General features: G+C 49.6%; 1 protein-coding gene and 1 long non-coding RNA gene across 9 annotated transcripts; one reads left to right on the top strand and one right to left on the bottom strand.

Moving 5' to 3' along the window:
* Positions 1–3,510: 3,510 nt before the first annotated feature.
* CUNH10orf71 (chromosome unknown C10orf71 homolog) lies at positions 3,511–34,727 on the bottom strand. 8 transcript variants are annotated; one of them, XM_032266800.1, is made up of 4 exons: positions 32,568–33,002; positions 32,344–32,445; positions 17,062–17,164; positions 3,511–11,262 (listed from the first exon to the last, which is right to left on the bottom strand). In XM_032266800.1, exon 4 carries the CDS (start codon positions 11,117–11,119, stop codon positions 6,818–6,820), a length of 4,302 nt encoding a protein of 1,433 aa, XP_032122691.1. In that variant the 5' UTR covers positions 11,120–11,262; positions 17,062–17,164; positions 32,344–32,445; positions 32,568–33,002; the 3' UTR covers positions 3,511–6,817. The 8 variants fall into 8 exon arrangements, 7 of the variants coding, with proteins under 7 accessions (XP_032122691.1, XP_032122689.1, XP_032122692.1 ...); XM_032266798.1 differs by lacking the exon at positions 32,568–33,002 and adding an exon at positions 18,259–18,476 and having other exon boundaries at positions 32,344–32,561; XM_032266801.1 differs by lacking the exon at positions 32,568–33,002 and adding an exon at positions 16,880–16,884 and having other exon boundaries at positions 3,511–11,260; positions 32,344–32,561.
* LOC116542087 lies at positions 33,020–35,332 on the top strand. The gene is made up of 2 exons (XR_004265060.1): positions 33,020–33,111; positions 34,657–35,332. It is a non-coding gene; the product is annotated as an uncharacterized LOC116542087 (long non-coding RNA).
* Positions 35,333–62,517: the final 27,185 nt, after the last annotated feature.

The raw sequence follows: 62,517 nt of genomic DNA, 5'->3' as shown, positions 1-62,517 counted from the left end.
TAATAACTATGTGTGGGTCAGAACAGAAGCGGGGGACCCACTGAGATCAACTTGCCCTGTGCATGGAGATGTAATAACTATGTGTGGGTCAGAACAGAAGCGGGGAACCCACTGAGATCACCTCGCCCTGTGTGTGGAGATGTAATAACTATGTGTGGGTCAGAACAGAAGCGGGGGACCCACTGAGAACACTTTGCCCTGTGCGTGGAGATATAGTAACTGTGTGTGAGTCAGGACAGATGGAGAGTGGGGACACTGAGATCACCTTGCCCTTTGCAGGGACCACTCCTCACAAGTACATGAGGACTTGGTGCAAGAAAGCAGCAATGAGGCCTCCAATTCTGTCAGTGCCGACTGGCAGTCTCTGCTAGAAGCCAACCATTCGATTAACTCTTGACTTGGCCTGCTGACTCTTTCAGCCTTCCTCAGTGAGGAGGAATGGGCTGGGGAAAGCACGAGAATGCTGAAGGAGACCAACCACACATACGGCGTTTGTAAATGGGAAAGAAGACCACACGAGCCCAAGGCTTCTGAATTCACAGGAACATAGAGAGATGATCACGAAGGACAAGACGGGAGGTGCTGACAACGCTCTCATGAAGGGGCCTAAGGGAGGGCTCTAAAGCTCAGAAAGGATGGACATGAGGGCTGGGACCCCAGAGCAGGACTGACACTAGGCAAGGACCTGGGGAAACAGCATCCATGTGACAGTGCCCAGAGCAAGCTGAGGCTGGAGAAAAATTCTGAGACAGTGCAAAGACTTAAAAACGAACCACAGTTTGGCCAATGATGAACACAAGAACATTAACTCCCTGCTTAGGGATAGTGGCCAGTGGAGCGCCTTCATCCTCAGACATCTACTTGCATTGCTCAGACCCCAGCCTTCACCCAGTCGAAGGTGTTACCCTAAAATGTGGCACCTTGACATGCTGAATACTTTGAACTAAAGAAGCAGTCCCAGAACCAAGGTCCCTCTGACCTTCTCTCGACCCTGTCCCTCTCCTCTTTGCTTCTCCCGAAGGACAAGGAGGGGCTTTCTTGACTAAGGGAAGTTCCTCCAGAAGGAATGCAGCTGTCTTGGGCCCCCTCCCTATCTCATCAAACAGAGATGAGCTTACAGAAAAGAAGGCTCGGAAAGGAGTCGGGAGTGGATGCGACACCCAGGACCCAGGGAACTTTGCTGTAGGCCACTGTCTGTTCTTTAGGCCCATTTATCTTCCCTAAAAAAGTCATTTACTCTTCCTCGGAATTGCAACCCCCAACTCCCTCTCCCCTCTGAAGAGGGTATTTAAGCTTCAACCATCTGGTCCTTCTTAGAATTTCATACTGCATGCGACTCCCCTGGGCTTGCATGTTAATAAATTTGTAGGCCTTTTCTCTGTTTAATCTATCTATTGTCAGTTTGTCTCAGCAGATGCAATTATGAAACCTTCAGAGGAAAAGTTTGAACTTCCCTTCAAAGGGAAGTCTTTATTTCTAACAGTGCCCCTCCTCCTCCTCCCTTCTGTGGAAGAGTAGCCTCTTGATAGAGCTTTGGAGCACACCTGGAGGAGGAGGGGAAGGTGTGGTAGCAGGAAGCAGACAGGCCGGGTGACTCTGGGCAGGGCTGGCACTGCCCTGGGTGGCCCTCCAGAGATGCCATGCCTTTCCCCATTCATAGCTTCCAGGTGGAGAAAACAGTGCCTCTGAGTTCTTCTTGCCCCCGGCCCTTCCTCCACATAACCTTCCACAGGAGGGTGTCCGTGGACAGAACTCTGGGTCCGGCAGCGCCTGGCCAGATGTGGGGCTCAGGTGTGAAACTCTGCTCTGGAGTGGCGTTTGAGAGTCTGGGTGAACCGGAACTTCCTGGGAACTTGAGCCTCTGCAGTGAGCCTTTCCCACACTTGGAGAATCTGATGAGGTGAATTGGAAATAGGGCCTGCATGACTAATAAGTGTTAACAAGTGCGCAAACGATTCTGAGGCCCAGGCAGCCTGCAGCATTCTGCTGGGAGCCGGTAGCTAAGGGAGGGGCCCACACAGCCACCAGGTGGAAGGGAAGAGCCCTCCGTTCAGGTGGCTCTGCGTGGTGACACTGAGGAAGCCTAAACAAGGGTCTGGTGGTGACAAGCTCAGGGACGTGGCTCTGAGTTTGCTCCAGTCACCTTGGACTGCATATCTGAATGATTTGGAAGACCTGTATAAACAGATGTGTCCAACTTCATGGTGTATCCGGGACAAAATGTTTTCCACGTGCACAGAATTCAGGTTTTGCCACAGAGCTCCCCTTTCGTATGCAAATGTTTTCCATCATGTGCCTATGACCACCCCCTGTTGAGACCTCGCATCTTTGCCACTGGCATACTGGGGCCCCCAAAGTAGCCTGGGGTTCCAAAAGATGGTTAGGTCCCTTCTGATATCTGAGTCCATCTTTGTTTTAGAAAAGGGGTCATCAGCTTCCATTGTACGTCTCCAGTGGCGGGGAGCTCAGCTATCCCCAGCAGGTGACACAATGTCAAGATGATGCTAGTGGCTGGGTGTGGTGGCTCACTCCTGTAATCCCAGCACTTTGGAAGGCCAAGCTGGGAGGATCACTTGAGGTCAGGAGTTCAAGATCAGCCGGGCCAACATGGTGAAACCCCGTCACTACCAAAAATACAAAAATTAGCCAGGTGCAATAGTGCACACCTGTAATCTCAGCTACTCAGGAGGCTGAGGCAGGAGAATTGCTTGCCTGGAGGCGGAGGTTGCAGTGAGCTGAGATCGTACCACTGCACTCCAGCCTGGGCAACAGAGCAAGACTCTGTCTCAAACTCCTGAGTAAAAAAAAAAAAAAAAAAAGGTGATGCTCGTCCTCAGAGATGTCTTTCTCACGCTGAGTGTCAATCAGCTTTCCCGCAACTCCCCCACCTAGATATACTGCTCTCTTTTCCTTTGTACAAAACAATGCTGTAGAGACATGAAGACATCCAATGCATGGCCCCAAAATTTATCCAGGCTGAGCAGAGGCTGACAGCACTTAGAATTCAATGCACAAATGGATCCACCACCTGTGGAAGCTTGTGAAGATGGAGATTGGGATTCTGGACTTTTCACAAGCCCCTGGTCATGTGGAGGCTGCTGCTCCAGGGACTGCGCTTACAAAGCACTGGCTGAGGGTTAAAGAGTCCACCTAGAAGTAAGAGGGGCCCAAGTCCCTGGAGTGGCCCCTCACTTAGTGGCTCTATGACTGTGGGCAGTTACATCCCATCCTGACACCTTTGTTTCCATTACAGTAAAATGAGGCTAATGAGGGCATCTCTGATGGGTTTACTGGGAGAACCCAGTCCAGGCTCAAGCTCCCCACTCATGGGCCAGCACATGGTACAATCTTGATCATGTGAACCCTTGGTCATGTTTAGCTAAACAGCCTGGGACCTTCAACTGTTCCCCGGAGGTGCTTCACCTCCATGCCCTCTCCCCAGGAGACATTGAGAGGGGTCATACTCACAGAAAAGGGCCAGGGCATTACACAGAAGATGCAGACAACACCTGTAATTTCCACAAACAACGTGTTCTCATAAATCTTACCACTGTCCTACTAAACACAATAGTAGAAATAGTGGTTTTTCTGGGCAACCCCTGTGAGTGAAATATCAATTCAGAAGCTGAAGGACCTATCAATAAAGGTCTATCCTGTGAGGCTACACTGGTTCAGCTTTTGTGCTGGTTAGAAATGCTGATGAACAATTAGCTGAATTAATACCCTTTGATATGGCAAGACAACTCTATTAGTATTTAATCAATGTCATCTTTGATAGATTATAGCTGGGGAAATTCTGATTTTTTTTCATAAATTAATGGATAGCTTTGCGTTTTCTGACTTGGTTCAGGTGCCAACTCCTTAGGCCAGACCAAGTTAGGTGCTCCTTAGAGCAACCTATTAAATTACTTAATATGTGGGATTGTGATTGTCTTCTCTCTCTGTTAAATTTTAACTCCTTGAGTAGAGAGACAAGATCTTATTGTCATGGTATCATCAGCGCCAATCAAAGTGCCTGGCACAGAGCAAACATTTGTATGAAAGAGGGAGGAAAGAAGGAAGGAAGAGAGAGAAGGAGGGAGGGAGATAAGGAAGGAAGAAAGAGAAGGAGAGAGTGAGGAAGGAGAACGGAGGCATACATGACCTCCCTCAGGAGCAAAGGGAAAGAGGAAAGCATCACTGGCCAGTGAGTTGGGCTTCACTGGGTGGAGACTCTCTGCTTGTGTCCCCTGGCATTATCTGCTTCATGAAAACAGGCCTATTGCTGTAAGGGAGTGAGGTTTCCTTCTAGCTGACTTGCTGGGAGCAAGTCTTTATGTGTCCAGCTCTGCCCACAGCCCTGTCAATACGGTTCTAAGGAAGAAGATTGCTTCCCCAAAATAAGTTCCCCAAAGTAATATTTTCCCCTGAGGGGACATATTTACTATAACTGTGGTTCTTGTTGAACGGAGGGACTCTTCCTTTGTTAGGCAATTCTTTTCCTCGGACCCTGAGAACTGTAAAATGAGATATTCCTTCTCATGTTTTAGTGAGATGAAAACAAAGTGGAGAGGATGCTTGAGGTGACTTGGAGCCAGGGCCAAAATGCAACTTCGTTCTTGTTGCTTGCACCCAGTGAGTGACTCATGGGAACCAGATTTTGGGACAGTGGTTTGCCTGTACTCCTGGCTGGTCACCTGGCTGGTGACAGGTGTGGCCAAACTGAATGGCATTGAGGGGGGTGGGGGTGGGGGTTTGTGCGGTATTGTCATATCCTGAGGTGTGGCTGCACTTGTTGGGAAAACAAATGGGTATGAAATCTTGAATCCAAATGATGACCTGAAGTGTGGGCAAAACCCCTGTGTTTGTGTGAGTCTGGGACTTGGTTTACTGAATGCCTCCCTATCCTCCCAGTGTGGAAACGGCACCTTTGCAACAAGAGGACAAGGACGATGCATCTTGCATGGTCCCCTGGACCCTGGGCAGCACAGTCCTGGCAGCTGCTGAGGTTTCTAAACAAGGAGGGAGGCACGTTTTGGCCCTGTGTTTCCAGTTGAACAAGAATTAAGAGGCTTCTGTAGAAGCCCTGGCATGGAATCTACCAGGACCCTGGGTGCTCGTTTCCTTCCTAATTGGCTACCTGCAAGTGGGCACCTGCTCTTGAGATGGGGCAGGGACCCCTCCCCAACTGTGGAAATACAGGAAAATCTTGGCCTCCTTCAAGGGAAATTACAAGCACCCAGCTAGCCCTGAGAAGCAAATGAGCAACTTGATAAGCAGGAAGGTAATAGTAACCTAAAACAACAGCCAAGTAAGCTGGAACCGTGGGGTGTTTGGTTCCCTCTGGAAACTAAAGAGAACATCTGAACAGGTGTCTCTGAGTGGTTTTTCAGAAACCCAGACCCCACCATACGGATCCACTGGCACAGAAACCTCAGATAAGAGGGAGCTGAGGACTGAACTTGGAGCATGGCTCTTTGTTCTAAATTTCCTCCTGAGGGGCTTGAGGAAAGTCCCCCCAACAAGCCAGAGCTAACATTCCTTTCTGCTAACCCACATTTTTAAACAAAGCTTCTCTTCCTTAACCAATTGCAATTCCAAAAATTTTGGACTCCACCTATGACCCATAAGCCCCTGCTTCAAGATATCCTGCCTTTTTAGGCCAAACCAATATGTACCCTCCATGTATTGATTTACGATTTCACCTGTGACTTCTGCTTTCCTGAAAATTTCCCTTGCCGTTAAAAATCCATGCTTGCAAGCCACTGGGGAGCAGGTTTGAAGTGTGAGCTGCCTGATTCTTCTTGCTCGGTGCCTGCAAATAAACACCCTCCTTTCTCCCACTACAGGCTTCAGTGTGGATTTTGGCTTTACTGTGCTGGGCCAGTGGCCCCCAGTTTCATTAGGTAAAACGCTCAGACTCTTGAGTTAATCCGATACTTCTCTCCAAATCCCCAAGGTCAGGAACTGGCAGGGGGTGAGGGGGTGAGAACACAATTTCCTTTTGAGTGCAGGGCACAGGTACTGGTCACTGAATTGGGGCAGGACCTAGTGGAGGGCCTGGCCCTGCAAAGGCATGAACAGGTGTTGAAGGGACAAGGTGAGATGCCAGGCTGTGGAAGACAGGGAGGTGGCTCTGTCAGCCCTGGACCCCACTGCCCACAGAAGGAAGACAGGAGTCCGGGGACAGAACCTTAACTGCAAACTTGTTTCACTTTTTAAAAAGTGGCCTTTTCTTGAACAGAAAATAGCTTTCATAGGGAAGTTTCTTCCTGTGAAGGAAACTCATTCTACGTAAATAATCATTTCTGCAAGATTGCCCTGGGCTGGTCCTCAGCCAGTCTGAGGTGACCTGAAACTGCTGTTGTGTCTGAGCTGGGGGCCCCAAGGGTTTGCTCACCAAGAAGCCTACAAGTGAGCGGGTGGGTGCGGGTGCACAGGGACCCTCAGGACCAGGTGGTGCCCTTGCCACACCCACCTGGTTGGCAGGGCCAGGGAAGAGCAGGGCAGGCCAGGACAGGGGGGAAGGAAGCTAAGGAGAAGGGCTGGAGTAGAGTGCACCTGGGAACTGACATGGAAGGGACCAGGCCAAGCAAGCAGCGCCCCTCCATCAGAGGGGAGCCTGGGAGCCCTTCGGGTGAGGTCGTCTCAGGATCCCTACTGCCTTCTGGACTTAGGGATCCAAAAAGGCTAAGTATATTGATGAGCGTGCGTGCGTGTGAGCATGCGCGCGTGTGTGCCTGTGTTGTGTGTGTGTGTGTGTCTGTTGCTTGTTCTCGGGGAGGGGGAAGTCAGCTCCTCTGGGTTCATCTGGGGGTGGAGATCAGTCTGCAGTAACTCAAGAAATGCCTTCTGTGGCAAAGTCCTCTAGGTCTCCAGTGGAGATGATGCCCAGGCCTGGAGCTTCTGCGCCCTCCTCTCCTGGGCTCTGGGGAGGCCTATGGGGGTGCTGGCCGGCAGAGTGTGGGGTGCAGTCACCATGAGGCCCTGGGGTCAGCTGTAGTCCAGCCTTGTGGACACTCTGGGGCCTGGTGTGGGCCACAGAAGTGCGAGGGCCCTGCCTGAGGAAGGTGGGAGCGGAGAGCTGAGACGAGCAGCGCAGCGGCATCAAGGCCGTCACAGGCACCGGTTGGAAGCCGGGGTACAGCACATAGGGAGCAGCAAGGGCATCCGGTGGGGGCGGCTCTGGTGAGGTCCCCTCGGAGGACGGGATGGAGACCTTGACATACTTGCCCGTCTCTGGGTCATAGAAGGTCTTGATTTTCACCTGGAGTGGCAAGTCGAAGACAAAGTACTCCCCGGACTGTGGATCCTGAAGGACCTTCTGGGTGGCGGGGTAAGTGGGCAGGGGTGTGAGGGACTGGGGGCCCCCAGGCCGTCTCCCGGCAGACTCGGAGAAGCTGGACACAGAGTGGCGGTGCATGGGAGGGGGCAGGGAACGGACCATGGGGAAACTGTGTTGAGGCCTCTCTCTGGGGCACAGTGGCCTTTGCTCTGCCTGCTCCAAGTCCTCCGGGCAGAACTTTCCTTCCTGTGGCTCGCCATGCTTCTCCTGTGTCTGGTCAGTCTTCCTCCTTTTGCTTGCCAGCTTCTTCGCCCTCCGCAGGGCTTTCTCTGTTTTGGGTGGGACTGCAGGTGGTTTGCTTGCTGCCCTCTCCAGCTGTGCAGGAAGCTCAAGTCTCCCAGGGGGGCCTGCTGGGCTGGTGGCCACATCCAGCAATGGACCTCTTGGAGACAGCGTCCGGAGGTCTTCGGCCAGCAGCTCAAGCTGGGGATCAGAGCCGCCCTCCCATACCAGGGCATGGGTCAGGTCTTCCCTCCGGGTGACCCTGGCTGGACTGGGGCTGGCCCAGGGGTTGGCTTGAGGAGGCTCCTTGGGCAGCAGCTCCTGTTCTTCGGGGGCCTGGGAAGCCTCATCCCAAATGCTGCTGGCGGCAGGGGAGCAGGCGCTGCTCTCCCCCAGGGAGCTGGAATTGGGAGAATTCACCGTCTCACCAGGGACCGGTCTTCTGCCAGCAGGGCCTGCTCTGGGTGTGGACAAAAAGTGACTCTTGAAACCTGGTGTCTGCTGTTCCCAACAGGGTTCAGGCTGCCCCGGGGGTGGCTGGTCTTCTTCGTCACCCTCAGGTAAAGCGATGGTGGGGATGTGCTGTGGGACTGCCAGCTTCCCTGGGTCTTTGGAACTGCTCTTGCCATTGCTTGCCACGATGCTGTATGCTGCATCTGGGGGTGGCTTCACCCTGTCCCAGTCTCCTACCGGAGGCATAGATGTGTCCTTTGGTGCTGGCTGAGAGGCCTCCATCCTGGCTGTGCTGGACTCCTGCTGGGGTTCCCCCGTGACCTCACTGGCCATGCACTTCACGCGTGTGCCCTGCGTGTTAGTGGTTGTCGATGTACGAAGAATGTCCTGGTTTTCGGGGGCATAGAAACCAGGATCCTCACCCCATTCTGGCCTTGACAGTTCCTCCTCTTTGTGGCCACTGCCGAGGGAGTCCTCCAAGGACATGGTCCTCAGGAGAGGCAGCATGATAGGTTTAATTACGGGGGTGACTCTGAGGGTGTTGTCTTTAATCGTAAAGAGCATGTGCTTGTTTGAAGCAGAAGATGGGGAGGGGGTAAGGTCTTTAGCCTGTGAAAAGGTTGTACCCTTATTTCCTCCAATCTGAGAGCCTCTGAAATTAGCTTCCTCTGCTGATGCCTTCCTGATTCTTCCTCCAGACACACTTTCCCCTTCTCTTTGCAATGCTTCCCCCTGGCTGCGCTCTTCCAAGCACGCATGCCCATTACTTAAGGCACAGTACTGCAGCTCATCCTTCCCCATCACATTCTCCTTCTCATCCTTCTGACTGTCACCTGCATTCACGTCCTTCCTCCTGTCTTCCCGCTGGTTCTCAGTAAACCACGTCTTCTGTTGATCATCAAACGAGGCAAAGGATTGATCTGAAGAGCTAGTGCTGAATTTGGCCTTACCTTTGAGGCTTGGCATGAAATCAGATTGGCTGTCACTATAAAACACATCTTCCTCCTCAGGAGAGAGGGGACCTGGGGAGAATTTCTGGTTCAAGTGTGTGTTCTGAAGTCCTGCTTCCTTCTCAGGTTCTGTCTCTTGGGACACAGATCTGGAGAGCCCATTCTCTAGCTGGCAGGTCTTCATTTTCTCCGTAGCCCCACCAGGCTCAAGATCCCTATTGCAAAGCCTTAGGGAGAGGTGCTTCCTGGAGCGGTGTTCCCTGGAGTCTGGACACCAGCCGGACCCAGCAGGACCCATCTCCAACTCTCGTTCCGCTTCCTCGTTCTCATAACTGCTTCTCTCAGAAGCCTCCCCATTGACATAGAAGGGGGCTTTGATGATAGTCGGAGCTGTGCTGAGGGTTAGATAGCTGTCTGCGGAGGGCTCACTGGGGTCGGCTGTAGGGTCCTGCTGGGCATTGATGTGCGATGCAGTGGGGTCATTGGCAGGTCTCTCCTTAGAAATCTGGTTTGGAGGACTTTCCTCAAGCCCGTTGGGGAGGATGACACCGTTGCTCACGGGTTCTTGCTTTCTGTCAGCCTTACCTCTGGTTTTCTCATCAAGCCCTTTCAAGAGAGGTGAGGAACTGTATGTGCTCTTAACACGCTTCCGCACATCCTTGAGGTTGAACAGCAGGCTAGGGGCTTTGGACTTGTAGCTGTCTCGAGATTGACATTCACTGGGCTCCTTCTCTTGGTATCCATTTAGCTGTCCTGGGGGTGATGGGGTTCTCTCTGCTGGCTGGCTCTCTGCTGAATCCAGGGCATGCTTGCTGGGTATGATGGGGGTCAGGAGCTTACTGATGTTAAACGGGGGATCATAATGTTCATCGGGTTCCACAGGCAGGTCAAGAGCATCATTTTCTGGAAACTGTCCCTGGGGTTTGTGTTTTGTATACAAAGGTGGGCCTCTCCTGTTGGTCTGTGTCTTTTCTTCTGAAGCATCTTGTAGACTTTCTTTCCCTTTCTTGCCAGTCTTTGGTTTCCTCCATGGGGGCTGGGCTGGCTTCTCTTGAGAATCAGGCTGTGAACTGGGAGCTTTTCCTTCCACATCAAATACCTGGGATCCTGGATCCCTGTACCCCCAAGGTACAGATGTGGACAGAGCTCCTGCTGCCACTCTGTTCTCTTCCTGACTGCAGCGGGCCTGGACCTGGCAGGGAGAGACTGTGCACTCAGGAGGACAGGGTTCTCTTAGCAAGGTCGAATCCCCATAGTGCTTGGGAGCTTTGCTTTCTGGGACTGTTCCGGCCGCATCCTTTCTCTCCAGCAGCTTTGGTTGGTGGGCATTCCACGACTCAAAAGCACTATTTTCACTGTGCAGAAAGGTGCCTTTGCCTCTCCCAGGCTCACCAGTGGCTGGCTTGTGGTGTGGAGAGGGGAACGTTGACTCAGATGAGCTGGTCACGTCATCGGCTGCCGGGAGGAAGCTGCTGGAGCCGTGACAGGCCATTTCTGGATTCTTGGGGGACTCCTGTTCTCTGTGTTTTCTGCTGGGCTGGTGGCTGTTCTGATGGGTGTTGGAAGCTTCAGCGGGCACCCTCCTGACTGTCAGAAAGGCAGAATCAAAGCAGAAGTTGACACTGCTTTCTGGAAGAGGGGCAAATTTGGGGGGATTTTTCAGAGCTGGAGGCTTGCTGGTAGTGGTTCTGTTCTCACAATGTTGGGTCTCAGTCCTGTCGAAAGATTTAATTAGTGTTGATACTTTGGAGACAGGCTTGTTGCTGCTCCGGAGACCGGAAACTGGCACCTCCAGTCTCCTCTGGACTGGTGTTGGTGGGGGGCTGGTTTTGGGGTACTTTTCCTCTCCCTGAACGTACTTAGGCAGCTGTTGGAAGGTGGCCGCCCAGCCTGAATGTTCTGTGCCCTGCGATGGTAACTGGCTCCAAATGCCACTTTTCCTCTGGGTGTGGCTCACTGTTCTCTGCTGGAGAGTCCCAAACACCTGTCGGCTGATATCTGGGGACACGGCCAGGTAAGAGTCATGGAAGGATGTGTCCTCTGAGATGCACAGGCTCCGGAACGCCCGGTCTGTGAGGCTGCTCACCTCCCTGTCTGCATCATCCAACACACTGCCGATGCTGGAGGAGTCGCTGAACCCGTCTGTGCACTTCTTATTTCCCTGCATCATCTGTTGTCTCCAGGAAAGCTGTCCTAGTCAGCCGGTAGGCGCCTCTGGTGATGATTCTGGCAAGGTTAGGTGTTTCCCTCTTCCCACAAAACTAGAGCTTCTCATTGACCAGATGTAATTGTAAAGTGGGGATTTTTTTTTCTCTGCAAAAGAAAAAAGTGCAGGGTGTGAACAGGGTATCCAGCTCTATGCAAGAATATGTGCTTGTCCAGTTGGAAAATAGTGCCTGTGATGGTTAATTTTATGTATCAACATGGCTAGCCTGCTATATGTCTAGATTCTAGATCAGTCTAGCTACGGCTGTGAAGGAATTTTTTAGATGTGATTTCCCTAAAATCAGCAGACTTTAGGGAAAGCAGTTTATCTTCTGTAAGGCAGGTGGCTCTCATTTAATTAGTTGAAGGCCCTAAGAGTAAAAAGACTGAGGTCACAGGCAACAAAAGCAAAAATAGGCAACTGGGATTACATCAGTTCAAAAGCTTCTGCACAGCAAGGGAAACAATCACAAAAATGAAAAGGTGTTCCACGGAATGGAAGAAAATGTTTTCAAACTGCATATCTGATAAAGGGTTAATATCCAAAATGCATGAGAAACGCCTACGACTGAATAACAAACAAAACAAAACAATACCCAAAACCTTCTGATTTAAAAATGGGTAGAGGAACTGAACAGATATTTCTTCAAGAAGACATAGTAATGGCAAACAGGTATATAAAAAGGTGCTCACCTTCACTAACCATCAGGGAATTGCAAATAAAAGCTACAAGGAGATATCACATCGTGCCTGCTAGGACCGCTATTCTCAAAGAAAGAAAAGATGACAAGTGTTGGTAAGGGTGTGGAGAAAAGGGAACCTCTGTACACTATTGGTGGAAATGTAAATTGATGTAGTCACTGTGGGAAACAGTATAAAGATTCCTCAAAAAATTAAAACTAGAACTACTATCTGATCCAGCGTTCCCATATCTGGGTACAGGCCCAAAGGAAGTGAAATTAGGGTCTTAAGGAGGTATCTACACCCACATGTTCATTACTCACAATGGCCAAGATACAGAAGCAAACTAAATTTCCATCGATGGATGAATGGATAAAGAAAATGTGGTGTATGCATACAATAGAATTATTCCACCTTAAAAAGGCAGGAAATCTTGAAATTTGTGACAACGTGGGTGACCCTGGAGCACATTATGTTAAGAGAAACAACCCAGTCACAGAAAGACAAATACGCATGATGTCAGCTACGTGATGAATCTGACATAGTGAAACTCACAGAAGCAGAGAGTAGAATGGGGGTTGTCTGAGGCTGGAGAGCAGGGAAGTGGGGAGTTATTTGTTAAAGGATGAGATGTTTCAGTTATGCAAGATGAATTAGTTCTGGAGATTGATGTACAGCAGGTGCCTGTAGTTAACAATACTGTGTTGTGTGCTTGAAATTTGCTGAGGATAGATCTTATGTTAAATGCTCTTATCACACATACAGAAAAAAATAATGAATAAAAGGGGTGGGAGGAAATGTTTGGAGGTGATGGATGGGTTTATGCATGGATTGTGGTGATGGTTTCAACGGGTGCATACTTATCTCCAAACATCAATTCTTCCTGGGTCTCTAGCTATGCCCATTTTGGACTTGCCAGCCTCCACAGTCATTCAAGCCAATTCCTTAAAATAGATTGCTATCTCTCTGTACCAACATATCCTATTGGTTCTGGTCTTCCGCAGAATTGGACCCATACAGTGCCTGAAGTTCAGTGGTGTTTTTGCAGAGCCCTTCCCTGATATTCCATGGAGTATTTCCTCCTTGCTCATCTTTCTCTCTGTGCCTGGTTTATTTTCTTCATGTTACTGAGCATAAGGTTCAGTTTACATCTTTGTGGTTTACCCATGATTAGAATGTCAGTGGAAGGCATGTGGGGACTGCTAGGTTGTCTTTTCACTGATTGCCCCTCATCCCAGAGCCACCCCAAGAGGATACGGTCCCCAGAGTCTGCATTGCCTGGGCCCCTTACCTCTGGGACCAGCCCGTGGGGGTGGGCAGTGGACGTGCTTGCAGGAGCCTGGAGGGAGGGGAAGTCAGCATCCCTGGCATGTCTCCAGCCCTCCTGTCTTGCTGTGACATGGGGACCCCAGTCACATGATGTCCTCAAGGTTTATCTGTGTTATAGCATGTGCCAGAATTTCATTTTCAAGGCTGAATAGTATTCCACTATATATATGTGTGTATGTGTGTGATATATACATATATACACACATATATGTATATATATTGTGTGCATATGTATGTATATATGTATTGTGTGTATATGTATGTGTGTATATAGTGTGTATATGTATGTATATATATATAGTGTGTGTATGTGTATATATATATTGTGTGTATATGTATGTGTGTATATATATATAGTGTGTATATGCATGTATATATATAGTGTGTATATGTATGTATATATATATATTGTGTGTATATGTATGTGTATATATATAGTGTGTATATGTATGTATATATACATAGTGTGTATATGTATGTGTGTGTATATATATATATATATATATAGTGTGTGTATATGCATGTGTATATATCACATTTTGCTTCCCCATTCCTCCATTGATGAACACTTGGGTTGCTTCCAACTTTTGGCTATTGCGACTGATGTTGCTACAAATGTGGGTGTGCAATCTCTCTCAAAGGTCCTGCTTTCAATTCTTTTGGGTATATCCCTAGAAGTGGAATTGCTGGATTATATGGCTGTTCTATTTTTAATTGTTTTTAGGAGCTTCTTTTCTGTTTTCCGTAGTAGCTGCATCAATTTTCATTTCAACCAAGAGTGTGCAAGGGTTCCAGTTTCTTCACGTCCTCGCCAACACTTGTTATTTTCTGCTTTGTTTTTTTCTTTTTTGATAGTACCCATCCTGATGGGTGCATGGTGCTGCATGGCGTTCTCTTGTGAATCCTGTCTGCAGATGCTGCTGCCTTCTGGAATACTTACTGCTCCACCTGGGACACATACCTCCCATTGCCTAGAACATTGCCCGGCCTGGGGCAGGGGATAAGAGAATGGGTACGCTAAAAGTTACATAAAATAGCATGTATGGATCCCGGAGTGCATGCAAGTGAGGGGTGTCTAAGACAGCGGACATCTAGCAGGGTGCTGCTAAGCGTTCATATGGCAGATCAAACACTGCCAGACAACTCCCATTCACAGCAGCAGAGCTGAGCAGGCGACGCTCTTCCCTTTTTGCTTGGCTGGCCTTAGTCACTGCTATTGCTCCAGGAGATGGACAGTGAAGGTGCTCCCATCAGGGAGGCCGAGCTGCATGTCAGAAGCCCCAGGCTCCATGTCCCCTTGCTGAGGGACCACAGGCTGGCTGCCAGCCACTTCAGTGCATCTCTCTCATCTGCATGTGTGCTGTGAGATTGCAACCATTCTGTTTCTTTAGAGTGGGGATCATGTTGCTTCGCTGCAAGGCTCCAGGAGTTTAGGGGTAGCATCCTGGCATAGCTCAGAGCTGCCAGGCTGTCAGTGATGTTTGTCTTTCACCCTGGAGGCCAGGCATCACTGGGGTTTGTTGTTTCCATCTCTTGACCACAGCACTCTGGTGACTTTCCAATGTTGATTCATCAGCAGACAGACTTGTTTCTGTGAACGACAGAACTGAGCTGGAGAAAGGATGGGACCTGAGTTCTAGTGGACTGAATGAGCTGATGAGGAGATACTGACCTGCTCTGGGAAGGCTTCTCTGCACCGGCTCCTCAGCCCTACCTTGAAAGGCAGGCTGCTGGCTCCATGGAAAGCACACACTCACAACAGCATATGCTTTTTAGAAGGCTGCATACAAGGAAAGAGCATCAGCTTGCATGGGGAGCAGGGGAGACCCTAAGGCTGGCTGGGCTCACATCTTCCCCAGTAGAAGACACACGCTCCAATCTTCAGATTCCCAAGCAGCTAGCATGGTCAGGGGATATGCCTGTGGTCACAGCAATGGAAGCAGCCAACAGTCCGTGAAAGTTCCTGCCTTTCTGGTCAAAGGAATAATTCCTGCTGTCTCTGCTCTGTCAGTACCATTCTTCCTACCTTGAATGCAGACAAGAAGCCAGAAACTACTTGATTTCTTTGCTGGGGCTGCCATGACAAACAATGGCTTAAACATTGAAAATGTATTGCCGCACAGTTCTGGAGGCTGGAAGTCCAAAATCGAGGTGTTGCAGGGTCAGTTCCTTTTGAGGGCTGTAAGGGAGAATCTGTCCTAGCCTCTCTCCTTAGCTTGAGGATGGCCATCTTCTCCCTGTGTCTTCCCATCATCTTTCCTCTATGCTTGTTTGTGTCTTCATTTTTCCTTTTTAAAAATTTTTTAAAGTTTTTAATTATTAATTTTTTTTTCATTTTGTTACTCAGGCTGGAGTGCAGCAGCGTAATCATGGCTTACTGCAGCCTCGACCTCCTGGGCTCAAGTGATCTTCCTGCCTTGGCTTACCAAGTAGCCGGGACTACAGGTGCACTATACCATACCTGGTTAATTTTTGTATTTTTTGTATAAATGGGGTTTCACCATGTTTCTCAGGCTAGTCTTGAACTCCCAGGCTCAAGTAATCTGCCGGCCTTGACCTCCCAAAGTGCTGGGATGACAGTCATAAGTCACTGTGCCCTACACAAATATCCCCTTTTCATAAGGATACCAGTCATACTGGATTAGAGCCTACCTTAAAAACCTCATCTTAACTACGTATAATACCTCTGTAGCGCTCTTATTTCCACAAAGTCACATTCTGAAGTTATGAGAGTCTTTTGGCAGGGGTGCATGACTCAACCATAACACTGAATTCACTTTGCAGCTCTGAGACAAGCAATGGCCATTGAAGGCCAACCTGCAGAGGGTGGCAGTGTGGACGGGTGAGGAGCCCAGGTCCCGGCCAGCACTGCTAAGCTGTGAGCCCGTGGCTGCACCATCCCACTCGAGTCTGTGTTATCGAGGCTGGCGTGGGATTTGATGGAATCTGAGTGGCTTTGACCACTGTGAGTCAGGTTTTCTGTACCCTGAGATCCTATAAAAATGGTCAGGAGTCTCCTGGTGTCCTCAGTGCTGGGATTCTGATCTTGACAATGGCTGAATTCAGTAATATTGGGGGTTTCTACACTTTGAATGAGAATAAGATCGTTTTCATTTAGATAAAAACAGGTTAGTTGTAGACCTAAATTTACAAGCTTAGATAAAGTCAAGCAAGCAGCCTTTACCCAATTAAACATATCCTCAGATTAGTAGGTATTTGCTATTTGTTTTCTGAATATTCAGCTTGCATCCTCTGAGAAAAAGCACTTGATTCCTTTTGGGAAATTTCCTCTCCCTTTGGTTTTCAGTCTTAGTGGGGCTGAAAGTCAAGGTGCCTGCAGAGGCTCCCCAGAGCCAAGAGCAGGTGTGAGACCTAGGGCAGGCCTATGGACTGTGGCAATTCTCCTGGACCCACACAAGGACAGACGTGTGTTCAGGCTTCCTTGCCGGTGGTAGGGCTTTCACTATGCCTGGCCCCTGACACTTCCTAGCTGGAACTTTAGCCATCACCTTGAGTCTACAAGGCCTCCATTTTTCTTTTAATACATATGCATTTTTGTCTCATTTGTTCAGTTTCTGCTTCTATTGCTTATGGCTGAAGAACCCTACCTAATCCAGGGTTTACATCCTCATTCCAAACAGTGGTGAAGGATATTCACTGATCTTCAGAGCATTCAGAAAATAACCACAATGCTTCTGCCTCAGGAAAAAGAGACCCTCTCTCCCCACTCTCCTACCTTTATTCAGATAATTTCTTCAATTCTGATTTGATATACCTGAGGTCAGATGAGACAGTCATAAACTTGACCTCATTCTCCCCCCAGCCGCCATTGTACCATTCAGCATAGTGGCCAAAACAGAGGTGTTTCTATATGCTGCTGTTGAGTTAGTTCCATACCTGTTACAGCACTGGAAGCTGCAGGAGCCTGCTGTGTTGGGTTTTAGGATCTGTAGTTTCAAAACGTCTTTTTATGCTTATATTTGGTGTCATCACTGCCCATCTAGAAAGAAGAAAAATAATTTCAGTGGAACCCAAATGACCAAAGGTCCAAGCGCAAGTTCAGTGAAGAAGTTCAGTATCTTTTATTTTATTTTATTTTTTGAGACTGGGTCTCGCTCTGTCACCCATGCTGGAGTGTAATGGTGTGATCTTGGCTCAGTGCAACCTCTGCCTCCCAGGTTCAAGCAATTCTTGTGCCTCAGCCACCCAAGTAGCTGGGATTATTACAGGTGTGCATCACCATGCCCAGCTAAGTTTCGTATTTTTAGTAGTGACAGGGTTTCACCATATTGGCAAGGCTGGTCTTGAACTCCTGACCTCAAGTGATCTGTCTGCCTCAGCCTCCCAAAGTGCTGGGATTACGGGGTTGAACCGCCATGCCCGACCCAAAGTACCTTTAAATGTCAGTTATACAGCAGTGTAGTTGGCCTTCAAAAATGAAAAGGAATCCATACTTGAGCTCAACAAAATTCTAAAAAACAGACATTTTTGACTGTTTATACCTCTTCTAATATTCATTAATTTGTCGATGGTCCAAGACATTTTTAGAAACCTGTTTTAAGCCTTTGAGTTTTCTAATTTGACTGAACCAGCTGTGAATTACTTTTTGCTAGTAAAATCTGACCCAAGGCCCTTTTCCCAGTGAACTGATAAGTTGGGTTTTGCAGCAAAGAGAACTGGAGAAGTGAAAGTTGAGTCCACTCAGCAATGGCAGCACAGTATTGGATTCATTGTTGGCAGGAGGCTTGAGTCTTCTGACAGCTAAAAGAACCAAAAAGCTGCCCAGGAGGATTTTCACAATGCTCAGAATGAAGAGTGAACTAATTAAAATAAATCCACTCTGCACATTTTAAATGCAGACCTTTGGGGTTTCCATAAGACCTTTCCCAGCTTGTAGCTCCTGGATATTAATCTAGTTGAAGGTAGTTTATTAATAATATTAATAATCATAGTAGCTTGAATTTGTGGAGTCTATGTCTTTGGAGAATCACAGAGGTGCTTTGTGTCTACCACCATACGGTGAGGACCCATCCCTGACTCCCCAGGCTGGCTTAAATGGGCCTCCTTCGTGTTCCCAAAGCATGCTGGGTTTACCTTTTCCATAGCTCAGCCGTGTTGTCACTTCATACATTGTGACCCATATGTTTCAAGAACTGATAATCGCTGCTTTCTCTCCTTAACTAGAAAGGAAGCCCCTTGAACCCAGGAAGGGAGTCTTGTATACCTTTGTATACTGAACTCAATAAATAGAAGCTCAATAACCATTTGTGGTAATGCTCTGAATTGGGTTATCTTTATTCTGATTTTTTTTCCTGGAGGGCAAAAAAAAATTTTTTTTTGAGACACAGAAAAAAAGGGAAAAGATAATAGGAATTTTGTTGAGAAAGACTCCTGGCCTTGGGTCTTACGGCCTTCCGAAAAATTCAGATCGATCCATTTGGAGCTCTAAATAATAAGGCCACACCCCTGTCTGCAGCTCCACTGAGATCTGACTTAGGGATGAAAACGAAACCCACCTGGTGCCACACATGGATGAGACTGAGATGCAGAACGACATGGCGGCATTTATTTTGTGAATGGTTAGGGGACCCCTCACCCTGTGCTTGGGCTTTTGCCCTAGGCAGTTGCCTGATGGACTCACTGACATTGCTGCTGGAATGAATTTTCCAGAGGCCAGCAAATATCTGTCTTGCTCACCACTTTGAAGCATTTAAAGGAAGCCACTCTGAACTGGTGAAAAGTCTTGCTCATAGAGCACTTTGCCAGTGAAAGGGCATGCTCCCTTCAGGCAGCATGATGGAGGATACAGTGCACCTGGCAGGGCCATGCTCTAAACAAGGTCTTGGAACCTGGTCTAATGAATGCATAGAAATAAACATCAATATTTAATCATGACCTGGTCAATTCCTATTTATGTCTATGGCCTTCAAAGACTATTCTCTTAAATGCTTCCTATCTCCTCCCTACCTCCATTATTTCCTTACCCGTTTCACTCAGCCTTTAGTGTCTGGCCCTCACTCCTCCCTGATGGATCTTCTGTTGGGCCATTTTTGCTCCTCATCTGACTTAACTTTTAGGCTGCAACCTAGACGCATGGCCACTGTCTACTTGAGATGCTGTTTCACTTGGACTCTTTTCTTCTCTCCTCCCTGTCTGGATGTTTAGCTCTTCCTCTCCTTGACTGCTGGATTTCCTCTGCTCTCAGCCATGGAACCTCTTCTCCTATCACTCCACAATCTCCATTCAGGTGATTGTCCCCACACCGTGGTCCCTGCAAGCATCCACACACTGAGGCCGTGACCAGGCCAGGCCATTTGCCTGGCGGCAGTCCATGCCTCCTCCCATCCACCAGGCAGCTTGGTACCCATCTCACAGCCCTTCCAACCCACATGTTTAAAGCAGAATCCATGAGCCTTCTGCAAGCTGGCTTTCTCCCTGGGGACCCCAGAAACCTGACATCACCTTTGACTTCCTCCTTTTCCTCCCTATGCCTTCCCGTTTGACATCCATTTCCTACTGCCGTGAGTTTCATCTCCAAAGTTCTCCTCCTTCTACCCTGGTCTCCATCTCCATGGTCCCTGTGTGTCCCAAACTGCTGTCTCAGATCCTTGAACCACTGCAGGAGCCCATTCCTGCCCTATGCCAAGAGACAGCTTTCAACACTCGAACTTGTTCATATTGACCTCTTGCTTAGAATTCCTCAAAGGCTTTCCAGTTTTAAGGAATGAAGATCAATCTTCTTAAACAGATCCTCTCTTTCCGTCCACACCTTGTGCGATCTTTTCCCTCATGCTTGGCTTTCCAGCTGCCCTGGTCTTTTTCCAGCTTCTTCAACACACCACCCTACTTCCTGCCTCAGGGCCTCTGCACATGATATTCCCTCTGCCTGGACTTTTTTACTTCCATCCTTACCGGGTTAATTCCAACACGTGCTTTGGAGCCCAGTTCACGTGTCCCTTCAATAACGCAGCTTCCTCAGGCTATTCCAAGTCCGCCCGTTAAATCCCTTTATCATAGGCTATACCTATCATCTTGCGGCACTTACCGTAATTATAATTGAGCATTTAACTGAATGATTTGTTGTTTAATGTTTGTCCCTCCTGCTAACCTGAGGGCTTATTGGTGGCGGGGATCCATGCCTGTCTGTTTCTTTTTCTTGTAGCATAGTGCACAGTGCAAGCAATCTCTGTTAAATAAATGAGCAAACCCCTCCACCTGTCATGATATTACTCACACTGTTGACAGGCTTAGCAGGACTTATTTTATTGACGGTCAATTATAATTCAATGAACACAGAATTATCACAAATTTCAAATTAGTGAATTTGAATCCAAGTGGATTTTATTTGCTTTCTGATTCCAAACCCCCAAATATGAAAAATTCCCCCTGGTAAGAGATGGAAGCAGGTGGATGGGATTGTTCTTAGAGACTGTTGACTGGCTGGCTCTGGAGAAGGCGTCCGTCGGCAGCATGGCATGTACTGTGTATGTTCAGAGTGCGTTTTTACCAGGGAGAGATGAGAGGTGACTTCATCTTGACTTTGCCATTTCCCAGTTGGTCCCTCTTGTGGCTCTCACTCTCAGTGCTCTAAGTTGGGGAGTGGCTTTGATGCCTTCTGGAGGGCCAGCATCCAGCAAACATTTGTTGAGTGCATTACTTGGGGCTCTGCTTACAGCCACAGTGTGAATGGTGATGCGTTTTCTAAATTACTGGGTCAGTGGACGAAATGCTGGCGTTGCTCTGTACCTCTAGCAACTCTGCAGGACTCAACGGCATCCTGTTCTGCAAACCTCCAGCACTTCCTCTGCTGACCCGGGCCAAACTCGCATCAGGTGGAGAAGGTTCTGCAAAACACCAGAGCACACCAGGTGAAACAGGATCTTCGGGCAAGAATTTAAAAATGGACTTTCCAGTTGAGCCCCTGCAGAACAGCGAAGGGTCTGCCACGCCCACTGTGAATATGTGCATAGGCGAATTGGGAGTGCCCTGTATCCTTGGAACCTGGAGAATTACACTCAAGAATGTGTAATTGTCTTCTCCTAATTGTAGGGTCATCTTTTGAATCAGAATACGTCAAACAAACTCAATCTGAGCATGGATCCCCATGAATCAGCTTTTCCTTGAGATGAGCACCGAAATAACCTTTGCACAGTCATTGCTAAATTCTAACTCTTCCGAAATGTTTTCTCACATGATGCTTTTTTTCCATGCCACGCCTCATATTGCTGTTATTATTGACTGGATGTGCTGCTTTTTGCGGATGCAATTCTCTCTCCCTCCTAATTCCTTACAAATGCCTATGCATGACCCTAAAGGCCCTCTTGGCAGAGGAGATCTGCCTGCTCCCACAGGACCCAAGTGTCCTGGACTGGATCCCTCAAGTAGCAGTCCCTCTGTCTGGAATGTCTCTCTCTGTCCTCAGCCACAGCCGCTGACAACTTCCTCCTCTGTTCCGTTCCTTGTAGAATCTTTTCTTCCCTTTTTATCCCTTACATTGCTTTATTCTTCTTTCACAGCGGTGAATCTCTGTGTCCTACTAGACTTTGAGATCCTTGGTGTGAGGTCCCTGTCTTGGTTCATCTTTTGCCTGCAGGGTGCTTGGTGCACTCTGGTCACTGGGAAATGTTTTCAGTGCTGGTTGCTGAGTGCAATTCTTGGACCCTCAGATGTGATGACCGAGGTTTATTGTGGTGTGCAGAGGGACAGAGGTCCATGTTCTCCTTGTCTTTCTCTGGGCCCCCAGCTGGCAGCCAGCCCAGGCCTGAGAAGTTCATGCAGTCTAGCTTTTGCTGATCTGCCCCAGACCCTCATGTGTCCAGGCTGTAAGGACAGGAAGTGCAGAGGAGACTCATCATCCCTACATGCCAGGCCCTATTGCAGGTGCCTGTCCCACATAGCTGAGGAGTGCGTCAGGTCCACAGGACCAGAGCCCTACTTGGTGACCCTAGAGGGCCCAGCTCAGGGACCACAATCACCCATGAGGTGAGACAAAGCATCCTCAGAGGGAGGACCCGGATATTCCACGTCTCACAGCTGGTGAGTGACAAAGCAGGCTTGGGGCTGGGTCTCGGTGGTCCTGGGGACACTGTACAGAGGCAACAGTTGGTGGTCTGGCATGGCCAGGCTGCTATACTGAGCAAATTAAAAATGCAGAACACGCAGTGAAATGTGAATTTCAAATAAATAATAAATGCTTTTTTAGTGTAAGTGTATTCCATGCAATACGTGGGATACACTCATACCAAAAAAATTATTCATTATCTGAAATTCAAATTCCACTGGACGACTTCTTCTTTTTCTTCTTTTAAATCTGGCAACCCAAGGGTGGCACCAACTTTTAGCACTCAAAGTGGATCACAATCAGAGGAAGCCAATGCGGTGAGTCAATACTGGGATGACACAGTGACAGTCACGGCTCATGTGTCTGCATCACCCTGTAGTTCATAACAAACGTCAGCATCTACGCTCTTGTTTGGTTCTCATGACTCCTCTGAGGCAAGCTGAGTGGGCCTTGTCACTGTCTTCTGGGTTGAGAAACGAAGGCACAGAGAGGTGCAGGATGTTGCTCAGTGCCACATAGCATGTAGACAGGGAAGAACTGGGGGTGAAGTCAGCCTGGGCTCACCACCTTACCACCTTGTGCTTTCTCCAGGATGAAACCCCTAACCTGTGGCCTGTGGACTGAGGCTCCCATGGGCATGTCCTGGGAGGTGTTGCCAGCCCTGCTTATGGCTCATGGGGTGGAGTTCATGGGAGAATTGGTGGCTCTGGGGAAGAAAAGGAGGGTTTCATTTAACTTTCATGTCATGTCCTAAGGATCTTCTCAGCTCAGTTCTCCCAGACATCCACAGAAGTGAAACCTTTGATTCAGCCCGTAAACATGGAAGGATCCTGTTTGGGGAGGGCTCTGGTGCTGCTGGAGGCTCAGACAGCTAGGCTCTGCAGAGCTGGGGGCTCCCCTGCAGGCCCAGGGTGTGCTCCTGACCTGCTGAAGATACGTTCCATTTTCCTCCTCTTCCCTGCCCATCTTTCCACAGGAAGCCATTGGGGTTTGCTTTGTTGCTGGGTTTGACCACTTGCCGGTAGTGTGGTTTTGAGCCCAAGATCTTCGGGTGAATTTAATTACCTTAATTGAATGGTGCTTTCAATTCTTAGAGAAGGGGAAACAGGAAGACAGTGGAGATGGCAGGGGTTGACTTTATCACACCCAGAAGGCTCTAACAAATTGGAATTGATTCCTCTTGTTCTTCTTTCTGGGCTGGTTTTCTGAATCACTGACTCAGGCATGTCTGAGGAGCAGTTCAGTGGAGTGAAGTGTGACAACTCCTCCTTGTCTATGCACAGCCTGGAGTCCTGCTCACAGAGGGTCCTCCACCCGCAGATGCACAGCACACACAGCCTGCACCACCCCACGCCACAGGGCACCTTGCTCTGGACCTGTGCTTTGCTGGTCAGTTTTAGGCCGAGGCAATTGACCTCTCTGTGCAATTCTAACAGCCCTCTTGCTTTAGAGGGGAATGTCCTTATCTACGTTCTCTGCTTTATGAGGAGAATGTCTTAGCTTGAACTGAAATATCGTAGGCTGGGAGGCTTAAAATCAACATTTACTCCTCACAGTTATGGAGGCTGGGAAGTCCAAGATCAAGGAACTGGTAGATCCGATGTCTGGTGAGGGCCCTCTTCCTGGCTTGTAAGTGGACAGTTTCTTATTGTATCCTCAAGTGGCAGAGAAAGAGAGCGAGAGTGCACATGTATAAGCAAGCCCTCTCGTGTCTCTTCTTATAAGGGCACTAATCCCATCATAGGGGACCCCTCCCTCATGACTGAATTGCTTCCCATAGGCCCTACCTCCTAATATCATTCCATTGGGGTAATCCCAATGAATTTTGGAGCATACACCTTCAGCCCATAGCAGCCAACAATGAATTGGCAAATTGACTTCCTCAGTTGAGGTCCTTCAGGTGAGGACAGCCGACATGTGTTGAGTGTCTGTGAAGCAGCAGGTTGACCCCTGCACTTGCCTGTGCTCACATATTCCTCAGTAACACTCGGCATGATAGGCTCCCCTCACCATCTTACATCTGACGAAACTGAGCTGTAACTGGCTGGGTCAACTGTTGGTCCCTTGCTTAAGGCCTGGGAGTGCTGGGCGGGGCCTCACCCAGTCCTCCGCTTCAGTGCCCTGCTCTCTGGTGCCAGAATGATGCCTCCTCAGCTCCTCCCATGTGGGGCTTGCTGTGTCTTTGTAACCTCTTTGGACTTTTGGAAATCAGAAATTATCAGTTCATAAGAAGAAAGCGTTGGATCTCATAAGTGTGACTTGCCGCCTGTTTTGGTGCTGGAGATACAGCCATGTGCAGGGCTGACCTGGGCCATTTGCTCCAGAACTGGATGGATCCTGGGAGGGTGTTGCTTTGTAAAAGTGCATTTACCTCTGATGGCCTTAGATTGGCTTCCACTGGGCGGTGCTTCTTTTGCGTGTAAAGCAGAGCTTTGATTTGCATAGAGGTCACTGTACACCTGGTCTGGCCATTTGGGCTCCACTAGCCTGATATTTGGCACATGGGAAAGGGGTGTCAGCCTGCAGACTGGCCTGGCTTGACTGGATCCAAACTCAGGTTCTAGACTGGGAAAGCCAAAGGCTCCCAAACTGATCCTGAGATCCTGTGCCCTGGGAGAGAACAAGGTTGGCTTTGTCCAGCCCTAGGAACAGGATGTGGTTGGGTGCCATGATGGCAGTGTCGGCCTGGTGGGAGTCTGAATCTTCCACAAACCACATTACATGTGTAGAGGCCTCTAAATCCTGTAGCAGGTAGAAGTCCAGTATGCCCCAGGGATAGTGGTTGAAGAAACCACTCAGCAACCATGGCTGAAGAGTACAGAGCAGCACTAAGAGATACATGGCACGTGAGAGCCTGGACTTTCTCATCTGCAAGTGGACCCCACACCATGACCTGGCACAGGTGCTCCCAACAGACTTTCTCAGCCCTCACATCATTGGCACTGCCCAAGGCTCAGGGAGAAATCACCCCTGGCTGAGAACCACTGTTAGAGAATCAGGGAGCGAGCACTGGCCCAGCACCGGGCTGTCCTTCCTGCCTTCACTTGTTCATGTACTCACTTGCTCTTCCCCTCCACATTTCCCAGGAACATCTTGCCCTGGATTCTGGAAATGGCAGGACCTGACATGACAGAGTCATCATATAAGCAGTGCTGGCAGTGGAAAGAGCTGAGACCCAGTTCTAAAGTTTGTCATCATGGGTGTCACTTAACTGCTACACCTGGAAAATAGGGATAACAAAACCAGCCTGGCTGTGCTTGCCTCCGGCACTGCTGCCCCTCAGGTTGCTCCCCATGCTGGACACAGGAATTTTCATGGAATCAGTCCCCACGGCAGGCACTGCCTGAGAGTCTCTCGATGTTGGAGCCAGCCAACCCACCAGGTCCTGGGTCCCCACCACAGCAGGGAGGATGCCTGAACCGGAAGAAGGTTCAGAAAGCCCTGGCCACTGCAGCCCTGCACCTCACCTGTCAGGTTGCTGGGGAGCGAGTGAATGACACGCACACCCTGTGTCTCTGCAGAGCAGAGATTTCTCCTCTACATGTGGTAAGAAATGCATTCACATCATGGCACAGAACATGCTTGGAGACATATGTATCAAGGGAAACTTGACAAAGCAAAGCTTACCCTTCTTATATGTATGCCCCAACCTAATCTATTTTATTATTTCATTTAAAAAACCTCTTCACAACTTACTAAGTGACTTCAGGACTTAATAATGACTTATGATCTACAGTGATTAAAAAAAAAACACAACTCTCTGAGACCAGAAGTTTCAGGCATACCTAATTAGGTCCAACTTATGGCTGCCCTGTTTATGGTAATGCCAGATTTTCATCTGGATGGAGAATTGGAGACCCAAGGCCCAAACACAGTGACTGACCAGGTTCACCTGGGGAGGGGAGGAGACTCCACCCCCTGGTGGCAGGTCCATGGTCCAGGCCTTGCCTTTCTGCTCCAGGCTATGTCTCCAGTTCCCACACAGTGCCTGTGCCTCGCATGGGACCATTTATTTGCTAAGCAAGTGAATGAATGAGTGGATGAGAGAAATTTCTCTTATCCGCTGAGTGGGGACTGAGCACCTGGTATAAAGGTACTTTATAACCTAATATTATTAATTAATATTTATTATTTAATCAATATTCACAATAGCCTCATGACACAGGAGTTACTCTTGTTCTTTACAGAGGAGAAATGTGTAGTGCAGAATTTAACACCTGGTGGTGTGGGGCAGGAACCTGGGGCTCCTAGAGAAGTGGTGGTCCCATTCACCTGTCTTTAGAGAGCGTCCTCTAGCAGCTTCTGGAATGCCAGCTACAGGTTAAGAGTCTCTGCTCAGCACCATGCTGTGCCTTTGGGGACCAACCTGCCCCTGGCTACTGTGCAGTTTTCCATACTCCTGGTTCTCACCCTCAGGCCCCCTTTGAGCTCATCTTGAGACCTGTGGTCATAGGATGTCCTTCTATTCCCCATACCCCATCACACCTGGGATTCCACAGCATGGGGTGCAAGGACCTTGAAACCTAGTGGGGCACACAGCTCTCCAGTTAAGAGCTTCAGAATCAGACAGATTTTGGACTTGCCACTCAACTTGTGTGAGCCTCAGTCTTGCTTTGGTGACTTTGGGGCGAATGGAAAGGCAGACCCAGCAGCCTGAGGCTTATGGATCAGGACGTGGTGGTGAAGAGACAACTGTAACTTATGACCAGATTCCACCTTGGAGAGAGCCTTGTCTAGACAGAAGCCCAGCTCCTGGAGGAAGAGGCATTTGTTGGGATGGGGATATCTCCTCAGGAACCATCCTCTCTCCAGCCCCTGGGAAAAGAGCCAGGCTTTACGGGGAGGGGAGCCCCCTGAAAGCAGCCCTGGAGGGTGCCGGGCTTGGCAGAGACAGGAGACTCAGGCAGGACTCCTGAGAACCACGGGAGGGCAGGGATTCTACAGAGTCCATGGCAACATCTATATACCAGGTTCCTCATATGTAAACTGGTGCCATGAGGCTGCGTGACACAGGCAGAGAAGCAGAGCTGGAGAAGCTGTCACCAAGTGTTAGCACCCCGGCAGTCTCAGACACCCATCCTGTTGATGGAGCTCCTGCCACCTGTCTCACCCTCTATATCCATGGCCTCACCCAATGGACGTAACAACTGGCAAATTCAGTAGGGCTGACACCAAAGGAATTTTAGGTAATTGAGGGTCAGAGAGGTTGAGGAACTTGCTTAAGGTCACACAGCCAGAGAGCAGCAGAGCCAGGATTCAGGGCCAGGTCTCTGTAGAATGCAGCGAGGGCAGAGAGACAAGAGATAAGATGGTCTATCTGCCACCAGCTTCATGCAGGGTGAGGAGGGGGCAGCAACCTTTCTCCTAGCACCTTCTCACCTATCTCCCTCTGCGTCTTGTCCCACCAGGGAGCACTGGCTTTAGTAAAGCTAGAGGAGGCATGTGTAGGACCTGGCTCTCCTGCAGAGGTTATCTTCCCTGCCCTGGAAGCCATGAAGCGGCGTGCATCTGGGATAAGGAGAAGAGGACCTCACACAGAGCACCCCTGGCAATTCCTAAGCCTCCCTCATAGGTCTGAAGCTGTGCCTGGCCTTCCCCTCATGTCCCTGCGGGAGGCTGGGAAGTAGCTGGTAGATGACCACTGTCCTTTCTCCAACCAGCACAGCAGTGATGAGGTGGCTCAGCCAGGGGAAGGAAAGGGGAGAACGAGCTCCTGCAGTGCAGTGTGAGGAGCTGACTGACACCCAACTGCTTCACGGAATTCCTCGTGGCAAGGAAAGGCATTCCGGTGTGGCCAGCCCAGTTCCCCCTTCCAAATTTAAAGCTGAAAGATGCTCCTCTAACAACCATGTTTATTTCAACCTATAGCTGTGTTGATGGGAAAAACTTGGCTTCTTGGAGCACCTCCTGTTGTGTCTGAGAACAGTGCCGGCCCCTTGCCCCCTTTCCCTTCCTAAGGCGGCAACCTTGTGCATTTCAGAATGCCCTGAGGGCTGGCTAAGCAGACAGTGCTTGGTCCCGCCCAGGACTCAGGAAGTCTGCTGGCCCTGAGACCACACCTGGAGAAAGCTGATCGGGGAGTGATGGGAGGTTGCCCCTACTTCAGGGAGGTTGTAGTGACAAGTCATAGTCTCTTGGGCCACTTGGGTCTGATGCTTGTCAATGGCTGTGATTTGTGCTGTGTCTGCCCTTGTCCTGAGCCTGGCTCCAAGGCGGGAACATCATGTCCACACTCGTGCTTGGCCTTCCACCCAATCCACATGCTGAAGGTGCTCAGATCCACGACCTCTTCTGTGCAAGAGGGGCGGTGATCACCATGCGTGGTCACCATGGGGCTGGGGTCCATCCTGCATGGTGCCAGCTGCTCTCCCACTCAGTTGTGAGCATGAACTAGCTGAACCCTGAGGCATCAGACTTTCTCCTTGACGACTTCTGGAAGGTACAGGCCCAAGCTGGAGTTTAAGTGAGAGGAAAAAAATCTCCAAGTAGGAGAGCGGAGTGAGGAGAGCAGTCCTTGCATTTCTACCACATGCCTGGAACTTTTCATACGTTTGCTCAGTTAATGCTTGCAGGACTGTTTGATGTGGGAGCTATTATTGCTATTCTACAGAGGAGAAAGCTGAGGTCCAGGGGGCTTGCTGAGAAGTGGCAGGGCTGACCTATGAACCCAGATTTTCCTGTCCTGTGTCCCCTGCAGAGCCACAGGCTTTCCAGTGCAGTGTGGAATCCCTGCAGCACCCTGGGCAACTTCCTGAAGTCCTGAGGAGCTGGGGTGAAGCCTGTGTGCCTCCCTAGCCATGCTCAGCTTTCTTATGGAAGGTTTCTTTTTCCTAAGAAACATTTTGACTCTTTGGTGATGGGATGGCCTCCTTTCTAGAGAATCTGTTGGGTGGTGAAGAGAGCCGTAGGTATCAGTAGGCAGTTAGGACAAGACATGGGTGTTGCATTCAGATCTCAAGCCCCTCATTCACTGTGCATCCTTGGGAAAATTACTCAATGTCTCCAAGCTGCCAAGCCTGCCTCCATGAGGGGGTTCACAAGACCCACCATGCTGGATGGTTGAGAATGAAACCAGATACTCCAAAGCTTTGCCATGGGAGGTCCGCAGCCAATGATTTCCACAGGGGAAATGGTGGGCAAACTGAGGGCAAGAAATGGCTCTCATCTGGTTGGGTGTAGCCCAGGCGGCTTGAGCTTGGACTATTTGACCTCTGCAGTCTTCGGGCTGATCTGCCTCTGAGGGTGGCAGACAGGGCCAGGTGAGAGGATGAGCTGGTGGAGCTACTGTGGCCTGGCAGCCTGGGACAGGGCAAGCCAAGGGGCAGCTCCAATGTGACCTGGCATGACCTGGCCCTCGCAGGCAGGCTCAGTGGTGCCAGGTCTAGAACCAGCCTCTAAACACAGTGGGCAGTAGGGAGAGAGCCTCGGAAACTCCTTCAGAGGCTTCCCAAGCAAACCGAAGACCCTCCCTTTCCCCCGCCTTCCTCAAGCTTCAGGTGAAGGCTTTGAAATGGGAGAGATACCAGATGAAATCCTTCCCTCCAGCCAGCCTTGCAGCCCCTCAGCAGCTCATGTCCACTTGGAAAGGGGGCTCTTAGTGAAAGATGGGATCAACTGAGGCAAGGAAGGACAGCCCAGAGTGGGGTGGCCCAAAAGAGCCCCTGGGATTGGCCAAGCAGAGAATGGAGGATGTGAGGAAGGCCTGCCCATCTGCCACGTGTCATGGCCCAGAAGAACATCCCTTTCCCTTCGTCTGAGACAGGGAGGTCTCTAGGTCTGGGGAGGAAGCTATTCATGGCTGACTGGTTGTTGGAATTTTCTTGCTGTCAGACTTCCCCAGGCCATCTGATGTGGGCTTGGAAGGTAACACACTTTTCACTGACCTGGCTTCAATCTTTCCCCTGAGAACTCAGGTCAGCTGAGAATCTGCTCTGCCTCCCCTTGACATTAGGAGGCTATGGATTAACCACACTGTATTCTTCCCATAGGCAGCCCCTTCCAGGAAATATCCCAGAGTGATACTGATGACTTACATTGGGGGTGACACATCTGAGCATCAGCATGTGCTCTGCATGCTCCAAGTTTGGGTCCTGATAGACCTCCACGGCTCCCTTGTCCTTCCTGCTCTATCCCATCCACCAGCTCATGCCACGCAACCCTTGGAAACCAAGTAGAAATGAGGGGGTGTCTGCAGTTTTTCCAATTAACTAAATGAAGTATACGATTGAGTTAAGGACTATGGACTGGATGGATTTTTTGAAATGAGGTTTAAACCCTCAAGTGGAAACAAAACCAAAACCCACTCCAGCCTCGATGGGCCCGGGCCCTGTTGGGGAGCAGCAGCCCATGTGCCCCAGCAGTGTGGCCTTCTCTCGAAGCCCTTTGCTTCTCTCCAGTAACCCAGGGGCATATGGAATGAAATCCCAAGAGGTAATGAGGAAGACGGACCAGCCCTGTTGCCACCAGCAGGCTTGGGTTACTGAGATTTCTGGCAGAGACTGGAGGAATAGGGCTATTTCAAGACATGGGGCTTCCCCGCTTCAGAAGGGGTCTCCAAGGCTTCCTTAGGTCAGGAATGACACCATTTCTGTCCTGGCAAAAAGGCATCAAGGTGGGAGGATGCAGGCCTGCCTCTGGCCTTCCTGTCTACTCTCCACACCTCTCACTCCCCAGGTTCCAGGAGACCTAAACCCCTCTGCTCCAGTACACAGCATTCCACCAGCCCCCTTCCTCCTCACTGCACACAGTTGCTCCCTTCCCAATGAGCTTCTGCTCATCCAAGAGCAGACAAACTCGTTCCCGTCCCAGAGACCCAGGGGCAGATGTGCGCTGGACTTGAGTCACCCGGAGAAGGCTATTTATAAACCACCCCGATAAGCACAATCTGCCCTGCTCAGCCCAGGCCACATGGGCATGCTGTGTGTCTGGTGATTCCACTGCTAAGCTAACCCTCCCAGCACCATGACAGCAAACTGGACATTTCCTGTACCAGCCAGGCCTGAAAAGTAGGCCTGGGAAGGTGCAGGAGGCTCAGGAGCCAGTCAGCCATTGGAAGAGTCTGACTTACAAGCTATTCTGACAGCAAGAACTTTCACTGTTTTTTTTTTTTTTTTTTGTATTAAATTGACCCATCTCAAGAAGTGTTCTTGTAACACAGTGGTCAGCAAACTTTTTCTGCAAACGGCCACATTATAAATGTTTTCAGTTTTGCCATATGGTCTCTGCTGATATAGTATAGAAGCAGCCTTAGACAATATGCAAATGAATGAGCATGGCTGTGTGCCAATAAAACTTTATTTACAAAACCAGGTGCTCAGACCACACACCATAGTTACTAGCCACTACTGTAAAGGGAACTCAAATGCTGGAAAACAGGACCTCACTTACTACGCATGTCTGTTTAATCTCTGCAGGTTCCTATACTTATGGAGCTACCTGAAAGGCCTACACAATGATTCTTCTTAAGGCCCTCTAGCTTTCCACACACATTGACTGCTGCCTTACTCAATGATCAATTCTTCTCCACCAGAAAACTAAAGAGGTAGTTTTAGACTCAGCCAAGCCTATCCCGAGAGAGTCTGGTGGGGCCCTCCCTGGGTGTGGAATAACAGGCAGCCTGTGGAGGGCTTTGTTTTGGGGACACACATGCTCGCAGAGTCCACGGGCCAGAACATCGCAGTCACCAGTTTTCCTCTTTGTTACAGCTGGTGTGACCCTGCCTGGCCCAGCACTGGGGGAGCCAAGACAGCCAGCCTCCCTCAGCTCTGATTGCTGAAAACCTGGGACCACGGGGACCCCCATTTGACAACGCTGTGGCCTGGGCACATCTGTGCACTCACTTAGCCATGTGGGAGCAGAGAGCCCTAACAGATGACACCTAAGGACAAAGCCACGCATGTACACAGCTCCCGGTACACAGTCCCCGAGGCCCATCCAGCACACCAAGAACCTCAGCCCCAGCACCCGTGGGCTCCCGGCACACACACACCACCCTGCACAGCACCCTGGCACCAAACTACATCCCCAGCACAGCAGCGGCCCACTGGGAATGTCCCTTCTGCCATGAGCTTGAGCCTCCCTGCCCACGCTAAGGAGCCAGACAAGTGTCTGGGCTGTACCTTCCGCTCTCTGCGTGTCCAGCTGCTCAGGCCTCCTCGGGAATGGGAGAGAACCCCGGCTCTGCCCCTCAGCCAAGACTTCTTCTTTCCTCTTTAGCCAGGCTGCCCAAAGGTGATAGGAGAGTGGACTCAGGACCCAAGCCTTCTCCAGCTCACAAACCTACCCACCTGAGGAAGATCAGTGACCAGAAGCTGGCCAGACACGGGAAGTCCGTGAAGCTTACCTAAATAGAGACCCAGCCGGGGGAAACCAAATGGTGTTCTTGGTGGGGAAGAGGCAAACAGTCCGCACTGCAACACCCGCGTGGTGTCAAGTAACAGTCAGATTAAACAAACAGCCTCAGCTGCTATTTTTACATCCAGATCAGCCACGAGTAACAGATCACTTGGGGAGTGAGAAATTGCTTGCTGCTTAGCCGGACCCTAACCACGATTCCAACTTCAATCCAGAACGATTGCTAAAGCTGTTCCAGCACCTAGAGTCAAATAAAAATATCCCGAGGTGGGAAGGAAAACATTTGTTTAGGGAAACATTAAAAACAGGAGAGTGTGTGCCTTGGAGCCAGCGCCCGGAGCCCTGCTGATGTCCCGGGGCAGAAATAGCCCGTTTCATCATCGGCTCTGGACGACCGCCGCCCGCATTCCTGGAGTAAGGAGCTGTCCTCTGCTGTGCTTTTGGAGCAGAATAACATGCAGCTGGGGGAAGGCCAGGCTGGGTCTCAGGGTGAGAGTTGCAGATGGATATGAAATAATCGGGGAAGAGGCAAGGTAAGTGTCCACTTGGTGAGCTTGCAAGCCCAGTTGTTTGCAAGGTCCAAGCACCAGTGGACAAGTCCCATTCTGCCAGGCAAGGGCTCCCCCTCCACCTCTGGAGGGGCTGGACCCCCTGCAATCCTGAGGTGGGCTCATGCCTGCCTTCCCAATGGCTGCTTTCTGTCTTGGGCTGGGGTCACCTGCTCCCCAAACTGCCCTCAGACCCCCAGACTTTTTCCACCAGTTTTTCCTTGGCTTGCACTGTGCCAGCTCCCAGGGTGCCTTCCTTATTCTCCCAGGCTGGCCCTAGGACAGTCTGCTCACTCCCAGGATTTAATGCAAGAGCGATTATTTTTTTCCCCCTTTCTCTCCAAGATCCTTTTTTATGCTTCCCTGCCTGTGGCCTGAGAAAGCAGAGATGACTGTCCCTGCTGGGTGTCCTGCTCTGTGCTGTGCTCAAGGCCTCTGCTAGTCAGTAGTGTGCTGTATCTTTAGGTCTATTTGCAGACTGTCCCTTCTGCCCCTGTGGGCTCTTCAAGGGCAGCAACCTGTGTCCTGGCCCCAAGTTAGGGCCTGGCACCATCTCCAGCCTTGAACCTGCTGGCAGCCAGGGTCACAAGGACCCAGGTCTATGCACTTTTGTCTAAACCAAGTCAGAAAGAACACCTCCTCCATGCCCTGCAGACTGAGGTGCCCAAACAGCAGGAGCATTCAGACCCACCTCCTCCTGGGAGCCCCCAGACTTGCCTTTTGCCCTGAGAGCTTCAGAATCTTGCTGTGGGGATGACCACTTGCTGCTCTGCACTCAGAGATGCTTTGAAGGAGGCCCAAAGTGAACCCCTCAATTTTACCTGCTCACTTCCCTACCTCTCCACTTCCCCTGTTTGTAAAACCAACACTCCAACAGGGCAGAGAAAAACCATCAAGTTGAGATGTGAGCAACATTTTTAAAGAGTACACAGGATTTGGAGCCCTGGCTCCATTATTTCCTAGCCAGTTGACATGTCACATACTTACCCTTCCCGAGCCTCAGTTTACCCATCTCTAAAGTGGAGAGAATGCCTGTGCTCTGTGGGATTCAGGGTCAGGGGAGCTCATGTACATGAATATGCTCATCTATTGCAAAGCTTCCCAAATGTTAGTCATTTATTTGCTATTTTTTCCCCATGATTTTTGTGACATTCTCAACTATCTGTATCAACATTTACTTACTATTTTCCTTTAAAGAAAATTTAAATGGCCTTGCTTTGTGTCTTGAACAGAAGAATTTTATGGAAAACGACAATACCTAACAGATCATGGACTTGATATATTTGTTAATTTCCTTCCCCCCCATTGAAACAAATTTATACTCAGTTCATATGTCATCTGTTTGACCCAAATCATTTTGTTCCAGATGTTAGGAAATGTTGCATTACTAAATCTCATTTTATGGAAGTGTTCACTTTGGGACGTGGGTAACATGAGCTGAAAGCTTTGACAGGGCCCCTGGTCTTCCTAATTTGCTTTTCTCCCCTCCTCAGCACCTTCCTTCCCCAGCTTACGTTTCATTCTTCACAGGTGGGGAGCATGACCTCATGTCTTGTTTAGGATCCTAGGAATGGCAGGCTTTGCTCTGCGGCAGGAGTGAACGGTGTTTGCTTCAAGTGGCTGATTGAGGAAAGAGCACTGTGGGATGGCTGGGGAATGTTCTGGGGACCACACAGTGGCGGGTAGCTTTGTCAGTGATGTCAGCAGGAAGGGTCTGGAGAGAATAATAAAACCCAGTTGACCCAGCAAGAGCCTGTTCTGGCAGCAGGTAGCCCTCAGAACTTGGCTGGAGGTTCCAGCAAGCCTGAGCATGGCTGACCCCTGCAGAATCTGATTTCTCCTGGAAGTGCCCCTACCTGACCCTTGTAATAGACCCCATTTCTGTGCCAGTTACAGTGGGCACCCTGGTGTAGACCAGCCCCAGCCAGAAGCACAGCCACAGAACTCAGCCCAAACTCCAGACCAAGAACACTCAGGGTCTGCATGGCCCAGAGCTGGCATCTGTCCGGGGTACTGGCCCAGGCAAAGTGACCACTCTCGTCCAGTCCAGGAGCTGTGAGCTGCATGGAAAGAATGTGAATGAAGACACAACTCTAAATGTGGAACCATGGACGCTATGTGAGCCAGTGTGCTCCCTAGCTGTCCAGAAAAACAAGGCCCACTTGTACATTCTAAAAGCACATAAATAAAGCTGTCCTCAGGCGGCGTGCTCTGGTGGCCCATTCTTGCAGTGGCTTCACTGGCTGCAACCCTCAGCAAGGCCTCTGGAACACTGTGAGGGCAGCACGCCCACCCAACAGAGTGGGTAGGAGAAGGTCTAGCTATGGCCTTGCCGCATCTGGTGATTGCGAGCTTAATTTTGCAGCAAATTTAATCTACTCCGCATTGGTATTAATTAGAAATGTTCAAAAGCTGGCAATAAGGGTAGTGCAGAATGGGTCCTTCAGGCCAATTTCTGGTTCTAGATATTTAACCTAAACCCTGCATTTGAAGTTCACATCCCTGCAAATAACAGGAAGCCACTCACCTGATTCTTCTAGCTTTGTATCCTGGTTATAGGTGACTTCCTGTTGGGAGACATTTCTTCACTATCACCCAGCTTTCCTTAGGAGTCGTTTCCATAAAGTTTTTCAGGAGGGTGTTGCATTTCCCTGTTTGATAATAAAAGCAAAATGAAAATGCAAGCCAGTGCATATAGGATACTTACTTTGTGCCCTACATGGTTCTAAGTCCTCACATCAATTAACCTATACCCTGCATACTCCTGATCATAGGTCCCTGCATGATTCTGTCCCATCCCCATGAATCGCTGTCCATCGGGGAGCTAGGGAAGGATGAGATATGGGGAAGTGATATTTCCTGAGCACTCATTATATGCCAGGAAAACACTTTCTGTGCTTTGTTCCACAAAATCCTCAGTCTTTCTGTATGAAGGCAGCTAATGTTTCCTTTTTGTTTTGTTTTGTTTTATTTTGTGTTTTTTTTTGAGACGGAGTCTTGCTCTGTCGTCAGGCTGGAGGGTAGCAGTGTGATCTCGGCTCACTGCAACCTCTGCCTCCCAGGTTTAAGCGACCCTCCTGCCTCAGCCTCCTGAGTAGCTGGGATTATAGGCATGCGTCACCATGCCCAGCTAATTTTTTGTATTTTTAGTAGAGATGGAATTTCACCATGTTGGCCAGGATGGTCTCGATCACTTGAGCTCGTGATCTGCCTGCCTCAGCCTCCCAAAGTGCTGGGATTACAGGCATAAGCCACCATGCCTGGCCTAGTGTTTCCTTTTTACAGATGAGGAAACTGAGGCTTACAGAGGTCCCAGGATGCCACAGCTAATATCAGCACAGAGGGTGCAGACAAGGGCTCACCTGACCATCTATCTATCTAGTACTCTCCCAGTCCAAGTGCAGGACACAGCCTTCTCTGACCCATCTGTTCATCTTGCCTCTCCCTGCAGTGAAGGCAATGCCTGCAGGGCACCTCCTTAACTAGTGATTTGTTATGGGGATTATGTGCCCACTGTCAGCACAGCACATAGTGTGTTTCCAGGGCTGATGGTGAGATGGTGTCTCATTGGAGGAGGGTGCTTTGGGAGCTCAGGCCCTGCTGGGCTGGCCGCCTGGCGAGGGGCCTGAGCAGGAGGATCCCTCTTGCAGGAGCCCTGAGTTGGTGGGGTTGTTGCCTGCTAATGTCTAACTCAGAGGGGCTGGAGTTACGGGGGCAGGGCCCTGGTTGTAGCTCACAGCTTGAAAAAGCCCAGGTTGCTGAGGCCCCTTCTACAGGGCTACTCTTCTCCCCGTCTGACCAGCCTGGTGCTGGGATGGCAGCTGTCACAGTCAACTCACGGTCACGCCGGCCAGGGCCTCTCCTCAAGGCGCTTCCTTCAGGATTCTTTGCTTAGGACTTTACAGTGGAAGGCTTAGACATAAACAGAATCTGTGCTGTGAAATGAAGGAAATTCAGTTCATTAAAGTACTAATAAGTCTCACAACAAAGCCGTGGCAACCAGATGGGAGGTCGGCTTCCTGGTGGATCTGGGTGTAGTGGCTCATCTCTCCACACTCAGAGGGATCTGGAAATCCAGTGTGAAGAGGAGCTGCTCCCTAGAGCACAGGTTGACAAACTTTTTCTGCAAAAGGCAAGATGGTAAATATTTTCAGCTTTGCAGGCCAGCGGGGTCTTTGTCAAAAATGCTCAGGTAGGCCATGGTAGCACGAAAGCACTTAGAGACACTCTAAACAAATGGGAATAGCCAACACAGTAAATAAAACTTCAGTTTCAGAGTTTAAAAGAAGAAAGTTGAATTTCATATAGTTTCAATGTATTACAAATATTCTTATTTTGACATTTTTCCCTCAATTATTGAAGTGTGTACAAACCCTTCTTAGCTCACTGGGCTGTTCCAGAACAGACAGCACAGGGAGTTGGCTCGTGGGCAGTTTGCGACCTCTACCCTAGAGCCACTTTGTCCACTTGAGTGACCACCAACCCTATGTGGTTAATGAGTGCTTGAAACTGCTCGTCAGGTCTAAAATCAAGGTGCCCTGTGAGTGTAAAATGCACACTGGATTTCCTTAGGACAAAGAAAGCCTTGATGTTGACATGAAAATACTTTGGATATTCTGGGTTTAATAGAATATATTGTTGAAATTTACTTCCACACATTACTTTTGGAACGTGACTCTGGAATATTTGAAATGACATAGTGGTGTGGGCTGTATTTCCACTGGACAGTGCTGGGCTTTGTTCCTGATCACGGACCCTCACGCTCATTGCCTGCTATGTCCATCCGGCCAGACCCGACTTGAGATCAGGGCCGAGCTGCTCGTGGTACAAGAGTTTCAATTTCTCCATCGCCATTGCTCTGAGTTCAGACTTCAAGCAGAAACTTTTGCAAGTGTATTCCTACATCACTGGTATTGCTTCTATTTGCTTTCACCATTGCCTCTAAAATATTGGGCCTTAAAATTAGACTTTCTGAGCATGAAGAAAAATATGGTGAGTATTGCCATTTTCCAAGCCCTTCCAGAAACTGCATGCTATTAGTGATCTCATACACAGTGTGGATTGGATCTTCACAACCATTCTAGGAGGGAGGCATTCTTACCTCCATTTCCACATGCAGAATGAGGTCAAAGAGGTGAAGTCCCTCACCCCAAATTATGTACTTGGGCAGCAGAGCTGGCATCAAAGTCAGGGTTCCCATTCTCCTCAGACCACTCACTTCCGTGGTGCCATGTCACTAACATGCTGGTGGAAGCAGGGCCTTCCTGGAAGATACGCTTCCTCTCCAGTGCAGAGGCAGAGGAGGGATTCTGTAGAGCAGCCTGGCTGAAGGGAGAGAGACTCTGGAGGCAGGACTGGAATGCAAAGCCCAAGCATGCTGTTGCTACTGTGCACCCCAGGTGCCAGCTATTCTCTTTCCTGTAAACAGAACAGGGAACAGGGAGAGGAAGGCCACTGTCTACCTGCCTGGCACCCACTGTGGCTGCTGCAGGATTGTTTTAGCCTCAGAGGTGGACCAGCTCCAGCCTCATGAGCTCCTTGCCCCTCTCTGCATACAGCTCCACCCTGCCCCATGGCCTTTGCACCTGTCTATCCGATCCTCTGCTTGGAGCACTCTGCCCCGACCCTGACATGGCTGCTTCCTTCTCACCGTTCAAGCCCCAACTCAAGTGTCACCTCCTCAGAGAGACTTTTCCATGGCGATCCCATCTGGAGATCTTCACCTTGGCCCCAGCTGACCTCTGTCACGCTCTCATTCTATTCCTCATGGTCGTGATAATGAACAGAAGCCATCCTGCTTTCTGGACTGTGCTCTGTCTATATACACTCGCTTCTCCCAAAAAGCAATTCCAAGAGAACACCTGCTTTGTCTGCCTCATGTTCTTCCACTCACCTCATGGTGAATGAGTGTGGGGCACTGCCCCACGGGGGACTCCTTGCTGCCTTGCCTCTCTCCCTGCCATTACAGCCTCAGAGTGTTGGGTTTATCTCAGAGCAGTGGTTCTCAAGTCCCCCAGAGGAGGAAGCACCAATGGCTGGGGCCCTCCCTGAGAGTTCCTGCTTCAGTGGGTCCTCTGTGGGGCCTGGGCATGAGCATTTCTACTAAGTCCTCAGGCAATGCTGATGCTGCAGGTTCAGGGGCTATCCTTGGAGAAGAAAGAGCACCTGTTCCTGGACAGGGTGCACCCACTCTCTCTTCCACACTTGCTGTGGATGATTTCCTGGGAGCTGCTGTTCAAGAGTGGCTTCCTACTTACTTGACTCAACAATTATTTTCTGAGCACTTCCTGTGGACCAGGCACTTCTAGATGCTCTCTCATTTGTAACCTCCTTTTCTGCTTACTACATCTCTGAGGTGGTTTATAGGCAAGAGAGCTGAGGCTTAAGAGGTTAAATACGTGGTCTAAGGTCACAGAACTAGGCATAGGTGAGGCTTGGGCTGGTTGCAGGGAGTTCTGGCACCCAGCTCAGGTGGGTTCCCATCCTGCCATGTTGCTCTCTGAGGTCTGGCCTCCTAGGAGCCTTTGGGTATGGCTCACACATGCCAGGTATGTCCAGCTGTCTATTTTCACTTCTCTGTGCAGCTGGGCAGAGCCACACAAAACTCCAGGTGGTACAGCCAGGAGAGTCTGTAGCTGAGCTGCTCTGTTTGTGAATTTTGGCTGCAGAGCCGTAAGCATTGCACTCTCAGATCTACCCCACACCAGCTGTGTGACCTTGGACATATGGCTTGATTTCTCCAAACCTCCATTTGGTACCTACATCATATGACTGTTGCAAATATTAAATGGGATGATGCAAGTGCTTAGCATGGGTAGGTGCAGCAGGCTAGTGAAGTTATTTGGTCATAATTGTGATTGCCTTGGCTCTCTAGTGGTCGGGTTGGAAGGCAACAGCAGGTTTGCAATGACTGAGAACTTGGGAGTATGGGGCTGAGGCAGCGAGTGTAGGACCAAGAAGCCGGGTATCCCCCTGCCTTGCCGCTGTAGAAAGGAATGAAGACCATGTCTCCATCTTCGCAGGAAGTAATTCCCAGGACAAGGGGGAGAAGCACGGGTACAGTGTATTAACCATTCACTGAGGAAGGAGAGGCTATTTATATGGATTTGCTGACATTAAGAGAAAACCGTAGAATAAATTAATGCCTATTTATATGGATTTGCTGATATTAAAAGAAACCCATAGAATAAAGTAGAAAATGATTGTGGGGAAGAGAGAAAACAGTTGGTGGGATAAGCAAAAGGTAGATTCAGCCCTTTTTTGGGTAGATTTGACTTGTACCCATGATGTATCTTCCAGTATTTTAAAACTGAATTAAATCAAAAATTAAAAGAAAAAGCACCTAAAAACTGAGAGCAAAATGAAACAAACGAACTTAATGCATAGGTGGCATGATTTCACAAAACGAAATTACATCAAATGCTTTTCAAATAAGTAATTTGATTTAATCCATAATGGGTATATATCTGAACACAAAATTATTAACTGTTAAATAAAATCTTAAAGTGTTCTTAGAAATATTGATAGATAACAGATAGAGCAAATAGATAAGTATGGCCTTGTTTTTTTTTTTCTTAGAAATATTTAATAGGGACTTACAGACAGAAGGTATGTCTGAGTCTCGAGTGGTGACAAGACAAGATGGTGGGTCCCTGTGCCAATACTCCCCGGACCCAGGGCTCATATTCCAGAGGGGAGGGGTGGCTCAGGAGGGGTGTGTAAGCCAATTGAAGTGTGATAACATCAAGGTTATTTGACCTAAGGTCAGGATTTATAGTCAGCTCCTGCTCTAACTCAAGGAATAACAGATAAATGGGAAATCTTAAAAACCTTCCTGTAACACGGGCTCATCAGAAGCCAATGTGGTGAATTAGCTTAAATTGATAAGTACGTTCATGTCATTCAAAGCAAGGTTTTTAGTGTTAGAAAAAGGAGATGCAAATATAAAACCAAAATATTAAGTAAAACGTTATGCATGTTATTTGAATATCGATAGGAACTACTGATTACTTTCTTCTAAAAAATACTTAACTGATAAGATCTGAAGCCATAACCAGCATAATAGCAATGAGCATCGTTTGTACCTAGATTTTTGTCTCTAAATACCATTTCTCGTTAAAAAGAACAGAAAATGTGTAAGAAGAGTCTGGGACTTTGGCCGCACCAGAAAAGCAAGCAGGCTGCGAAAAACTCCTGGAATCATGTGATGAGAGCCAAGCAGGTGACTTTGGGAGGCTCCCACTAGGAAAGATGACGGAACGGCAGGGACGAAAACTGCAAGGAATAGAAAACACATTGAATGTGTTCAACTCATGAGTTCGTAACACTGCTGAGAAAAATAACAGCTCAGACAACATTCCACAGTCCCTTAGCAAGACTCAGGGAGCAGCTTCATTCTCCGGAGAAGTGGGCCAGGGTTGGGAACTTAGCCTGACTCTGCTGTGTAAACCGTACCAATTAGTCCAAGCCACCTAGTGATGGATGAAGGAGGGTCTCTCTAATAAGTAAAGACAAAGATGGAAGGTAAACTAGAATATGATAATTTTTCAAGGCCCTGATGAAATCACAGCTTAATACAATAATTGCTACTAGGTTACCTGTGAAAATACACAGGAAGTGTTCTTGCCAAAACACCAAATCTCAGATAGAACAAGCCTCTAAACCTTGATCTAACTCTCAGATGACAGGCAGAACAGGAACAGAGGAAACAGAAACATGATCATAAGGGAGTAATTGGCAGGTTCCAGGGAAATTGGAAAGATCTGTGGAAAATTCTGCATGACAAGAGCCAATTTCTATACAAACATGTTGTTGAATATAAGGCAGGTGAGATCTATTGATTAAAAGACGCTAGAGAAACGTTGACCAAATGCCATATATAGACTCTGTCTGCATCCTAATTCCAGCAAACATTTATAAGACAACCGGGGACATGTAAATGCTTCCTAGGTATTCGATGATATTAAGGAATTACTGCTAATTGTTTAGAAGTGATAATAGCAATATGTTAATAAAAGAGGCTTTACTGTATAGGGAGACCTACACTAATACTTATGAATTAAAGGCAACAGCTGGGACCTCCTTCAAAGTAATGTAGTGTATGGAGAAGTGGTTTGAGGTACAGTTGAAGCAATATTTCTGAAGTTGGGCATTTGTTGTATCATCTTCTATATTTTAATATACATCTGAAATGTTCCATAATTTTTAAAATGGAAAATTACCTGGGGCAGGGAGGACAGACAGGGTCAGAGGAAGCTGATGAGGAGGTGGGAGCTCCCGGGAAGGAGATGCAGCCAGGGAATCAGAGAATGTGGGTAGGGCCCTGTGGGAGCCAGGGTGAGATTCGAGACTGTCCCTCAGGCCACGTGGCAGAGGAGGCGGCCCGTCCCGCAGACTCCAGTCTGTCTGGTCACCTCACTTAGGGTTATTTGATATAAAGTGGCTTCAGGGAGGCCAAAAACCCTACAAATATTGGCAAGTACACAAAACATGAGAAACAATTAAACGTCCAGCTTTAGAGATTGGTTGCCTGAGGTTACCCTTATAAATTAAAAACCTAAAATAGGAGAAAGTATTTATAGTAGATTGTTAAGTAACCAAGTAAAAAATGGAGGTCATATATTAATGTAAATTATGTATATTCATGCAAGAATGTATGCATATATTAAGGTAGTCTCAAATACTGTATCACCAGGCATTGGAGAAAAATGCCTAAAACAACAAATAACGAAGAAAAATATGTGTGTGTGTGTTGATTTCTCCTTCAAAAAATTCATTTTTCATCGAGGTGACTTGTAGCAGGGTGAACACCTGGTCTTACTTTGGATGAGGGACACTTTCCATTTCCCCACCCTATAAGAGTCCCTTGAGGGTCTTCCTGCTGGACTCACAAGAAGGTGAGTGGCTAATTTCACCTGTGATATAAACGCCCCTAGAATGGATGTCTGGGATGGTAGGGATAAAAATACCCCAGTGCAGGTGGAGTTTCTCTAGAAAGTCCAAAGCTATCTACTTTCTCCCAAGGGCAGGTCACTAGTCTCTTCCCATGGGCCCGTGCTGTGGCCTGGTGACCTGTGTCTGGGGCAGGGAGTTGCTTCTTGGAGCCTTGCCAGTCCCAAGTTTCCTTTAGGGCATTGTCTTTGCTTCAAAGGGTTACCTCAGCTAGGCAGGGAGGTGGAGGTGCTTGTGTCCACAGATGGGCTGCCCCAGCTCCTTTCTCCCTCTGCAGCTCTTCTACTTCACTAGAGCTGCGGGCTTCCTGCTGGGAAATGGAGTATGGCAATACCCACGCCTTCACACACTAGAGGAGGTTCCTTTGCATTCTTCAGGCAGGTTTTAGAGCACAGAGTAGGAAACAGATACTCACAGTGGGATGGGCCTGGCTCCCACGCTGCGCAAGGTCAGGGCGGAGCCGGACTGTGCACCCTCCGATGAGCAAGTTTGCAGGCCACAATCTCCTCTCTGGGATCACTAGCTGACATTCCGGCCTCAACTCCTCCAGACTAGCTCTGCTTCTTGAAGCTTTGAGAGGCTTCCAGAGGCCAGAATTCAGGGAGCTCTGAGGCTTCCATGTAAGTTTCTGGGTGTCCACTCGTTGCTGTTCCTTGGTGTGGTGCTGTCGGGTCTGCAGAAGGCTTCCTGCCACTGTCTCTTTTGCACTGGTTCCTGGCACAGCCCCAGCAGCCTAATCACCCTCCATTTTCCAGCCTTGGGAACATGGGCTTGGAGACTTATGGGAAGTCACACGGTGAGCCCAGTGAATAACAGCCAGTGCCAGAGCCCAGAGCTGGTGCCCAATCCCTCGACCAGGGGCCTTTCCCTCTCCTGGCCTTTGAGGAGGGCCCTGCATGTGCCTTTGGTGCACACCCCTGGCTCTGAGCTGCAGACATGCCTAGTGTAGCCCAGGACCAGAGGAGGCCCCAAATGCCACAGTTGTGTTTTATCCTAAAATAATTTGAATTGATAAGCAGCATTTAAAAATCAAGAGCTTTTTGTGTGATTGCTTCATTTCTGACTCCTTTTCCTGGGAGATCAGGCACCAGGGGGTGGCACTCTCACATTAGGGGCAGGGGCTGAGCAGAGAAGGGCTGCCCTTCAGATAGGACCTGTGCCTTCCTGCAAACCACCTGCTACCTTCACTCATTTACAGAACCTGCAGGGCCGGAAGACTTCTGTGTTTGCCGCCCTATTCTGGGGCTTTGGCTGTGTTGGAGACAATCACTGGATCACAACAAAGCTAACCTGCCTCTGGGTCTCACCTCGAGCCAACCGCAGTGCCAGAGGCCCTGACACCTAGCCCCCTCTTCTTCCCGACGCTGCCTGTGGCTGTCCCTGAAAACTGGGAGCACTGGATGCCACCCCAACTTGAATTAAGTTCCAACAGGACATAGACCAGGATACCAGGAACGCTTCTGCTCACATTAATACCACATAAGGCTTATCTTCAGAAACATTTACCTGCTGTGAGCAGATATGTCTTCATGAAATATGAAATCCACCCAAATTTATTAAGACTGCCTGTGTAGTAAGTAGCGGGAACTCAAACTGAGCAGCCCTCTGTGAGGGTCTCATTATTATTATGGCATTATTTATTTATATCTCACCCTAAGACAGACATGATGTAATCCAGTAATTAAGATTGTTATGATTGAATATTTATTAAGCACCTACAATAAGCCAGCCACTGATCCACATAAAATGAGTCTTTACCCTCAAGAGCTCTTGTCTTGATGCCATGGGGAGCTCAGCGCCTGGTGGAGGGGAGCAGGGGGATGTTTAATGGATTTGTCTTCCCCGAGCAAGCCTGAGAAATGAGCTGATCAGAAATTGGTCGGAGTTTAGTCTCACTATTCAATTTGAATGAAATGAAAACAATCTATCGCTGGCTTAGGAGAGGCCTGGGTGTGTGGAGGGGCTCTCCCCAAAATGCCCCAGCCAAAGGTGGAGGCCTCCAAGACGCAGGTGGGCAGCAGCTGGGTCAAGGTCTGAGCTTTAAATTTATCCTCAGGCGAGACTGGGCTGCTCTTTTGTACCTCTTATAAACTTAGCCGTGTTCTGACATGTCGCAAGCTAACACTTGCTGGGTCCCTACTGTGTGCCAGAGGCTGGGGCTACAGAGGAGAGCCAGGAATAGCCCAGGGCCTCCTGAAACCAGCTCCCCACCAGAGGCTCTGCAGGTTCCTTTCAGGCCTTCAGTGCTCCCCATAGCCCATGGCGGCTTCCCTGGCCTCTCCTCTCCCTGGTCTCTCTCTCTATCCTCTTGCTTCTTCCTCTGCACTGAGCCACTTCTCCTTAAAGGGACCTGCTGGCTACAGCCTGCACCCTGCTCGGTCTGTCTCTCCTTTGCTTGGCAATGCTTTGTAGAGTGAAGAGTAAACAAATGAATGAAGCATGAAGGAGTCAATGAACAGGCACAATCATAAATGTGTACCCAGCATTAATCCATGAACTTGCGTGACCAATGTTCTTCACTGACGATTGTTCCCTAGATTATTTCTGTGTTTGGGAAGAGGGTGGAATGTCCCTTCTGTTCATGGGTGCCTTTGGAAGGAGATGTTTTGAAAACTGACGCAGACATGCCATGCTTCCCTTACCACCAGCCCTGACTCCAGCATTTGGTTCAGATAAAATCTAGTTGTATTTTTTTTTTTTTTAGAGACAGGATCTCACTCTGTTGTCCAGACTGAAGTGCAGTAGCATGACCACAGCTCAGTGCAGCCTCAAACTCCTGGACTCAAGGGATCCTCCCACCTCAGCCTCCTGGATAGTTGGGATTACAGGTGTACATCATCATGCCTGTCTCATTATTTTTATTTTTTGTAGGGGGGGGTCTCCCTTTGTTGCCCAGGACGGTCTTAAACTCCTGGCTTCAAGTGATCCTCTCTCTTGGGCCTCCCTAAATGTTGGGATTACAGGTGTGAGCCATTGTACCACGCCTGATAAAATCTACTTTATCCTGAAAGGTGCCTTAGTCGTTTCCACAAAATACCCGTTTTGTAAACATTTTATGATTTTCTTTTTTAATTGTAGTAAAATACATGTAACATAAAATCAACCATCTTAACCATTTTTATTTATTTTATTTTTATTTTTTGAGACAGAGTCTTGCTCTGTCACCCAGGCTGGAGTGAAGTGGTGTGATCTCAGCTCACTGCAACCTCTGTCTCCCGGGTTCAAGCGATTCTCCTGCCTCAGCCTCCTGAGTAGCTGGGACTACAGGCATTCGTCACCATGCCTGGCTAAATTTTGTATTTTAAGTAGAGACAGGGTTTTGTCCTGTTGGCCAGGCTGGTCTCGAACTCCTGAGCTCAGGTGATCCACCCGCCTAGGCCTCCCAAAGTACTAGGATTACAGACGTGAGCCATGGCGACCTGCCCTTCATCATTTTTAAGTATACATTTCTGTAGTGTTAGATACATTCCCATAGCTGCGCAGAACTCTTTTCACCTTGCAAAACTGAAACTCTGTAGCCATGAAAAACTCCCCATCCCCATCTCCCTTCCCTCAGGTCCTGCAACCACATTTTACTTTCTGTCTACGATTTTGATGACTCTATGTTCCTCACATTGGTGGAATTATACAGTACCTGTCTCCTCGTGGTTGGCTTCTTACACTTTGCATAAAGTTCACCCATGTTGTAGCATGTGTCAGAACTTCCTTCCTTTTACAGGCTGAGTAGTATTCCATTGCATGGGCAGACCACACTTTGTTTCTCCATTTATCCGTTGATGGACACTGCGGTTGCCTCCTCCTTTTGGCTATTGTGAATAATGCTGCTATAAGTGCTGGTGTACAAATATCTGTTCAAGTCGCCGATTTTGTTTCTTTGGTGAAATACCCAGAAGTGGTATTGCTGGATCAGTTGGTAATTCTGTGTTTAATTGTTTTAGGAACTGCCATACTGCTTTCCACAGTGACTGCCCCATTTTACATCCTTACCAGCAGTGCACAAGGCTTCCAATTTCTCCACATCTCACCAACCCTTGTTATTTTCTGTTCTTTTGATAATGGCCATCCTAACAGGTGGGAGGTGGTATCTCATGGTGGTTTTGATTTGTATTTCCCTGATGATTAGTAATGTGGAGCATCTTTTAAAAAATAGTTTAAACAAGCATCTAAACATGACTTAAAAGAGAATCCTCATGTTGGACACGCTGTGTGGTCAGGAACTGTCCTTGTCTCGCTCTGTGTTGTAGATAAGATGGGTACAGATGACCAAGGGCGAGAGCCTGGGTGCCCCACTGTGTAGCCTCTTCCCTTTTACACAGCACCAAGCTTTCCAGCTTCGGGCTGTGCTCTGTCACCCATGGAGCACCTGGCACTGAAGAGGCTGTGCTCACCCCTGACGTTTCTGCCTAAATGGGGCTGGAGTGGTGCTCAGCCGTATGGGAAGAAGGTTCCAAACTCTCCCAGGGGAGTCTGAGATGCAGCCAGGCAGGGATCAGTGCATCCAGGCATGCCATGTTTTCCACCACGCGGGACCCTTGGGGTCAGAGAGGAGACACAGGCCCACGTGGAGAGGGGGGTGAATGCTGCGCTGTGGGCAGGTTTCTCCTGGTGCTGGCGATGAGGCCACTCTGTGCAGTCCACTTCAGATCCTGCTTCCTGATGCCGCCAGAAACTCTCCACAGAGGCCCTGCTTCCAGGCCTCACAAGGTTTCTATTGTCAGATGGCAGGGTGCCTCTTCCTCATGGAAACTGAGCTGTCACTGTTATCCATGTCCCCATTTGGAGGGGTCAGGACATTGGCTTTCCCATACTATTTTTTCGATTGGAACCCGTTGTGAAGCTGCAGCATCTCACAAATGCCTCTGAAGATAGGACTCACCTGGAGGCTTGGTACAAAACACATGACCAGGTCTCTCCCAGGAACATCTAGTTTGGGAATTCTGGGTTGGGGCCCAACAGCATGTTGACTTGTTTTTAGACAAGCACTCGCTTATCTGGAGTCAGGAAAGACTACCCTGAAGTGTGCAGAATGGCAGTGTGGGCTTGGCTTCCCTTAGGTGGTGACCCACTGCCCTGCGTCCCCGTAACAAGTGCCTGTCACTGCATGGGACTTCACTGTTCCCCAGAAGTTCTCTAAGTTCTACATTCTAAGAAGTTCCAAGAGTTTCTCTCAGTGTGGGCCCCAGGCTGACAGCATCAGCATCTTGCAGCTTGTTAGAAATGCAGATTCCTGGGCTCCACTGCATCAGTGACTCTGGGGGAGAGCCTGGAAAGCTCTGCTTTTACCAACCAGAAGTTTCTCTACAACCTTCGGTCTTCACAGAACATTTCCACACGTTGCCTCCTGCCACCCTGACACTCCATAGGTGGGGAGACTGGGTTCAGGGCACCGCATGGCTTGTCCAGAGTCAGACAGCCAATGGGAGCTGGAACCCAGGCCTGAGTCCAGACCCCAGATCAGATGCCCCATGAGCCCCTTCCCTGGAGATCACAAGGGTCTGTAAAAATAAGGGCCTGGAGCCAGGGGGTCTAGAAGGGTCTGATCCCTGGTTCTAACTACACCACAAGGGATGTGAGGAGACAAGAATTGAAGTAATGACACATATGCCATACAGGTATACCTTTCACATAAATGAAATTTGGCCAATAAACATATCAACAACCCCCAACCTAGAACATCCCTCCCCCTCAAACAAAACGCCCATTAACTAGGGTGTAAGAGTCTCAATCACACCAAAGAGGGAGGACTCTTAAAGGATGGCCTCACTAGGCAGGCCAGACATAAACGTGATGTCACCATCACCAAGGGTATCAGGGAGAACGACAGCTACCAGAAAACGAGACTGCCATTGACCATCGTTCTAATTTAGAGCAAGATAAAGCCACTAAACCCAGGCCACACCCTTGAGGAACTATTTTAATAGCCATTGCTGTTGAAATGCTGGACCTGCCTGGAGTAGAGAGGAAACCTCAAGAGTGCTGGGCTTGAAAGAGGGCAAGACTTAAAGCAGAGCTGTGACCTCAGGGAATGTTTTCCACCTCCTCCAAGGAATGCTGGCCACCCCTGCGCTCCCTCCCCACCCTCCCGGATGGCGGGACGGAGAGGCAGTCAGAGAAGAGCGCTGGCATCTGGCTTCGCATTCCAGTTGGGTCTCTTACTAGCTGTGTGGGTGTGGGCAAGTTATTTATCCACCCTGCACCTCAGTTGTCTTGTCTAGGAAGTAGGCGTCACATGGTCCTGGCATTTTCGTGTTACATTAAGCATAGACAATGTGTAGGGAACCTTTAGCTCCATACTTGATTTGAGGTTGGCAGCTCAGTTAGGAGAGTGATTTGTTGTTTGTGCTCCTTGAAAGAGGCTTTTTTTTTTTTCTTTTTTTTTTGCACATATCCTGCCTCTCTTCGTGTCCAGGCAGAAGGTTAAGCAATGCACAGCAGTGGCAGGAGGCTTCTTTGCCTCCAGTGAGCCCACTGGACCCAAAGTCATCACTACCGCCTCTCAGTGTGTCTTCCACAGAAAGGTGAAGATGGCTGTTTTTGATCTAGTTTAAGTCACAACACAAAGCTTGTTGTCTCCATTTTCCAAGGGTCATTTCTTCCTAATTCAGACCCAACCATAGTCTTTTCCTTTTAAAATTCTGTTGGGTCATCCCATTCTTAAAAATGTTCCATGTGCCCTTACAATTCAGTCATTGAGCAGCAGTGGATAAGGGAAATGCTCACAGGTGTGTGTGAGTGTGTGCATGTGTGAATGTGTGAGTGTGCATGTGTGTCTGAGAGAGTGTGCATGTGCACATGCATGGTATGGGCAGTTTCGTGGGTTACACTTTTCATTATCATCTTACCAAAAAGACATGAAGCTGATTTCTTCTTTTGAGGCTTAATTTTCTAAGGCCTTTACCCTGAATTCTCTGTAGATGTCATTATGCATGCCATAAAAAATAAATATATCCACTAAAATGTCCCGTATTTTGAAAATGCTTCAGTACTGAGAGTTTATCATATATGCAAGGGACTCAGATGGAGTCATAGGCAGGTTCGTGGATGCCTCTGGGAGGTCATCACACCTCGTCACTCCACACCCGGGGAGACCGAGGCCCTGAGGGGAAGGAGTACCATCCAAGGAGACCTGGAGGTGGAGGGCAAGCCTGGTGTCTTTTCTCTGCAGCACAATTGGGTGGGACTGGCCCTTAGAATGACCTACAAGAGACCAAAGCTGGTGGATGTCGGCCACTCTTCCTCTGGGGTGTTCCAATGCTTACGAACTCCACCATCACTGCCCAGAAAAATCCATTCCCCAGTTTAAAGCTCCTAAGAATGCTGAACATAGCCTGCGAACCCAGCCACTCATCCTGACAGTGTTCCTGCACCCCCTGGATTCTGGGTACTGGGCACCCTGAGAGGCACAGGCACAGGCGGCCCCCGCCAGGCTCAGCACACTGCCCCCTGCTGGCCACTGGCCAACTCTGCAGGTTGTGTTGTCCCCATTACCAGGGACTCTGCCGGCCTGGGCACTAAGCTGTCTTCTGTGGCTGTGGCTGCAGGTGGGAGGGGCTCTGCATCTAAGGGAGAGCTTGCCTAAGGTACAGGGAGCCAGGAGGTTTCCCTAGGAGGTGGGCTGGAATTTGGCCGTTTCAGGAGGTTTGGGGTGTTGGGAAAGCATTGCCATGGCCTGCCCTCACTGGGGGAATGTGCTTGGGTCAGACACTTAAAATGGTGAGGAATTCCAACAGCTGGTGAAATAAAAATGTGTACTGGCAAGTTAAAAGGGCCAGGAACCTGTCTATGTCTTACTCTGGGTTGAAAGAGTCCTCTTCTTGCATTTCCTTTCTCCCTTCCGCTCTTCCTTCTTTCCTGATAAAATGTATTTTTCTCATCATAGGCAATTTTGGGGGAAAACAGGAAAGTGGGGGAAAAAACCATATCCAGGGATGTTGCTAAGGGGGAAGGCTATGCTTGTGTGTGGGGCAGGGGTGTGATGGGGATATCGCTGAAGCCTCTGCTCAATTTTGCTGTGAACCTAAAACTACTCTAAAAATAAAGTTTATTGATAAAAAACAAGCAAAAACTCCACACAGAGTCCTGTAGGCCATTCAAATGCAATTCATTTATTATTTTTTTACTCCTTTTTTCTTATGGTTATGATCTGGATAAATTCATAACCTTTTTTATGAAACTTTGTAATAAAAGTATGATCATGTTACTATGAATTCTTCTGAAACACTATTTTTAAATGGCTTAATATTCATATGATGGGATTTTGACGTTATGTGACTCTTTACAAGATGTCATGATGAAGATGTTTGTAGGTAAAACTTATTTAGCCTTATTGCCTTCAGATATATTTGCAGATATGTAATTAGTGAGTCAAAGTGATGCACATTATTAAGCTCTGTATGCATACATATTGCAAAATCGCTTTCCAGTACTGCCACCAGCAATGAGTAAGCCTTCCTGTCTAAGCACACCTTTGGCAGCATTAGGTGTTTTCATTTTACCACTCCTTGCTAGTACAGAGCCTCATGTCCACAGAGACACCCCTGGTGATGTCAGAGGCCAGATGTAGATAGCCGAGTAGGGTGCTTGGTGAGCACCTAGCATGTGGATTGGGGGCAGTGGTCTTTTTAGTCCCTATCGGGGCACGGCACCCTTCCTGGGTTCTTGATTGCTGACAGGGAGACTGAAAGGAAGAAGGCTGGGTAGACACAGACCCTCAGCTTCTCTTAGAAGGCAGCACAGGGTGCTCTGTGGCTGCGATGTGTAATGCGGGGTACTGCTTGGGTCATAGTCCTAGGTTTGAATCGATTCTCTGCTGCACTCCTGACCATATAGTTATGGGCAAGAGGTTATCTTCTGAGTCTCTGTTTCTTTGATATACTGTGAGGCTGAAAAGCTCCCAGGCAGAGCTGTTTGGGGAAATGAAAGGGCGACATCCCCACAGGAGCACTGTAAGTCAGGCTAGCTCTTTTCGTTCCTTTGCTTTCTTTCCAAGTTCCCCAGCAGCCAGGTCACAGCCTACACCCAGATGCTCGAGCTAAAAAGCACTGGGTGGCCCGACCTCCCCTGCATGTGCCACGTCCTGAGGTCTCTGTGTGTTGGGAGCTCTGCAGCAAGCAGTTGTCATCATGGTGGGGGGTGGGGGACAGCTGTGTCTTCCTTTCCAGCTCGGACGGGGCCCCAAATCTGGGAGAGCGTCAGGCGGTGAGCCTACCATCATTCTTCCTTCTTGTCTTTGGGATGAGATCATGAGATGCAGTCTGGTAATCGCTCAGGAAAATAAAGCCTCCTTTTTAATCAGGTGCTAAAAGTGCTTTCAGCAGCCTCATGCGGGGCTGCTGACAGGAGCGGTCTCCGGCCAATTTCGTAACACTTCAAACAGCAGAGGTAAGATTGCTTCTGGAAAATTAGGGCCCTCCACCTTGATCTTCTTGAATCACTTCGCACAAGTCAACCCCAGAGATGGGAAACAAATATTGCTGCAGTCCTGGCTAAGAACTTAGGCAAACTCCTTCTTGGAGTGTTGCTTTTAGTTTCTCCTGTAGAATGGGGTTAAACTGACAAAAACAAATAACCCATAGGATTAGAAGGACGGAGGGAAGGGTAGGAAAAGGTCATGGTGTTTATTGTGCTGCATGCTTCTGTTCTATTCCATTTAGTTTCTCCAAAAATCCTAAGAGGCGGGAGACATCATTATCTAGGATTTGGGTCCATCCTGCTGAACAGCCCAAGTTCCCTTGCCAAAAAAGAACTCTGTAAATGCCAATGCACACAGACTCCCTGGTAGTGCTGTAATTACTCAGGGATGCTGAAGGAAAACCGGCTTTGCCACCCACAGCCAGTGTGTTTCTTAATCCCCTTGTGCTCAAATTCCTCCCGCTGCAAGCAAAGCTGATTGATTTTAGCTTCTGCCTCCTAACAAGGTTGCTATGCTGCCTATTTCAGGTCAAAAACACGAAGCAAATTACAAACCTCTCCCCTAACATTGGCAGCAAGAATGTGTTCAGAAAATGGAAACGTGCCCAGAGCAGCCAACGGAGTCTGCACAGCTGGGGCGACAGGGGGGTGAGGGCGGCGGCTCTCTGCCAACCCCTCCTGCTCCCTAGTGCTGTGGTTCTGCTGCTGATAGATAGCATCTTAGGTCAGGCAAGTGGCTAAATATAGTCAGGCTCCCAGCTCGGCTGTCATCGGGGCTGTCAGCAACACTGTCCCAGGTTTTTGGACTTAGTTTCAGGCTTCAGCTTGACAGCCAACCTCAGTTATGGGATGGGGCTTTTGTTTTCAAGAGGAATCCCACCTCCTCTCCACTCCAGTTTTAGGCTCAGGGACAGACCCCACAGAGCACCTGGAAGGCAGATGGGGAGTGGAGTGGGGATGAAGAGTGCTGGTCCCTGAGACGGGCACGTGGCTGAGTCCTGAAGATTAAAGTTTCTGACTCCGTTGCCTCACAAGCCTCAGGGCCACCCTGCCGCCCACTGGGAGCTGTCGGGCCCATCAGCAGGGCCGGCATTGTCTTTGTCTTACCACCAGCAGCATGGGATCTTGGGCAGCCACTGAAACTCTCTGGGCCACCAGCGACCTCATCTGCAGGAAGGAGTAGCCATAGCTTCACACTGGCCATTATGGTGCATAAAGGGAAGTGAGGCCATGCCCACTCTGGGTGAACTGAAGAGCCCTTCGCTGGTGGAATTTGTGTGTGTTGAGTCTGACACAAGGCATGTGCTTTATGATCAGCCCTGCCATGCGGAGATCCAGTTCAGTGCAGCCAAAATGTGCTGAGATCGCTATGTGCTCTGCGCTCAAGGCTCAGAAAAATGGTGAGCTCAGGGTGCACAGCCAATGTAGATGGGACTGAAAGCACGTTTGATGGTATCACAGCCTCCCTCTTTCCATCTATGTCCTCTTTAAGTGATGATTGCTTGTGGTGTTCCCTGGTTTATTGGTTGAGAATTCTCAGGGAAGAAACCAGTCAAGGCAGAGATGCACAGCTGAGTCTGGGCAGGGCTGAGGAAAGGGGCTTGGGGGGGTGTTCCCGGATAGAGCAGGTCAGGGGAACCAGGACTACTGTATTTTACTGCTCCACCTAAAACTCCAGGAGTGTTCTGGGCCAATGGCACCCCCTGGATTTGTGTAGCCCATAGTCTGTGCAGCTGATGCAGTAGACCCTCTCGGGCCACCCTGGGCCTTGGAGATACAGCCTGGCTATATGTAAACTTCTTCTTCACTCTTCTGGGCACACTGGCTCCCAGGTTAGGGGGAGGGACTAAAAGGAACTGAGTCAAAGTGATTGATTTTTATTGGCATTCGTTCCCTCTATCCAGTGGTGGAGTGCAGTACAGTTAGTTCACATGGATTTGAATCATCCATTTATTCTAGCAGCATTTGTTCTGTAATCACCATGAGCCAGGCAATGGGAGATACAGCAGTGCACAAGACAGACAGGGTCCTTGCTTTCTTGCATTTACACTGGGGGCTGGAGCAGGGGATTCCAGAGGAGAGTAGAGAGCAGACAGGGCCAGGCCACATGAAGCCTCAAAGGCAAGGGCATGGGATGTGCATTTCATTCAGTTATAGGACACCAATGGTGGCTCCAATCAGGGGCCGATATAACCTACTACACATTTTGCAGAGACTTCCCTGGATGAAAAGCAGGCTGTAGTAGGATGAGACTGGGCAGGACAGTCAGTCAGAAAGTAAGCCACTGCAGGGGCCTGATGGGGGGAAACGTGGCCCCAAGGCTCAGGGAGGCAGAGAAGGGGTCATTTGGGCTAGAATTTGTTGTTATAACTATTTTTCCAGTTCTTCTCAATGAGCATGTATTATTGCTGAAGGCTTGCCTGGGAGACATAAGGAAGAGGAGCTTGAGTGAGGCGCCTAGTGCTGAGCCCTGACTTTCTCTGTGAATGTGGGGGTGTCACTTATGGTCTGGTGAAATTTTGGGAAGCTAGTACATTCCACAGCTAACATGCAGTGACTGGGCTTGTGTGCCAGGTACAGCCCTGAGTGATTGTCACATTCTGACCCTTTTTATTCATCACGGTAATCCTATGAGCAAGGCCCTATTATTGTCTAATAATTTGCTTGAGGTCACCTGGCCAGTAGCCCAGGCATCCTGGCTCATTTGGAAAATCAGTCTCAGCAGTGGCCATTGTCCTCACCTCAGGTCACCAGCTTCAGGGTCTTTGCTCACTTCCATTACTAAGGGATCAGGTCCATAATTGAGAATTTGACATGTGCTTTCCCCCTTAAAACATAGGTTTGTAATTCCCCTATGAGTTGCTAGAAACTAAATTAACTACCCTAAATCCTGTCCCTTAAACAGGAGGTGAGGTTTGCCCTGGAGAAGGCATGGGGTGGGTGGACAGCCCCCTCTTCTGAGGAGACCCACAGCAGAGCTGGAGTCCCTGACCCTGGAGACCCCAGGGGTATCTTTGAGCCCATGTGGAAGTTTCTGCAGGACAGGAGGGCTGCCACTCGGTTGCAGGGTGAGCCATACACCCAGCTCCCAGGACGGTGCCTCCTGCCGTTTGCCCCCTTTCGCTCCCACACAGCCGCCCGTTGCGTTAATTGAGTGCTTCAACAGCCTTTGAAGACTGGGTTTTGTGCTTGAATATATTGCCACATTAATAACTTCAGAACATTTCAGGCTGCTTCGAAATAGTAAATTAGGACAGGACGGGCCATATATTCAGTGCAGAGAGCTGAAGTACCATTTTATTACATGTGCCATGGAATTAAAGGCTTAATTTTCTTTTAAAAGATGGCGATGCATCATTTCCCACAGCCAGGTAAAAACAGTTAGCAGAAATGATTTATCCTTCTTTCCACTTACACACAGGAAATCAGAATCTCTGGATCTTGCTCTCCATAATTTATCTCTGCCTAGAGGGCACTTGAGACTTTTACCTGCTGCCTGACTTGATGGACACAGCCAGGCCCTGGGCGTGGTCGGGAAAGAGGGAGGCCGGTGGTGGCAGCCAGTGTCTGACTTGGGCAGCAGCCCCTGTCTTTGGGATGAGGGACGTGGCTTTCCTCACGTGGGTTGCATTTGCCCCCCAGGCTGGGCCACAGGCTGGCTCTGTGTTTGGACAAGTTCCTCACAAAGCCTGGCCTTCTCACCTACAGAATGGAATAACGGCAGGGCCTCCTTGTGGGGCTGTTACAAGGTTGTCATGAGATTGCAGTTGGAAAGAAGGTGGGCTTGCAGTGACTCGTGCACGGTTATGCAATATTTGCAGGAAGAAATCATTTTAGAACAGCTCCTTTTTTTCCCAAAATAAAAGTGACATATTCACTGAGAAGAATTTTGGAAAAAGTAACAACAAAGAAAGTAAAGAACATGGTATCATATTGCCCAGTGGTGGTCGGTGTTATGTTTTTCCTTTTTCAGCATACTTTTAAAAAACAAAATTCAATTCTGAGACGTTTGCAATTGTATATTCTGATAGTCTGTTTTCCCACGTGATACTAGAACGTGCACATTTGCCTGGTCACTGACTACCGTCTACAGACTTCTTCCTTGTATGGCTGGATGCTATTCTTTTGTGTCAACGTGCAGGTGATCTATACTTATCTCTGGTGATCGGATCTTTAGGGTTTTTCTTTTATGGACACTTAAAAAATTCTCCCACAACAGTAAGAGGTACGTATTCCTAGCCCACTTTGCAGGCTGTTGTATGAGTTTCCTGTGGCTTCTGTAACAAATTACCGCAAATCAGGTGGCTCAGAACAAAAGAAGTTTACTCTTTGTGATTCTGGGGCCAGAAGACTGAACTCAAGGTGTTGGCAAGACCATGCTCCCTCTAAGGCTCCAGGGGAGGGTCCTTTCCTGCCTCTTCCAGTTTCTAGTGGCTTCCTCAGCTGCCGCCGCATTGCTGCAATCTCTGTCCCCATCTTCACCTGGCTTCTTCTCTCCAGGCCTCCCTCTCTTTTTTGCATGCCTGTTCTTATAAGGGCATGTTGCCACTAGATTTAGGGCCCTCCTGGATAATTATGATCTCCTCATCTCAAGATTCTTAGTGTAATGACATCTGCAAACACCCTTTTCCCAGGTAAGTTCAAGTGCACAGGTGCCAGGTACTTGGGGGTCGTAGTTCAACCCATCACTGCCAGGAGAGTGGCGCTCTTAGTGCAACATCCCAAGGATTTAAACACATTTAATTTGTCTGAGCATTTGACACGCATGGGAGTCATGTTTAACGTTTTTGTTTAAGGCACTCCTTCTTAGATAGCACTGGCAGTGTCCCACCTCTACTTCCCAGTCCTGGTCACCCTTGGAGGCAGGGCCTACAGACCTCAGACTCAGAGCCATCCCTGCCAGCAGAGCTGGGCCTGCCTGGCCACCTGCCCAGTCAGCTGCCATCTCCCCATCTTCCTTGGGTGCCCTGGCTTTAGCCTCAATTCTAACAGGGTGTAGACACTCACGGTACAGCAGGCATGAGCTCCTCCAGGATTCCCGCCGTCCCAACCCAGCACTCACCCCAGCAGACGCTGAGGTATCAATGGCACAGCCTGGATCCAGACCACATCCTCCAGCCTCACCCTGCCTGCTTCTGAGCCTCTCTCCTTTCCCGAGGAGACGCCGGGCAGATCTTCCCCGCCTCCTCACGGAGGTTCATGGGTACAGCTTCCACAGCACCCGACCTGGGCACTTGGCCCCACTCTATGGCCAGAGGTGCTGAGAGGCTCCAGGGAAGACCAGGGGACAGCAATGCTGGTGTAGCCTGCCAGCTTCATTGTGCTGTGTCCACTGCTCTGCACATCTGATGAACAGTTTGTGGGATTTCCCAGGGGTGGATACAAGAGGGTCTGGCTGGTTGATTTGCTCCAATTTCCTACCGTGGGTCTGAGTATTCATGCTGTAACCCCCAGGTTTTTCTCGGCTCACTTTGATGTTTGGCTGTGCACACCAGTACCCAGGTCTGGCCTTTACCCCTTCCAAGTGTCATAGTCAGGAATATGAATTCGACACGGTAGCCAGCTTGACTCCAGGAGCTCGACACCCCAGCAGCAACACCGTGGGGCCCTGGAGCCCACAGAAGGTGGGAAAGTTCAGGTATGAATATAAGCGCTGGGCCGAGGGCCTGGGGTGATGGTGTGGACAGGCTGCAGCTCTCAACCTTGCTCAGCGTCAGAGTCATGAAGGAAGGGGCTTGTTGAATCACCCGCTGCCAGCCACACCCCAGGGTGTGATGGATTAGGTTCTCAGACAGGGCCTGAAAATTTGCATCTCTAGCCAGGTGCTGGATGATGCTGGTTCTCCTGGGAGAACTGCTGATGGGACAAGGGACTGGCTCAGAGTGGGTGTTGTGGAAGTGCCAGGACACTCCCTTCCTGTCCAGTCTCATGCCTGTGTACATCCCAGGTCATCGGGGGCTGACAGTATTCTGGAAGCCACCATGGACCTCAGGGATGGCCTGGCACAGGTTCCTAGCTGGGTTGAGCAGCATTCAGGCCTATGGATTGGCTGGGGAGGATGGTAACGCCTCAAGGCCAGTGTCAAGCTGCAGCGCCGTGCCCATGTCTCAGCCATCTGGTCTGGCCCTGGCTGTGCACTCTGCCTCAGTTGGATGAGATGGAATGGGCACACAGGCTGCTTAGCCCCTCCTGCAGGGTTTTCTTCTACTCTCTTTTCCCTGGCTTCCTGGTAGGGTCGTGCTTGTGGCGGGCCTGGGAAGAGCATGTCCCAAGAACACCTTGAAAAGTCAGGGGAGATTAGGCTGAAGGTGGTCGCTATCCACATGTGTGCATGGGAAGCTCTGTGGCCAGCCATTCATGAAGATGGAGGGTCTCCCTCTGGGCTGACACCTGGGGGACATGTGCCCTCCCTTCTATCTTTCATCTTTTCTACTGTGGAGCTGTGTCTGAGCATGTTAGAGTGTGAGTGTGTGCATATGTGTGTGAGTGTGTGTGTGTGAGTCCATGAGGCCCCTGGTGCAGAAGGCAAGCACCTCTCAGCACAGAGCTGTGGGAGGGGCTGAGCGTACACTTGAGTAGGTAAGTATGTGTGTGTTGGGGGATTTTTTTCCTGGCCCAGTGTTGGTGATGGGTGTGTGGGATGCTGGCCTCTAGTTCCTAGAGGGAGTTGGTCCTGGGATAGGCACCCACCAGGCTGGCAGTAGAGGAATGCCTCATGTTTGAGCGTGAGGGCATGGTGTCTGTGTCTGCAGTCTCCAGGTTGTATGAGGGCCCTTCAACATTCCTTTCCTGCAGGCTGAGTATCAGTGTTCAAGTCTGCACAGGTGCCCTGGCCCTGGGGTCGGGAGCAGAAGTTCTCAGAGCTTCCCATCAAGGAGACTCACTGCCAAGTGGGAGGTAGGTCTAGGGGGACCATGGGCAGAGCTGGGGGACACTGTTGTAAGAGCGTGGTGGGTGCAGAGAGGGCCTTCCCTGAAGTAGCAGAGACAGAGGCCTCAGAGGGAATCAAGTGGACATGGTGCAGGCAGGGGACAGCTGGCCTGCATGCCTGGGAGAACTGGGGAGGTGGGTGGGTTGTGTGTGTGTGTAAATGTGTGTGTGAGTGCGTGTGCATGTGTGTGCAGGTGGAGGCATGTTCAGAAGGAGAACCAAGTTCAGTTCTGCTCAGTGGGATGCAAAGTGCAGCCCTGGCAGAGGAGATGGCATCTGCCCTGGGCCCCAGGGAGACCAAGTTGGCATTTGACCCACTATGATGCCCTCCTTCCTCTCCCTCTGTGGGTGAAACCCTCAGGGGAGCCCCTGCTGAGATGCAAGTGCCCAGGAAGGAAGGTAAAGCCCCTCATGCTTCCTTGGAGCTCTGGGTCTCTGACCCTCCCTAAGCTGGCTCCCCTGTCTGGAGCCTGAGCCACACTCCTGTGCTCATGCCTAGTGGGGCTGGGGGTGAGAGGAGGGAGAAGCCGAAGGTTAACTAGGGACCTACTGCATGGTGGGCACCAGGCCAAGGGATTACAGATCAACCAGTAGTCACTCAAAACTTGGATATAATTATAGCCTGTTGAATGATGAAGAAACTGAGAGGAATAAATGAGTTGTCGAAGATCACGTGAGAAGCATGCGGCAGCACCTGCAGCTCCGTGAGGCTGGTTGGTCCTTTTCCCTCCATATCCCTACCAAGTGCAAGTTCTGTGCCTGCCTGGGCCAGAAGTTTAACCTTGAGGAGCTCATGACCTGACTTCTGCAGGGAAGATAAGGCTTGGCAAGTAGACAAAGGTTTGGTTTCCGGCTTGGAATTCCAGCCCCCTGACCATGACCAGCTGGGCCAGAGCCCAGAGTCAGGAGGGGCAGGTGGAGGGGCATCTGTGGGCTGCAGGTGCTCAGCTCTGTGAGCCCCACGTGGGCTGCATGAATGTCCCCATGAGCGTCTCTGGCAGACAGGACCCAGCGCTGCTGTGGAACACACGGTGCCGGGTCTGAGCAATCCTCGGGACCAGGCCCATGGCTAGGGTGAATTGGACTCCTGCAGCCATGGCAGACTTCTTCAAGGAGAAAGGTTAGAAAGGAAAGATGTCCAAAGACATTCTCCAATGGGGATGAGAGCTTCGGTCACCTTTATTGTCTCTAACCTTCCTAGCAGCTCAACTAAGTAGGCCTGTCATCCCCATTTTACAGATGAGAAACAAGACTGAGTGAGGTTGAGTGACTTGTCCAAGGTCACGCAGCTAAGGAGGGCATGGAGCTGGGATTCCAGGCTTACTAAAGCTGTCCCTTCTAGGCCTGAGCAGGTAAAAGACTGCAACCATTCTTCTTCCTGCGAAGCTACTCAGTCAGAGATGGACTCCTTCAGGTAGAGATGCTTGAAGGCCCATAAGACTCAGAAGCATGCATGTGATATTGTCACTGATGTGAAGGAGTCTAGGGCTCCTCATCGGTAGCTGGGCCAGAGGCCACTCCTGCACTGCAGAAAGCCTTCTGCCAGCTCCCAGGCCCCTGGTGCAGAGGACAGGAGCCTCCTGGCATCGAGCTGTGGGAGGGGCTGAATAAGCCAGCCTGTTGCCGGGATTTCCTCTCACCCAGCTGTGCCCAGCACTGGATGGGCTGAGGGTGGACCTGGTCCAACTCAGCCGCTCATCAGTAGGATCCCTGCACCCCTCGCATTGTGCACAGCTTCCTGCCTGCACTCTGTGTGATGGCCTGAGGCTGAGACATCACCCACTAAGTCCCTCCAACCTGGCCTGGCCAAGAGAGCAGGAAACACAGGCGCACAGAGGCCCACTCACTGTGACAGCGTCCCCCCAAGACGGCAGGCTCAACTTCCCACGGACAGGTTGCAGGCTGTGTGCAGGGTGCCCACCCTGGACACTCACACTTCCTTTCTCGGAGCCACAGTGAGGCAGCAGGAAAGAATCTGCTCCCACCCACTGGGGCCTGCCCTTCGCCCGAGACACCTGATAGGACTTGGAAGCCAGCTGGACATTCCTATGCTAGGCCTTTCAGAAAGAGACCACAGCCCCGCTGCCCAGAGAGGCCCCGAGTGCTCTGGCACTGCCCCCGCCTTCCTCTCAGGGCACTGCTCTTCTCTGTAAGGCTCCTGACCCCTGGGACTGGGCCTCTGACCTTGGTGAAGCCCTTGGCCGACCCCGTGCCTGCCCTCTGGCTCTGCTCGTTTATAAATAGGCCCATTTCTCATCTTGCTCCAGCCCCGAGCTCCACACCCAAGCAGCAGATGCAACCTCGGGATTCCCTTTCCAGCCAAGGGCAGAACAGGACCCGACCAGCTCGTGGGCCTGAGGGATGAGATCACAAATTCTCCTGCAAATAGCAACTCACGCTCCAGTCAGAAAAAGTCAGCCTGTATGTGAGTTACTTCCCTGTCACCAATTACCCACATGCTGCACAGCTGAAAACAACAGAACTTTATTCTTCCATGGTTCTGGAGACCAGAAGTCCGAGATCGAGGTGGAAGCAGGTACCCTCCGAAGGCAGTGGAGGCGCCATCCTTCCTAGCCTCTTCCAGCTCCTGCTGGCCCCACTTGTTCCTCACTTTGTGGCTGTATCACTCCAATCATTGCCTCTGTGGTCGCATTGCCTCCGCCTGTTCTGTCTGTCTCGTACACCCTCTTTGTCTTAGACAAGGACACCTGTCATGGCATGTAGAGCTCACTGGTTGATCTCCTCATCTCAAGATCCTTCATGACACCTACGGGGACCGCTTTTCCCAGTAAAGCCACCTCCACAGATTTTTTGGGATTTCGATCTGGACATATCTTTTTTGGGGCCTATCTTTCAGGACACTGAAAGAATAAAATTTGCTGAGATGGCCATGGGTTAAACCAGGAAGCTTGAGGAAAGAGATAAGCCACAGAGGAAAGCAGACATTCGGGGTGCCTGCTGCTGTGCTGTCCAGGGCACCCCCAGGCGAGGCAAATCATGCTGAAGGCAACTCTTTAATGATGAACTAACACCCACTAATCCAAGGGCTTGGGAGCAGGCTGGGTGTCTCCTTGGGCTCGGCAGCATGAGCTTGTGTGT

This window comes from Sapajus apella, unplaced genomic scaffold (genome assembly GCF_009761245.1).
Source record: "Sapajus apella isolate SASKATOON/1434 unplaced genomic scaffold, GSC_monkey_1.0 scaffold161, whole genome shotgun sequence".
NCBI lineage: Eukaryota > Metazoa > Chordata > Mammalia > Primates > Cebidae > Sapajus > Sapajus apella.
This window is presented reverse-complemented; position numbering and strand designations above follow the sequence as displayed.

Excerpts from the sequence above, each read along its gene's own strand:
- CUNH10orf71 (XM_032266805.1), bottom strand. The coding sequence starts at position 11,119 with ATGATGCAGGGAAATAAGAAGTGCACAGACGGGTTCAGCGACTCCTCC.